This window comes from Rhinolophus ferrumequinum, chromosome 9 (genome assembly GCF_004115265.2).
Source record: "Rhinolophus ferrumequinum isolate MPI-CBG mRhiFer1 chromosome 9, mRhiFer1_v1.p, whole genome shotgun sequence".
NCBI classification, from domain to species: domain Eukaryota; kingdom Metazoa; phylum Chordata; class Mammalia; order Chiroptera; family Rhinolophidae; genus Rhinolophus; species Rhinolophus ferrumequinum.
Genome location: NC_046292.1, coordinates 73,146,729 through 73,218,817, shown reverse-complemented (window position 1 = coordinate 73,218,817; position 72,089 = coordinate 73,146,729).

The following is a 72,089-nucleotide window of genomic DNA, read 5'->3' as shown; positions in this document are numbered from 1 at the left end:
GAGATCAGAAGGCTTAGCTTTGCCCAGTTTCTTGGACGGGAAATGGTGAGAAGAATCCGTCCCCATTTAGATCTCTGGGGCCACAGGGGATGTTCTGGAATGACCCCTGGCCTCCCCTTTTCCTCTCCCCACAGCCTCAAGGCCACCCTACAGTCATATACATCGCCCAGACAAAAGACAAGGAGCATAGCTTAAGAAACCTTTTTAATAAAAGGAATATTTTTGCAAATTAAGAACTATCCCCGGGTATACCTCTACTGGGCTCCTAGCTCTCCCATTGTTACCCCCTTTTCCTAGATGAACTAGGAGGTTTCCTTACTGTTTATGGTTTCATGCCTTTCTTTTTGTAGTTAAGGCTTTGGTGGTCCTTTGCAGTGTCATTTCCGATCCGCATCCCCAACCTGGTGCCCTCAATATTGTCACCAGACCTGATACCTAACCTGCTGAGAAGATGGATATAGGTGGCCCCTCCTAATCTCTTCCTAGTGGTCTCTCTTCATTGTTTGCCTCTTTTATCCCTGACCTCCCTTGGGCTCTGATGAAAAATTGTTGACTAGCTAGCTTTGGCAATTTAGATCTGAATTATTTCAGTTCTAGGAAATAAAACCCGTTGATTAAACAAATCTCAGGTCTGTTCCTTTGTGTTCTGAATAAGTAACCATTAAATGAAATGCTCCTGTGGTTTTCTATCCATCCTGTGTTAAAAAACAATAATTTGTAATGTACAGGGATATTTTAAAATCACCCTTGATAAACCTTTGTTATCTTAAGGTCTCTACACTTCACGTATAGCAGTCACTGCCACTGATTGGAATAAATGGAAATAAGTCAACTTAAAATATTTGAATGATGACAAACTGAGACAACTGAGTTTCTAATAATTTACATGTTTTGCCAAACAATGCATCTAGGGGAAAAATAAGGTCCTTTTTGTTGTTGCTTTTCCAGATTTCAACACTTCTCTCTTTCCTCCAACACTTTTTACATTAAAAAAAGTCAGTTGCTTTATATTTCCAGTTCTTAAAATGTGTAGTATTTACAGGATATTTTGTGCCTTGTCAGTGGCGTAGTGTGAATATCTGGGCATATTTAAATATACTTAATGATAATCATATGCTGGGTTCCTGGTTCTGTATACATCACTGGTGCATGCATGCAGAGGCTTAGTAAGTACTGGAGTCCTCATAGAACATGCCAGGTGAGGTTGGCAACTGAAGACAATCCTATTTCTCCATTTCTGTGCAAGATAGTAGTATTTTACTCCAAGGCATATAAATCAGATGATTCCTTGTTTTTCAACTACTGCTACTGCAATAATATTAATACCAGGAGTTGCTGTTCAACGAATGTTTACCATATACGGAGAAGAATGGCTTCATTCAATCTTTGTAATAATCTGGCAAAGTAGGCATTAGTATTCAAATTTCCCATTAGAAACAGCTCTGGTTCAGAGAAGTTAAGTGGCTTTTCTTGCACTTCACAGAACACTCAGGATTCAAATACAGATTTTACTGGTCCAAGCCTAAGCTTTGTCCCCTGAATTGGATTCAAAAAAGCACCAGCCATGAAATCAGAAGTTAACAAAATTGCTGTTTTAGTATTAATAACAAGTGATTATGAGAGTAGCTTACATTGAGCCTGTAAAGTGAGCCAGGCGATATACTATGTTCTACATATAATGTCTTTATTAATACAACTACCCAATTAGGTACCTACTATTATCTCTATTTTAAAGCTGAGGAAGTTGAGGTTCAGAGATGATAAGTAATTTTCCCATGGTTAGACAACAGTAAATGAAGCAAGAGTCAAAGGCAGGTCTTTCTCATTCTAAATCACAGGTGCTTTGTTTTATTATTGTATTACTTTCTACTGAATAAAATGGGAGTACTTATTCTCCTCTACTATTTCGAAGTGAACATTTAGAAATTTGTATAGCGAAGAATATATTAACAGACATTGCTAGTAGGCATGTGAATAAAATCATTTGGGGGTAACTGGCAATTGTCATTAAATGACTTTGTGAAATGATGAGGACACATCAGTATTTTTTCAATACATTCAGTATTTTTTCAATAAGTATGTGAATATAGGAAGTTTGAATATGGATTGGTATATTTTCCATATGCAAACGTGATTTTGATAAGGTTTTTATGGAGGCACATCTTCTAAAATGACTCAATAAGCTGAAAGATAGAAAATGAAATTACAGACATTTGAGTCTGTCTCTTCATATTATTTTTTTCTTTCTTTTTTGTTTCTATTGTTGGGGATGGAAAAAGTTGATGATTATAAGGGAGCATCACACACATTTGCTTCCTTGGTGACTATAATATGGTAGTCAACATGGTAATCGGACTAGTAGTAAATATAAAGAAGGATACTCAGCAAACACAATTAAAATCTGACAAAGAAAAGAAAACATGGAAAAATTGGTATTCTCAGCCCTCTTATCCTAGAGAGCTGCTTTGGTGGCCAAGAAATATTTTTGTATGCTTTGGTGGCCAAGAGATATATTTGTGTAAACTGAAAAGGATTCTGTTTTTTAATATTTCTTTGGTTGTCTAACCCATAGTTTCAGTGCTGTCTTTGGTTTTCTTCTGAACAACATACGCCTCAGTAAAAAAATAACTGATCAATAATTAGTTATCTTACTGACCAAAGGGCACTTTTGGCCTTTTGCTGATGCTGTGTTGTTCAAATATGTTCATGAGTGTTCTAAAGATCGTATTTAAGCACTCCATGTAAATGTGTGCTCATCACATTGTCAATGATATGCAGACACGTTTAACATCTGGTTTCTGTAAGGCTTTCGAAATATTTGTATTTCACACAAACATCACTGATTAGATCACTTTGGCAAGGGACTCAGATGCCACTGAGGGTTGTAAATTTTGTTTCTTTATTTGAGTTCTCACCTGTTCTGTGAATTCTCATCAGTGATGCAGATTCATCTTTGTGGCTCATGCCTCCATTTTATGTTTCCTGAAACTATAGTAGATATTCAGATCACATGAGGTATCTTCTATTCAGTACATTGTCAATGCTCTTGTCCAAAAAAAACTTCGGCTACACATGCTATGAACACATGCTGCTCCTTGTATTTAGAAAGAGCTGCCTGTCTTCTGGGCCTACCAAACCACTAAAGATAAGAGTCAACCCTGTGTGATCCTGTAGCATTCTATTCTCACACTGATCATATTCTAAGTTCCTGTAAATGATTTGTTCTTCCACTAGGCTGGAGTAGAAAGGAAATATGTTTCATTAATTTTTTATCCCCATTTCCAAAATATGCCATAATCACACAATAGCTATTTTCCAAATGCTTGAAAGTATGTTAGCAAACACTCTTTATAATAGTGATGGAATAAAAGTTGTGTGTGATGTTGAACACATTCTGATTAAAAACAGGGAGGCAGTGTAAACTGGCCCGTGGACTAATGATATATGCAGGTTGGGGTGATTTTGTGTCCATGTAAGTAGCTTCCTAAATTAGGTGACTTGAAAAGCATTGATAGTTCTCACAGAACCAGAGAAATTGCTCTCTACTGCCAAGGCAATGTTATTTATTTTATCCAGGTTTTCTCATTACTTGAGTCACTTGTCTTAGTTAATCCCACATATGGGGCATCCTTTTCATAATGCCTCAGTCCCCAGGTAAGCAAGAGAATATTTTGGTTGCTGTCTTCTTTATACAGGAGCTGTATATTAACCATTCATCCAAAAATTTACAGTAATAAAGTGTTAGTATGCCAAGGAGAACTTGCATCTGACATTCCTTCAGCCTGTTATGGTGAAGACACCTCTCTTGGTATAGATATTTCTCATAATTTAATGTATTTAAAGAATGGGTCTGTTCACCACACAATATAGCCCCAATCTCAAAAACCAACTATCTGGCTTATATGTAAACACTTATCTTTCTCATTGCTGGTAGAAAAATTCTGACATTGGGCGATTTTCTCTTTGCAGTCTGATTTTACATGTAATCTTCAACTTCCCTGCAATGGTCTGAGACTGCCAGAGGATACATAGAAAATATCACGGCAAAAGGCTCTGGATGGCCAGAGGTAGCTTGCGGCATATGTTTATCAAGGGCAGTCCAATCATAGCATGGTCATGTCCTCGGCATGGGCAGCAGTGACAAAATTCACTTCTGGTCCTGGTGTGCAGTCAGTGCGCGAGGACTATGGGTCATTTGGTGAATGCCATTTTCTCTCTTGTTTTTATCACTTCGATACAAGCTCTTCTTTGTGCCCAGAAAACTAACAATTCCAAGTTCCCCTGATGAAGCTTCCTCAAAATTGCTACATCAGAATTAGGTATCACGCCAACATTTTCCAATAAGACCCTTGTTTTTCCTTAATAGCGTTTACTCCACTCTTAGTAAACTAGTAAACCAGTACAATCCCTTTACTGGTTTGTATCAACAAATAGGTTGATGGACCAATTTGCATTTTATGTAGACAGGAAGTATGATTATTTAGCTTATTCTAAGGATCTAGCAAAGTACCTGATTCATATTAAGCATTTTAATAAATGGTGATTAATAAAGAAATGAATGAAGACTTAATTAATGAATGACTTAATCCTGCTACTCCCCCCTGCACCCCAGCCCTCAGAGGAAACTTTGAGGAATTTTGTCATGCCTAGTAAAATATAGTAAGGGGAGCCTAAGAATTTTTTTTTAAGGAGTGTGTACCATTTATTAAATAAGATTTAAAAAAAATGTATATACAGGTAAGTATTGGTCTCATAAAATAACAAACTTTAGCAAGAAAGAAGCCCAAGGAGAATAAATCAAATTATCCAAGGTCCCCATCTGAATCTGAGTGTGAATAAACATATTAACACAGTATCAGGCTGCTTAAATTATATTTCTCTTTAATAATTTCATACTTCATTATCAACTTTCTTTAATGCACGAAGCAGCTTGGTGACATCTGGATTTGGAGCCACCCAAACTCAGATTTAATTCCTGGCGCTCCTATTTAAGAGCACTGCTGTCTCAGTTTACCTCAGCTAAAAACTGTGGTCATGACTTGCATGTGATGGATTTGTTGTGAGAAGCCAAAGAGCTCATATATGTTAAAATGTCAAACATAGTACCTAGGACAAAATAGGCATTTTTTACATGGAAATTCACTTCCTTTCAATGTAGTCCAGAAAACCAACCATAGTATTTGAAATAATTAGAGTCCAACTATCACTTTCATTTAGGAAAACACTGAGGGCCTCTGCCAGATTCTAAGCAGCTCCCTGGTTGTGATGTACATGACAATTCTATATTTAGTCTGCCCATACACAGAGAGAAACTGAAATCTTATTCTCCCATTTCCTCATATTATTCTTCAAATAGCTTCTTTAAATTCCCTCACTGTTAGCTCAGTTATTTTATATGAACATATTCAATTTAAAAGATTCCTTTTTTTGGCATGACTCATCCCTCCTGTGGCCAGTTTTGTTGCTCCTGTTATTTCCCTGGGATCCACTCACTGTTTTTCAAAGACTATTTCTTAAATGCATCTCCTTGAATACCTCGTATTCCTGATATTTTTCAAGTGTAGAAATAGTAATTGTGTTGCGCTAGTTATTTCTTAGCTCCCTTGCCTTTTTGCCAAGGTACCTATCTGTTCACACATAATTTTAATGAGCTGCCCAATTCGATTACTAAAAGCCATTGGAGTGTTGCAAAGGATTGACCATTCTTTCCAGAAGCTCTCTCAGGTTTTATGTCCTCCTGTGATTTACCAAGTGTCACTTAATTTTTGCTTTTTTTTTTTTTTTCACACCCTGGCCAACTCTCCATCACAGTCATTATCCACCTCTCTTTGTGATCTACTTAACACTTCATTAAAAAAATATGTTCAGTTCAGCTCCTTTCTCACTGCTCTTCCTTGTCAACAAGACTTGCTTTTTCCCTTTCCTTTTGATTCTTCTGATGCTCAGAATTTGTCAATCATTAGTTCTCTCCTTGGTGCAAGTTTCTTCACGTGCTTCTGCTCAGCAGCCTGTATTTCAGCCTGTGCTTTATTACCATCAATTTCTATCCTTTGTTTTGGGTCCTTGTATGTACCCTTAGATGCTGGGACATAAGCAGTAATTTTAGTCAGGGAATACTTTGATGACACTACCTCAAATATTCTTTAAAAACAAAAACAAAAAAAGAAAAGGACAAGAGTAACTGTTCCATTGTATGTGAGTCACCTTTTTTTTCTGTTAAAAATTAAAATCTGCTGAATTGTTAGAAACCTAGTAACAACTTAGCTTTTGCAGTTTTGGATTTAGAGGTGGGTGCTGGAGGAAAAAGCATTCTTGCTACAAATAAGTGGGCGTGCTTCTATTGCCCGAGGGCCTGTTGGGAGCCCTGGGGACAGAGCAGTGAATAGGGCAGACAAGCTCTCAACCCTCATGAAGCTTGTTATCTATGGAAAAACAGAAAATCAGACAATGAATAAATACAGTGATGCATTTAGAATTCAGTCATATCAGAGTGTGATAGAGAATGACTAAGTGAGGCACATAGCTCTCAGGTACTCTATGGATCATTTCAAATTAAACTGTTTTAACAGAACAAATATTTCTGTCATTTGACTTAGCACTATTACCTATGCTAATGGTTCTGTCTGTTTAATCCATAGAAAAGACCCCAGAGACATTCATGCCAGTAAATATTCCTATATGTGTGCAGAAAAAAAAACAATAACAATGACACGCATTTATTATTGAGTGTTTACGAGGTGCTAGACTCTATTCCAGGGGCTTATGACACATCAGTAAACAACATAAAGAAAGCACTTGGATTCTTGATATTCCATTTTGGCAAGTAGAGAAAGGCAATTAAGAACAAATGTAATAAATAAGAAAATTATTCTGTATGTTAGAAGGTTATAAATGCCTTTGGAAAAAACGAAGCAAGCTAAGGAGGGCTGTAGAGAGGCAGGTGGGGTTTGTGCAGTGTTGAATAGGGCAGGGTGGGTGGTGACCGAGTTCATATGCACACCTGGGACTCCCCCTTTTCCTGCCCTACAAGTCATCCCGTCAGAATGTAAGCAAATAGAGTGGCATCCATATAAAGATGACCTAGACTCAATGTAATTGTGAAAACATAATTAATACACAGACTCACATACTTATTATTGATAATATATTATTCATAGCACACCGCATAGCAAAGAAGACACACAAACCCTATGGTATTTGAAATGAGAATCGTTGCTTAATACCACTTATTTGCCAATTTATCATACATATCCACGTGGCCTTTCCCCCACTGTGGTATAGACCAAGATTTTATCTTTATGCTATTTAACATTTTATGTGCTTGCTTTTCTCCCCAAATAGAAAATATTCATCCACAAGGGCCATTAAATTTTCTCCATCTTCTTCAATACCTAGCAGAGCACTTTACAATCATCCATTTTTACAATTAAATTTAAATCCCAGCAAAGATAAATGTCAGCGACACACCTCAATATCCCGAGAGTATGTGCACGTGTGAGATGTTTCATGTAAGATATGAGTTATGGTAAAGGTCGGACACCAATGCAGCTTGATGGCGTATTCATGAGGAATGTTGTTATTGCATGCCTGTATTTTAAGTTTTGCAGAGTAGGTATATTGGCCCAAACAGATCCCCACCCCTGTCTTTATTAGATAATATCCCTGAATGTAAACTGAGAACTTCACACTGGAATGTGCTTAGGGAGGGCAATATATGTGTGCAGGTGGGAAATATTCTAAGGACCAATTTTTATTGTAATTATCAAAGTTATAAGGACACTTCTGGGTTGAATTTTTTGTTAGTGTTTAGTCATTTTCATCTTTGAAAGCCTTCTCCATTTTTTTTTCTTCTGATCCCAAATCTGAATTGTTTCATGGTAGGAGTAGAGATAGGAGTTGATATAATAGATATAAATGAAATGTGTGTCCAGGGTCCTGTATTCTATACAGTATTCCAAGGAGAGGCCTTGTGATATTCTGGGCTTTTGTAAAACAGACCTTGAAATACCCACCTTTCCGATGGACAATATAAGCCTGGGTTGGATGATCGTACAGAATGTGTGAAAAGATGAGTTTTAGGTTAAAAGCCTCCTTTCACACTATAGAGATAACCAGTAGTTTTGCTATTTCCACTTGATTGGCATTCTTAACAACTGCTCACCCATTAGCAGGCATTACCATTAGATCTGAATATCACAGCCTTGGAAAACATCCATGGTTAATGTACCTCAGTGAGTCAGGAAAGGGCTGTTTGGGCCACATCCGTTAATGCGTAGCTGAGTTTCTGCCTTCTCATATTTCTTATGACTATCATGAGCAATGGACACCCCAAGTATTTTTAATCATGTTGATATAAATGCTTGAATGCTAAGCAGATGTAATTCAGTGTAGCTATTCTGCAATATTTCTGATTTTGTGGGTTAAAAAGAAAGAGAATGATGAAAATGATATTTTACATCCCAAGTATTCAGTGTAGAATGACAACAACAGAAAAACAAAACACATTCTACTTTCTCTTCCTCCAGAAAGTGTCACCTTATCAGCTCCCAGAATCAAATATTACACCATGCAGGAGAACAGTCCTCTGTCCTTTTATGCTCACCACATGAACTGGTTAAAGAGGTTCCCTTAAAGCTGAATGTAAATAATAATGAACAGGTTAAAAATGGTGGACAACACTGGTCCCTAAAACTTTACGCCAAGAGCATAGCTTGGCGTGCGTGTTACCATGGAAAGTCAAAGAGAACCTTTCTTGCCAAATGCTTTAGATTTAGTTTTTTTCTGGTCTTGTGGGATTAGGATAAATACTACATATTTATAAATTTTGAAAAACAAACAAAGCCGGTGCCACAGACAGTTAACGATAAGGTGCCTCATGGTATACTTGATGGGTTGTTTTGGCTGTTCAAATAAATGGATGCCTCCAAGGAGTACATCATGAAAATAATTAGCATAGCATATATCTTCAGGGCTGCTCTTTCCACACTTTCCCTCTCTGGCTCAGGAGGACAGACAGTGGTATATTGCTACTACTGCCACCACGTCCCTCTAATCATGGTTATTCATATCAGGGCACTTGAGGTCACTCGTGTGAGCTTTGCACATAGAACCCTACTATTCATCCTGTATTGTCCTCTATATTGTAAGCTATGGTAAATGGATTAGAAAGCCAGTTTATTCTTTGTATATGAGATGTAGATTTGACCTTGTGTTGTCCTTTTGAATATTCTATGATCTTACAAACTCTAGAAACAAGAGTTTCAGGCAGCTTTGTAAAAAATCTCCAACTGTGCTTTGGTCTTGAGTTTAAATCATACTCTTCCAATCATTTGTTGGGTTTGCTATAAAGATGCCTGGGGCATCCAGCTGCAACTGAGAGGGCAGACATGTCATTGTTAGTAACTAGAAAGAGCCTGGTAGTGATTCAAGGTAACTCAGAATTCATACTTAAAAAAACAAACAAACAAACAAAAAACACAAGTGTTAGTGAGATGTAGTTTGCTGAATTCATTGTAGCTGTGTGGTTTTCTTTTTAGCCTTCCTGTCCTATTCATTATATATGCAGTCATTCACCAAATATGCTGGTTCCATGCTGTGCTCCAAAAGCCTGATAAAATGCATCAAATATTAGATGAATCTTCTAGCCTTCTTTTCTGTGGGTCACTAGCCCTGAGATTTTAACTACATTGCTATAGCTATAAATTGAAGTAAATTCCTAACACTTAATATATGTGCTAGGGCTTAGTAGGCGCAAAATAAATATCTAATGAATTAGTAAAGAAAAAAATAACTAAATGAAAGGATATTGCTTATGGTATTTCAAATATACCAACTTTATTTTACTAAATAAATTGAATAAAAAAGACTTGGTTAATATTGCACACCCAAGAAAAACTTCTCAGGGAGGCAAAATTCTATGGCTTCTCAGTGTTGGTTTCTTAATAGTTTCTGAGAAGTGGCACCTAGATACGTAAAATAGTTTCACCTGACCTAAGGTCCCATTTCAGGGGCTTATTTTATTGTCTCCAAAGAAAGTATTAATACTCATTAGCAACTGATCTCTTTGCTTTGAAAGCTGGCTTTCTGAAAATAGAAAGGGATTTCTATTTCAGGGGGAAAAAATCATTTTCACAGTGTAGCTGGAAACATTGGTGGCATATCAACCAACTGATAGATGTCTCCTATTGAATAGTATGATAAGGTAATTTGTGATCATCTAAGTAGTAGTTTCATTCCATAAATTCCAGAGTTTAAAATTAAGGTAGATGAGGTGGAATCATTGAAACAGTTATGAATTGCTTACATTTTCATTTGGATAACATCTGTATATCTTATGAGCTGTATTAAAAATAAAACTTTGTTTTTTCCTTGTATTATCAACCTTCTGAAGTTTCCTTTAGTTGATGAAGAGTTATAATCATAAACAAAAGTTGAGGCTAAAGATAAAAACAATGAAAGTAGACTTGTCATAAAGGAAAATGAAAAAGGGGATCTGGGGAATTTTTGGAACCAAAAAAAAAAAAAAAAAATCAGACTGTACGATAATTCAAAAGTGATTCTGATACCTGGCCAGGCACACTTCTCACTGCTGTCTCCTGGTGAGCATCTCAGCTCTGATTTTGTCCTGTCCCATGCTTTTTCAAGTTAGTGATTCTACCAGCATTTTCAAGTAAAGTTGCCAGAAACACTCATTGAGAAATTTTGGGAAATTAGTCATGGAAGTATTTTTTTTGTAAAATTATGCTCTGTTATGCAAGAACAAATTTCTCTTACACATGGATAGCATGTTTAGATAAATTTCCCCGAAAAATCATTTTTAAGAGCTCTAGCTTTCCTTATGATAAAAATACTTCCACCTTCCTAAGATGATAATAAAACATTTTTTTCGTGGTAGCAAATTATACATTTACTTTGGGAGTTTATAAAAGATAATTTCTGAAAGCTGTAGATTAGCATTTATAATTGCACAGAAAAATTGTTAAAAGCTCAACATTTGAATATTTTTGCATTAATGAGGAAGAGAATTATTTAGGGAGATCTAAGAATGGATTATGAATGTTGATCTAATGTCCTTCAAAGAATAAAGAAAATGTAATGATTAAAATAAAATTCTAAAGCCCTTATCCAGCCTCTTACTTACCTCCTGGTCAATATTATTTATAATGTATAATTAAAGAGGTGTTAAGTTCCTTTAAACATGTATGAAGGAATGATACGATTTATGAAGGTGGTAGGTGTGAGTGACATTTAAAATCCTTCCTATTCAAACAGGTCAGTAAGAGTTCTCATTGTTGTGATGGAATAAAACACACGTCTTTAACCTAAATCCCCTAATGTTCTCTCTGTACTCTAAGTATTTAATGTTTAATGTTAACTGTTTCTTTTCTGGCAAACAGAAATTCATTTAGTGACTAGGAAAACTCATTACCCAAATCCCAGAAATATAGTTTTCCATGACAGTCAGCATTTCTGGTTTCTGATTGTGAACTCTGAATAGTGACAAGATTCTCATAAGCTTAATGTGAATGAGAAGAAAACCGTCCACCATCAGGGTAATGTGACTATGCTTTCCTTACAGAGTTGGGCAAGTCACCCTTAGAAACAATAGAATATGTATAACATTTAAAAAGTGATATTTCATCCTGCTGCAAATGAGGTCAGAATTTAGTTCCTAAGTTTGAGAATTGGAACCATTTACTACCACTTACCATCACAAATTTCAATCAAGGGAACGAGAAATGTGACAATAGTGAAAAAATATATGTTTGACAGCTCTTGACAGCATTATCATAGAGGGTAAAATTGACTAATGTCTTTTGTGCCATGTGACAATGAAAGCAGACTAGAAATCCTGTAAGTTCAGCCCCAAGAGTTTCTGACATCCAGACAAATGAGGCTGTGATGGCAGGTTCTGCACTTCAGCATAAATCAGGGTGCAGTTGGTGAGTGTTCACCAATTGGGGTACATGAATATGTGATATTGACCCAGAAACATGGGTGATTGTCTATTGCTTAGATGGATATATAATATTGACCCTATTTTACATTTGAGGTTTTGTTAAATACATAATTATTTAGAGTAAAATTGTGAACCCAAGAATATGTAAAAACAATAACAAAAACAAACAAACAGACAAAGAAAAAAAAAAAACTTTTGGAGCAGCCAAAGTAGATGACATTAAAGCTCATGCTGGAGAGAATCTGATGTGTCTCCATATCAGAGTTTGGGGACATCACAGAGAACTGTGAAGGCAGGTGGTCAGTCTGCTCTATGAAGAGACCCCACCGTTAAGATGCTGTGAGCGTGTTGTGGCAGGCCAGAGACAAGGGGGACAGCTGAGGGAAATTACACTGACGCACATGGCATGCAGGGAACAGTGCCTCTGCAGGGCCTCTGGTGAGTGCACAATCCTTCCCCTAATATAGTCGCTATGGTTTTACTTGCCACACAAGGCTTTGGCAACAGACTAAATATGACACATTCTGTAGCAGCACACTAAGGACTTTTTGCCCTTTTTCTCCCATCCATACTCCTGGACAACACAGAGGTACCAGAGCTCAGAAGAGAGAGGAAAGAAAGGAGAAAGAGCAATGAGTTGAGGTTGCCAGGGCTGATGGTAACGCTGGACTAGGGGAAGCAAAAAGCATGACATAGGCTGTAGACCGAAATTTCAAACTGGGTTAAATTAGTTTGGACTTTTAAGCAACTGATCATGGTTGAGAAATGGTGGCATCTGATTGAGATGACATTAAAGGTCATGAAAGGGGAATGTTACAGCGGCAGGTCTGAAAATAGTTATTAGAAAGAAAAATCACGTTTCCATTCCATTAAGTAAGCTTTTCAATTTACCTTCATATTTTGCGCCTATTTCTTTTCCTTAGTTGTGGTGTTGAATGAATGAATGGATGAATGAATGAATGGATTTAGACCTTATCACTAACTGCAGAGTTAAATGAATGTTTTTCTACATTTAAAATAAAATCAAAGCCTCAGTGAGCAGATGGTAGAAGCTTTTATTTTCCAGGAAACAAAGAACCTGCCCATGTCTTTTAACTCACAAGAGTGGGAGGCTGAAGTCTCCCCCATGGGTAAAATCAGTCTGAATAAATTGCAAATTATCAGGCAAGCCAATCTACAGCTTTCACATTTTTTATTTCACTTACATTGTCAAAAAATCTTGTTTTTCAGTGAGCTATCTGATTTTTGAGAAAATTGATACTTTTATACTTATATTTTCACTTTTATTAAAATTAAACACACACACATTCTAAAAAGAACAATCAATTTCCCCAAAAGGGAAACCAGGATTTCCAAGAATAAAAATTTAAAACTCCAATACTTGGCATTAGCATTGACAGAACCTAAATTCCAAAAGGTTTTAAATCTGACAATGCGAACTAAATATGTCTGCTCCCTCTATATTACAGTTTTTTAAAGTGTAATTCCAACAAAAGCTACTGAAACTACGCATGTTGTTTATTATTTCATGGCATAGGATATTTGGTCTTATCAGAGTCTCATTGTTTGAAAGAGACTCTTTTTTTTCTAGTGTGAATATGAAATATCTCCTTTGGGGTCAGAGGCATGCATAAAGATATATCATTTGCCTTTTAATGGGGGCTTTCTGGTGACTCCACAGTTTTAAATTGTTCTATATGCATCAAATATTCTTTACTGACTGTTCTTGCTATGTGCTCTACAAATATGGATGGAAATAATTATACTGAGGATGGCTTCATATGATGATGTCACTCCAGAGAAAACCTGCACCACAGGGAGCATTTCCAGTAAAGTACAGCAGAAACTGCAGGGTAATCAAAGTGCAAATTCCAATTTATTTAACCAATATTGTTCTTGCTCCTCCATTTCACAAAGCTGTCCTTTCTCATTAAATTTTTGAAAGAGAAAGAATGAATTTTACCAGCATAAATCTGAATGCTAGTTGACCTTTCTGAAAACTGCATGGAACACTGTCATCAGCTGTCTTTTCACACACATGGTGACAAAAAGAAGAAATTGAGGCTTATAAGGAGTAAGCTGAATATATGCAAGACTTGATGCCATCCAGCTAGGCTTTTATTTGAAGAGAAGTTGATGTATATTGAAGGGAGTGCATTTGTTGATAACTCCATGGGGGTCTTGAATAAGATATGTGTCAAAGGATTTTTGTGTGTTCTAGATGGACATCCCAGTGACTGGCTTTGATTCGACCTTGCCTTTTACTCTCTGTCAACAAACAAACAAGTGAATATAGAGTTGGTAACACCTATATATTGGTGACAGTTTGAAAGAGTGAAGTGCCTTCATTTATTTGTCTGTTCTTTTATTAGGTGTTTATTAACCACCAATGATGTATCAGTTGACAACATACTTGGTAAAGGGATTACAAAAATCAAATAAGACACTTCTTGACTTTAACATGCTCATAATTAGGAGGGAGCCTTCCTAGTAGTAGGCAGAAAATTGTAATACAGCGTGGTTAATTCCATGATGGAAGGAGGCCCAAGGTACTGTAAGAGTACCTAAGAGGGACCCTAACCCAGATGGGTCTGAGAAGGAAGCTTTCCAGAAACAGTGCCATCTGATGCCTGATCTGAGTCTTTAATGACCAATCCATTAGTAAGAGATGAAGTGAAAGAGTTTGAAAGCTAAGGGACTAGAGTTGTGCAAAATATCCAACATAAAATAATAAATAAACAAACAAACAAAGTTAATGGGGAATAAAGTTACTTTTCTTTGGTTGGAGAGAACATGTGAGAATGAGAAAAACATCTCGTGGAAAAGAGAAAACAGGAGTTTTCCATAAAGGGTTTCATCTCCTATATTGTGTAAAAATATGTGGATTTGATTGTAAAAGCTAGAATAGTTATTGACATAATTGTTCTTAGTCTCAGGCTAGAGAGGCCCGTGCTCTGGAACTCATAAGTTAGAAGTCCTTCACTTAACAATCACACACACAAAAGAAAGCTACTGAAGAATAAAACCACCTCTGTACTCTGATTTTAGGAAGTACTGGTGTCCCGTTCCACACATAATTGAAAACATCAGCTTTTGTGAAGAATATTGAGGCCCCAGACAACATCTCTTCACATCTCTGGCCCCATGTTTACAGGTGACGGGGTCCTCACTCTGAAGATACGTGGCTCTGCCACTGCCACATTGTAAATGGACATTGCTTCAAAAATGGGAAGAACTTGAGAGGGCAATAGTGGAAGTAATTTTCTTTTATTAATTTATGCTAATTGATTAAACTTCTTAGATATCATGTATGCAATAGATTCTTGCCTAACAAAGGATAATTTTCAAATATGACCAAAACAGAATCCATTCCCTTGATTCTCTTTGTGTGCTAGTTTGCAGACTAAGAGGTACAAAGTAATTAGAGTGGTATTCCCAAAATTTACATATGAAGGCCAAGGAATATTTTACAGTGCTAAATATTTATATTAATATTTATGTTATTTATTTTTTCCTCTCTCCCTTTCTTTTTATATATAGTATAAACACACATACTCACTAACACACAATATATACATACATATATGTGTATATATAAACACATAAAGCATGATAATTCTACGTCGAATGCTATAACTTGAATGATTTTGTATGAAAATATTAAATTTTAAAAAATTCCATGGACATGTCAGCTTTATTTAAAATATTTTATTTAATATTTTGATATTCTTTTATTATAATTTATCTTTTCTTTTAATTTTACAGATAGTTCTGAATACTTTGAAAGAAAAGACTTTTTTTGCAAACATAAAAATAATATTCATTATTTGTTTTTATATTTAACTTACATCTTTAATGAGTGAAAATATATTAAACTTTTTAAAGTTGCAATATTTTAAATCTTGAGATCATTACAATAATGATTATATACAATACTGACTAAAATAACATAATTAATAAATTTGCTAAAATAAGTACTACAGAATATAATAATAATCTATATTTTTTGTTTTGATTTCTCATTCTAACATCACCAGACTCTAAACAGAACGCTTGCATGCACAATAATCCAATTTAATTGTTTTTACTATGCTCCTGACTCATTTATATAAAAACCATCGCTTTACATGTTGTGTTGATATTTTGTCAACAAAAAGGCATATTTCTCACAGAAGGGGAGCATATTCTATTTATCGGTTTTTTAAATTGATGCATAATTGCTCTGTATTTAGCTATGTGTACATGGGATTCCACTTGTGCTCCAAGCACTGGAGCACAAGCGCTTGCAGTTGCATGATCGACAGTGCACTTGAGAAAGATCACTCCAGCGGAGACAGTAAGACCAGTTAGGTGGCTGGTCTCCCTTTTTGTGGGTAACGTTTCCATCTCCAGCCTAAACTTGTGAATCAACCCTACTTCATCCTTTCCGTTGCATATCTTTGGAGAGGTTTTGAGCCCTGCCTCTATAGGTTTTCTGGCCAGCAAGTCATGGGCTACAGGCCTATCCATTTCAGAGCAGGCATTTTTGACAGCACAGCCACAGGGATGGGTGCACTGAAAATCTTCTGTCCTTAACGAAAAAGAAAGTTGAGAATCCGCAGGAGTCTGTCTTGGGTTTCAAAATCCAAGATACCTAATGCCAACCGTTAACCACAGGAACTGTTTAGGGAAATTACCAATGCTTTGAGCCCACAGCAAATCCATTGAGTAGAAAGCACTCCATATATGAGTGACAAAATAAATGAGACTCTTTAGAGTTCTAGAAATCTACAGCCTGACCACTGGCCCAGTGAGGCTGCAGGGTTTCCCTGGTTCTTCTTCGGTTGCAGCCTTCCAATCTGACACATCACGGGCTCCTCAGCAGTTCACAATCCGTTGTCTTCAGGGAGAAATAGAGAGGAGCCAGGTGGTTTTGAGATGCTATTTCAAATATTCCGCGAAGGTTCATTATATGGGCAGAAGAGAATTATGAAAACAGAAGCCAGGGTTAATTTTTTTTTTTCCAAAGCACTTTTCATTCTAGCTTCAACCTGAGATTGAAGGCGAAGTCTCCTGCCTACTGTCAAGCCAAAATAAGATGTAGAATGCATACTAAGCAAGAACCAGGGATTCCTTAATTAGTTTTCCTTGGATTTACACATTTAGAAAGCTTTCTTCTCCATTTTTATCTTTAAAAAATACAGAAGTTAAATTTGATGGTGATGCCTTGATGACATCAATTTTCTAAAACTGGGAAGCAGATTTTGTTTAGAAGATACACTCCGTAATTTTAGAATGGTTTCATGTTTTATCATCATTGGTAGGAGAGTATATGAGAATATCAAAGGTTAATAAGTACTAAATTATTAAGTAGGAGATGAAATTGAGTCGTCCTGATAAATTGAAGTTATACTTATAAATGTATAATTTATGTATATATGCATACATTTACATATATTATAATATAGAGAGAATAGTATTTTAGTAAACAATGTAATTTTTGTTTTCAATTTGTACAGAATTTATGAATTTCTCATCGCATCTACAGGACTTCTGAAATGAACTTACGTAATTAAAACAGGATTAAAAATAATTTTTAAATCTGTTACTGTGATTATTCTTATTAGCAGTTTAAAATGGCCCTAATACATTTTACTCTATTTTATGTGTGACATCTCTCCATTTCTCACAGGATTGGGATGTGGCAATATTGTCAGCTCCAAAGACAGCTTTATACAAGATTAGCATCTGCAACAAGAGTGTCAGAGGCATGTTGATGAGGAAAATGCAATCACAATGACTCACTATGAATTTCCTGGGACAAAATTACACTTAAACAGAAACAACGAAAGGTGAACTTGGTGAAAATGATTGATGGCCAGTTCTTCCTAGCTAAATTTCATTCAAAATAGCCCAGGTCATATCCAAGTATGTTCTCATCCAACAGTTGACTACTGTTCTGGTTTGGATCTGGGATCAGCTACTTCCTACACGTGGGATCCTTAGTCAAGTTAACTTCCTCAGTGTACTCTGCTGCAAAATGGGGAGAAATGGCACTTGTTGGGATGTAATGTAAGTGTAACTACTTATATGTCTGAAGGGGTAAATGACATGATACATGTGAAGCACTTAGCACAGAACCTGGCATATAGAAAGCTTAAAATATTTTATATTTGTATATTTTAACCATTATTATAGTACCTGACAATTATATTTTACTAATACTTGAATAGCTGTGTGTTTCCTGTTACTTGTCCACAATAATTGATGATATTGGCTATTTGTTTTGAGCCATAGTGAGGACAGACTCAAAAGATAAACCAGTTATTTCTCTTATTATTAATTGGAAAGTATCATATTTAATGAACTTCAATTATAAACTCTGAAGCAGGATAATTCTTTATGAGTGTAAAGATAAAGAGCGTCAAGGCCACAAAGAATTACATCCCACTTAAGCATTCGCCTCCAAGCCCAGGACAAAATAAAATTGATTGGTCTCAAGTAACAATTCTCTCCTTTTGGCCTCCTGGATCATGTCTGGCCGAGACAGAAGAAAACTGTTCTTGTTTCACTAATGGACTTTGTAAAGCATTGCTCGTGATCTCTCTATGGGTCCGTTTAGACTCAGTAGAGACTTTAGCCTGAGATATGAGGAATCAGAAGTTGGACAGCAGGACAGGGCCGCTGTCTTAGATGCCTGAAGAAAATAAAGACCTGCCGCCCTAAGAGTCTGCCACAGTAAGCACACAGAGGAACAAACCACAGAAGTGAAAACTCCCAGGTTAGCACTTTGGAATATTTATTTTGTCTACTTCCAACATATTTAGTCTGGAACATTTAAACTGATACTTTATTGGTGTACACATTTGTCCAAATTTATAGCAGCCGGCACTGCATGAAGCTTTGGGGATGCAGGTTCAGGGCTAGCTGATTGTTTAGAAAGTCCATATGTGAAAAGCCAGATCTTTCTGTAAATGTAGATAAAAAGTGGGTCAAGCCAAGTGTATGGAGAATGAGATAATGGGAGATTCAAAGAGTTTTCCCATGGGGGCCAGTTTCTCTGATGTCCAACTGAACTACATATTAATGAAGGGTGAAAACCTCTCGCAGCTGATAAGCAAGCTGTCTCCTGACAGTTATCATAGCTCCTGTTGCAAAATAGGTACTTTATTTGGACTTTATCCATTCCTTGACTTGATCTCTGTGAGGAAACACAGCCTCAAATAATTGCAGGTCTATTAGCACATCAATTACCTAAAGACCTTGATTTTTAGCAAGGAGTGGATTTTAATCAATCACTTCAAATGTTATCGAGAGATTAGTTGTCCCAGAGAATAAAATTAACTACAATTAGACGGTAATAACTTGCAAGTGCTTCTGTCATATATTTTCTAGTTCCTTTAGAATTAATGCATTTTGCTGCTATCTTATATAGAAAAACATGTTTAGACTTTTCCAGTAATAACTGAAATTAATGTTCCCTTTTAATTTCCTCCTTTGTAAGGAACTGAAAGGATGCAACTAAACTAATAAATAAATATCTCACACTTTAATATATCAGAAACCTTACTAAATAAGACAATTTAAAATAAGAGAAACGAAAGCATTTGTTAAAGAACTACCTCATTTCGATTCTGAAATTCAATAGTTTTAAAGTGTTCGTGGTTGGATAGGAGAGAAAATGAGGAGGGGTAATTAAAAAGAAAATGCAGAGAGGTTCAGTGATTGTCAATTGAGGTGACAACATGGGGGCTCCAGGGACATGGGTATTCTGTCAGGCATCCAGAATCCTTGGTGAGGGATCTTATTAACATATTGCACGTGCTGTATTCAAGCTGAATGGGGCACTATTACAGTATCTGTAATAATTTACTTTGAAACACTTTGGCAAACACTGTACAACATCATGTATGTGCCAGTTAGTTTAAGCTTCAAATTTAGGGTCATTCAGTTTCTTGAATCAACAATCCACCTCCCAGGATGGCGCCTAACATTATATGAAAAAGGCTAAATAAGGGAAACTAAAAGCCCGTAAACTTTCTTGATCAATACCTGAGGATTTTTCTAATCAGCATAATGAAGGTCAGACATGGGTTGGCTCGGTGAAATTAGTGACTTGTTATTCAGCATGATCACGGGTAGAACTGTACTCTGATTAGATACAATGAAAAGTGTTCTAGAGATCTGACTTGGCTGATGTATTTTAGCAATGTTGTACACATTTGCATGGACAGAATGTAGGAATTCAGGAAGGCCCAAAGCCTGTGTTCTTATGGTTGTACCCTCATGCTGGATCCCTTATTGGCTCTGTGACGGGTCCTTGATGGTCTGATGCTGACTATAAAAGTCACAGACTGGGTCATGCCTCCAGAATGTTGTAACATCTACCTGGAGGGAAAGTTTCATGCAGGGTGGTGGTCAGGGCATTTAAAAAGGCAGAAAAAGGAGATTTCATCAAGCTTACAGAAGAGGTAAGATGAACTACTCGGGGTTTGATTGCACATAAATGTGTAATATATTCTATATTTATAACAACAGAATTTGATCTAGCTTACTTTTATTATAACCTGATAATAAGGTTTTATCACTAACTTCCTCTCACCTCAAACTATTCAGTGATTGACTTTATTCACCAAAAATAATTTGAGTTGTTCTTGTTTAAATTGGCTTAGGCCATTTTGAAACATGGCATCAGGTTATTCTTGTATTGGAATTAACTGGAAATGTCAGAGATATCTAAGTTATAGGAGGATCTCAATACTTTGACTCAGAGGGATTCTTAACCTAAATTTAAGGGGTCCCTAACCTGGATTGAGAAAAATTACATTTTCAGTGTCACTAACTACCAACAGATTTAGTATTTCCTTCAATTTTGAATGTAGACAAAACACATTTTAGCAGCACCTGTGATTTTGTTTACTGACAGGAATCATAGATATTTTTCATATCATTTTATGGTTGTTGCAGATACCTCTAAATGTCATTTAGGATCATTACCACTTAAAAATTATGGTCATTATTAGACCACTGCTAGACCTTTTATTTAATGTATCAGTAAAGAATTACAGGAATGACTATGTCACAGACTTGTTTTCTTAATATTTTGAAACTTTTTTCAATATAATTGGCTTTCTTTTTAACTCTACAAATTTTATCCTCTGTATTTAAAAATAAGATTTGGGGAAAGCATCGGCAGGAGTCACCAGACTGCAAAAGGGTTTCATGGCACCAAACAGGTTACGAATCCCTATCCTAGAGAGTTGCTTTGGTGCCAGGTCTAACTGCCTGAACTACTTCCTCGTTTATGTGACATCATAGAAATAAGTAAATGGTGTATAGAAGTGGTTGGATTGAGGCATCAAACAGAATTTAAAGAATAAGGGCAGCTAGAGGACCAGTTTTAGGAGAGGAAAGGAATAGAGTAGGAATGGAGTTGTGGGTATGCTTTCCTGAAACTCTCTTCTCCAATTTGTATGAGAGAGGAAGAGAATTTCAGGGGGAAATCAAGACTCTTAGACTAACCTTTCTCCTGCCTCGACATCTCCTTCTGTGAACAAAGAAGTCTGTGAACCAAAACTGGCACTTGGGGTGGGGAAGGTAAGTAGACAACTGTCGCCTGCCGAACGGTTATGCTGGGCCACAAGACTTGAAAGCTTTGGGCTGGCCATCTGGCCAGAATTAAATGCTCTGGGTTTAATTTTAGTGGGGAAAAAAAGTCTCTGGTACTACCTTCATTGGGTTCAGTTTTCTTACCTCTAAAAATATGTTGCACCAATTAGGAAGGGGGTTCCAGACCCTTGACGGCCCTGAAATAGATAAGTCTGTGCTTGGCAGGTTTTCATGGGGAATCTTTGCTCTGTCCATTTGTGAAACCTAAAGAGAAATGACTGGTGAGTGCCAATAAAGTCAATGGACAGGTCTTGACTGACCTCTCAGAGACCAGTCTTAAGGGTATCTGCCCCTGGAAACCTCAGGTGTGAAAAAGCAAAACCGATGCTCACCAGCTGGCCTGGTTTGATTCCTGACTATGTCCCTTATTGTTAAATGAGCTTGTACAAGTCATTGCCTCTTCTAGAGGCTCAGTTTCTACATTTATAAAATGGTGATAATACATACATACATACATACATACATACATACATAAATAATATATCCCTTTTAGGTTGCTGTGAGATTTAAGTCCCCTCCAAATACCTAGCATATATAGATACTTATTGTGTGTACATTTTTCCATATCCTTCCTGGGGTCAAACAGTTTAGGATGCTCGATTGCCTCTGGATGGACAAACGTACTGTCTCTGAAAAGCCTGTTAAAATTTTTCTTTGTTTTTCATGTGTCTTTTCTTAAAAGTATAGGGAAGAACTTCAGCTTGTTTTTATTGATATTCCAGCAAACAAAGACCAAATACTCCATGGTAAACATTATTGTTTTAGGGGAACACAGTAAAATTAAGAAGTGAAAAAAAAAGCATAAAAAGTAGCTGCCTTGTTTTCCATGTAAGGACCTGTTTTCTCATTTTCTTTTATTTACGCACAAAGCACTTCTTGATTTCATACTGCCATATTGGAAACCATTGGAAAAAACAGGGGTAGGAAGAGTAAACCATTTGTTGTAGGAACTGTGGTATTTCTCCTCAAGTAGTTTACGTTGCACTTGGAGAAACAACAAAACATGATCAAGTATGAGCTTGTGAAGAGCTCAAATACCTGCTCTTCTACTTGTTTATGCATCTCAGTAATGGGCATACCCTCAACCACTGCTTTTCCAAAGTAGGAGTTATCTTTGTTCCTCTCTTTCCTTCATTTCTCTACACTTAGTTCATTAGCAAGTCCCTTCTTCTCCACGGTCAGAAAATAAACCAAATCCAATCACTTCTAGATGAAGCCATCATCAACTCTTGCCTAGATGACTAAAATAAGCTTCTAAAGCATCTCCCTGCTTTCACTCTTCCCTTTCAAAATCAATTCTCAACACAACAGTCAGAATAATATTTTTTAAAAATATAAATTAGATCCAGTAACTCCCTTGCTTAAAATCATCTAATGATTTTCCTTCCCCTTTAGGCTAAAGTTCAAATGCATTATCCAGGCTTTTAGAGCCTAACAAGGGATCCTCGTGAGCACTCCCTCCCACCTCAGGGTCTTCCCGTCAGCCGTTCCCTCTGCCTCTCGTTGCCCTTCTCCCTAATATTCATATTGACGGCTTTTAAAATTTTTTAATGTCATTCATTTCTCAAAGATGCCTTTCATAGCCATTGGATCACTTGGTGGCACTTCATCCTGTTTTAATTCTCTACTTTGCAATGATCGCTTGTTGATGTTTGCTTGTTTATTCAGGAGTTTACATTGATATAGTGCTTCCCGTGTGATACTCATCATCTAAGTCCTTTATGCATTTTAACCATATCTTCTTTTTGGATGATCCTTTGCACCCCTAGGTTTTCAATAACCATCCACATTCATGGTCTGTAAGGGTGGGCATCTCTCCTCTTATTCACAATTGTATCTCTACATTCTGCACAAAGTGTAGCACAGATGAAGTACTCAGTTAATATACGTTAAATCAATGATTGGTGACTTGTAACTTTCCTCTGCATTTTATAGCCATTCATTGCCACTAGATGGTTCAAAATTGAATATCTTATTTCCCCCCAAAACTACTTTTTCCTTCTGTGCACCTGTATATATCAACAGTTAATAGCACTTATATTGTTGCCCAAGCTAGGAACATCACACTGGTGACTCTGAGCATGTGGATTCTCTTCCAATTTCTATTGAAATAGTTTAAACTCTAAAATAGTCTAAACCCTCCAAGGTCCAAGCATGAGCTAGAGGGCTTACTTCACTAATTTTGTTTCTCTCAACTATGTTCCAACTCCTGCATTCCTCCACCTTGTATGCTGTAATGTTACCATACTAAATGCTTGTTCACATTTAAGGTGTCATGCATTCTGCTATTCTGCTCCCTCAGAGCGTAACACTCTTATCCCATTCTCGTTGTATTAAGTATGTCCCACCACTACTGCCCTGGACCTGCCTGCACAGCAACCTCACATAAGCCTCTCCTTGATAATTTTCCATCCCTTTTTGAGACATTTCCCTTGGAAAATGAGGTGTGTGTGTGTGTGTGTGTGTGTGTGTGTGTGTGCATGAGTGTGTACATTTGCACACGTTTGCCTCTCTTTCTCTCTCTCTCTCACTCTCCTTCCCTGGCATGCTAAAACATGATTCTGATTTAAGACACTTGGAGCAGAGTACTGAAAATACGTATTTGAAAAAAGCCCCTCAGGTGATATTAATGCAGCACAGTCATGAATCACTTTTTTGTAAATAGCTAACACACTGTGTTGTAGTTGACCGTTTATTTGTCAGTATTCTTCACTAAACTGTGAGCTCTATGTGGCAGGGAACATACCTATCTTCTTCACTTTCTAGGAAACACAGAATCTAGCAATAGGAGACAATTTTTTTGTCAAATAAATGCATAATATTTGTGACTTTTCTTTGACTATTTAGGGTTCCGGCCTATAATTTTAGGTTGGTGAGTAGGAGTATCGGGTAAGTGAAACGTCTCTAAGTCATTTTAGTAAGTCATGTCTCATACCTACCTATCATAATTTATTTAAATGTTTTCCATAGCTTTGCTATCATTCTCAGGATTTTGAATGAGACATATATTAGAGCTTAAATCCTGAATGCTAATGATTCCTAATGTTTTATAAAGGAATGGAAAAAATTTGCTAAAAATCAAAGGCAATGTTAGCTTCCTTGACAGATTCCTTAACCTTGACCAATATTTACTAAGAGTTTCTTTTGAGAATAACGCTGTAGGATACGTGTTAAGAATAAATTGTCAAGTATAAATGCCATTACCAAAGTCCAGGTAAATGTCAAGGTAAATGTAAGTCATGGTGAATTAGATGGAAGTTTGCATACATATGTACACACACACACACACACACACACACACACACACACACACACACACACTTAAAGCTTGGGTAATATTGCCTGTGGAATGTTAACTAACATTTTTCCAAGTGTTACACTGAAGCTAATTTGAAGGTTTATCAGTTGAAATAGAAATGAAATGTTTTCCCCCTTAAGGACTATTCTTTCTTTATAGCCCTTTGTGTTAGGCTTGCAAGTTTCCGCTAATCGTCACAGTGCAGCTTGTTTTGTCATTCCCCTTCCTTCTTCACCCCCATACACATAATAAAAAGTGTCTTAAACTATATTTGAAAAATCAATCCTGGTCTTTATGTTTCTAAAATGACATAATTAAATATGATTACTGTGGGGTGTTTATAATACTTAGGGAATGGGATAAGATAAAATAATTGCTGAGATAATTTACATGACTTTCTACTTGGGGAGTGTCAGAATGAAATCTGTGAGTTGGTAACTGTCTTCAAATTATAGAGGATAATCAATTTTTAAATTAAAACTAGACTTTTATCTGATTATTAATATAATAATCATTGTTGCACATCTTGATAGTTTAGTAAAGTATAAATGACAACATATAATGCAGTATGCAGAGATGATTGTGGTTAGTATTTGCTGTCTAAACTTGTTTTACAGGAATGAAAAAGTAGTCTTCTCCACCTCTGATGTTCTCTCCCAACTAGTAGAAGCTCTTAGATTACTGTTTTGAGAAAGACAGGAGCTGCTTCTGAGATCACATGGAAAAATAACAGTGAATAATTAGCAAATACTAACATGGACATCGGGGGAAAAGTGTGGGGACCATGCCATGCATTTGATATCTTTGATTTTGAATAAGATACTTATGTGGATAAGAATATGTAGAATTTTTTTTTTTTTTTTTTTTTTTTTTTTTTTTTTTTTTTTAGTATGGATGAGGCTAATTTTGAGGAAATGAGATAGTGAAGGTGGGGTAAAAACTTTCAAACCCTCCTATTCAGTTGTGTACAATCTATAATGTCATTGCTTATATGTAGAGAATTAAGCGTATCTCATTGAATTTATAGCACTAGTAATTATGCCTTTTATTCAGTATGCCTTCTGCCATCAGCACGGACCTTTCTAATAAGTGCCTTCTCGCTTTAAAAATATGTGTTTCCAACTACAAGCTACCAAGCCTTTGGGGTTCACCTCTTAATTATTACCTTTTAAAATTTGTTTTAGTAAGTCATGTCTCGTACCTACCTATCATAATTTATTTAAATGTTGCTTACCATTTTACCCAGAAGAGAGCAAACATGAATGGTGGAATGGAGGAAGGGAAAAGAAAAAGAAAGAATAAAGAAAGAGAGGAAGGAAGTGTGACAGTAAAGGAAGACTAGAGAGTAGAAATAGGAATATTAAAACGGAGGGGAGAACACACAGATTTAGAGAGGTTAATTGCAACAGCAAATCCCAAGAGAAAAAAGAAAATGAATCCTTAAAAGGAAAGTGGAAAAGGCCAAACCTTCTCAGACAGTCTTCTCTGGGGATGCTGACTGGACACTCTGACCTCCTGCAATCAATACAGTCATTTGCAATTAAGCTAAGGGAAAGGTTAACGCAGAACAGGAAGGCCCTACCTCCACCCACTCCTATTAGTTTTGGGAGTAGCAGAGGAAGAAGTCTGCAGATGGATAAACGATGTCATGGAACTTAGGTGAGATGAGAACAGAGAGAGAATGGAAAGGCAACATGCTCAAGTACCTTCTCCTGTTGTGGCTGCCGAGGTTAAATGAGCAGACCCAGAGGAAAGTCAGACACTGGAGGGAGGAAATGGCAGGGAGAGAAGAACTCTGGGAACCTGAACTGTGGAAGATTCTCAGTGTCCCACAATTACAGAGCAAAGGAAGAGTGATGCAGGTCAGGGGCTTGCTCACTAATATGTCAGGGGAGAGCTGAGAATCCTTCAGCTGGACTAACGACTTGCTAGTGGAAATAATTGGGAAAAAGGTAGAAAAGCATTTGTGCTTGAGCTAACATACCAGAGGGGAAATTGTGTTCAAAACCTGTGGCTTCCCTGAGATACCTGTACTTTGCATTCTAAAAGGTAGAATACTAATTTTCACTGATATAGAAGAACCAGTGGCTTTAGTTTAAAGAGATAATTGTTCCTACCGTGTTTCCCCGAAAATAAGACCTAGCCAGCTCTATTAAAATCAGCTCTAATGCGAGTTTTGAAGCAAAAATTAATATAAGACCCAATCTTATTTTACTATAAGACCTGGTCTATAATATAATATAAGACCGGGTCTTATATTAATTTTTGCTCCAAAAGATGCATTAGAGCTGATTGTCCAGCTAGGTTTTTGTGGGGACAGAGTCCCAGGGAGCAGTGTCCAGGCTCTCGACCTCACATGGAAAGGTGCTGGCTTGGGTAGTAGATGACCATCAGCTGTAACCAGTTAGCCATTAGCCACTAACATAATCCCCGTGGCTAAGTGAGCAAGCGCGGATTGCCACTAGCAAGTGGGGTTGGTTTGTTGGCAGAGAAGTGGACTGCAGAGTGCAGCTAGCAAGTGGGGTTAACAAGCATGGATGGCGGATTGTGGATCGTGTGGATCCTATTTCCTGTGTCTAGCCCAACTGCCAGAGAGACTGGGGTGCAGAAAGACCCCTCGTTGGGGTACTGGTGGATGTTTGCTTTTATGCCTCGACCAGCTGCCATCGAGAATATGGTGGTATGAACTCCCTATCCATGCCTCCGTTGTTGTTCCTTTTTGGCCTCACCATATCCTGCCTTCTTGTGTGGGGAGTGGGACCTGAGTCCTTGCATTACAGCCTTATTTTTGGGGAAACATGGTAGTTAGGACGGATTGTGGAGAGAAGACCAATGATCTAGCCAGTGGAGCTGAGCTTCTCTTCATCAACTTCATGGAAATGGTCCATCTCAGACACTTGAGAAGGATTAGGCCAAGAAGATGCTGATTCCCAAATTCAAGGGAGATGGTTAGGATTGAAAGGGGAGACGTCTGCCTTAGTGTGTTCAGGTTGGTACGAGGTCGGACAATTAAGTTTGCAAACTCATCCTAGAAAAAGTGCTACATACCTCATTGCTGAATATCACAATGATCACCTTCGAAGTACTCCCCTTAGGAAGCTGTGCACCGTCGCGAGTGCCCAGTCCCCACTTCAAAGCAATTTTAGAACTCTTTTTCTGGAATGGCCATCAGAACTGTCCTCATATTACCCTTGATGTCCTGAATGTCATCAAAATGTCTTCCTTTCAATATTTCCTTTATCTTCAGGTAAAGGAATAAGTCATTGAGGGCCAGGGGCCAGATCAGGTGAGTAGTGAAGGTGTTCCAATACAGTTATTTGTTTACTGGTTAAAAACACCCTCACAGACAATGCCATGTGAGCTGGTGCATTGTCATAATGCAAGTGCCATGAATTTTTGGCGAGCAGTTGAGGTCATCGAACTTTTTCATGCAGCCTTTTCAGCACTTCCAAATAGTAAAAATGGTTAACTATTTGTCCAATGGTACAGATTCATAATGAATAATCCTTCTGATATCAAAAAAAGGTCAGCAACATCGTTGCAGCAAGTTCAGGAACTTAATCGTCAAACTTCATATAACAAAATACCATAGGCTGGGTTGCTTACAAAGAGCAGAAATTTATTTCTTACAGTTCTGGAGGCTGCAAGTCTGAATTCAGAATGTCAGCGTGGTCAGTGAGGGCCCTCGTCTGACTTGTAGACTGTCCTTGTACCCTCACGTGGTAGGGATCTCTCTTAGGGTATCTCTTATAAGGCACTAATCCCAATTGTAAGGCTCCATCCTCATAATTTAAGCACCTTCCAAAGTTCCTACGTATTAATACCATCACTTTTGTGGGATTGGATTTCAATATATCAATGTTAGGGAGCTGCAAACTTTCAAACCATAGCAGCCCCCAAAGTGAATGCTTTGAGGCAGCAATGATTACAGTGCTTGCTGAATTTTCATAAATTCCTCTTTATTCTAACTTCTCAGATCTTTGGATAGCAAATAATGAAAATGGAAAATGTGTATTAACCCCTAGAATGGCAGCAGCATGAATAAGGTAGAACTATCTCAGGGTGAGGTTAACTTTTGAACATTTGCTCTGATTTTTCCTAATTCTAATTCATATAGTTGTTATAATGATTAAAGAATACAGTGTGTAAATTCTCTAGTACACAGAGGACTTACAATAAATGTTAGCTTTCATCTTCTCCTACTTACAGTGGTACCTCAGTTTTTGAATGTAATCCATTCCGGAAGACTGTTCAAGTTTTGAAACGTTCGAAAACAGCCAACAGCTAGGCCTCAGGATCTTGAACTCAGTGGAAGCTGCGTGACATTTTGGACTTCTGAAGCGTGTTCAAAAACAGAAGCATTTATTTCCGGGTTTACGGCGTTCGTAAACTGAAATGTTCGTCAACGGAGACGTTCAAAAACCAAGGTACTACTGTACTTAAAAAAGTTTAACCTTAGTTTATTGGCTAATACATCCTAAGGCAAAGTGTCACCAGTTGACTGTTTTGAGAGTATATAAAACTGCTTAATTTCAATTGATTCTAATGAAATTAATGAACATCTTAGATGACCAAACTGTACCTTTAATCTTTTATAGCAAAATAATATTAATAATGATAACATATACCATAGGAAACTTAATCACCATATCATATTTTTTTATATCAAATTCTGTAAGTAAAGGCAAGTATAGCAAGAGAGGAAGAAGATGGCATACTCAAGCAGGAAGAAATGAATGTAGGCCTTTTCACGGAGATACGGTAAAGCTGGGAGAACTAGAGCAACACCAAGCTGTAGGAGAGGGCAGCGAGATGGAGCTGTGGTATTCTGTGGAGAAAGGCAGCCACTGTCAGCCAGTAGCCAAGTAGGGGGAGAACTTGGGGCTTACACACTTTGACCTCACTCTGCTCTTGCCCTCTATTCTACCATTAGGTAGGCTCCCATTAGCTGAACTCAGTGAGAAGCCAGAGTGAAGCCTGGGAAAGGAAACAAAGATTATCCAACATAGTTGTGTGTGTGTGTGTGTGTGTGTGTGTGTGTGTGTGTGTGTGTGTGTGTACGTGTAAACTCAAAGCCAAAAGAGGCTCATTCCATTTCCTCCACCATGAGTCCCCCGACCCCTCCCAGCATAAGGTTAAATGCTATGCCCTGATTATTTGGGTTTGGAAGATAATAACTTAGGAGTTATCTATATTAAGGCAGAAGGTCAGAGGAGTGATTCATCATATAATTTTCAAGTTCTTGTCGTGCACTGATAGGATAGCTGGGAAATGATTGAACTAGGCTGAAATTTAGTTTCTGTTCTTTGGAGGGAAAGAAACAAGGCTCCAAACTGAGGTCAGATGTGAGTGGGTTAAAAATTCCATCTGCTTTTTGAGAACGGCTGAAATAATTCCCCCCGTGAACAGGTCATCTATTATTTACCTCACTTAACCCAAGACTCATGGCACTAGAAGTATCACCACGGGAACTCTAGCTTGGCCTTTGGACTAATAACTTTCTTGGGAGGGAGCAGTTTTGCTGTGAGAGGACTGGATGTTCTATTAGATGAAAGCTTTCAGATGTTAATGAAATTGGATTCATCCCTGACCCATTTCCTAGTCTTTGGTGTTTCACCTGAGCTTGAACTCAAGAGATAGCCAGCCAATTGGGAGATAATGTGTGAAGCATGCTTCTCACATTTGTTTTACAGGAGAAGCTAAACAACGTTTGATTTTATGTATAATAAAGATAAGTAATAGTTTATATTTTCAAATGAATTGAGAGCAAATCTGAAATCTGTAATCAGTGACCTGGCAAACCAGTCAGTACTTTTCATTTCAGGGATCGGGTTAACAGAGAAAACAAATAATCTCTGAGTTTGGGGTATACTAGAGATGATAATCTCCACCAAACCTAAAAAACCCCAAGAAGTCTCCTTACTTTTTCAGCTGAAAGTATGCAGAGGTGTGAAGGAGGCAAGTCATAAACGCTGTTTCAAATTTTGTCAACATAAGGAATTTTTTTACATTATATATTGACAATGTTAAGTCATTTGCTATTTCTTTATAATTAAATTTTCCTTTAGACAACCTTGAGATAAGACAGTCCTGTATTTCAGATAGTCCTTAGATATTCATGAAAGCAATAGTGATGCTATCAACCATAAAATTCCAAGAAATTAACTGCCTGGAAAATGTAAAGGAAAGGACACTGACCTGGGTGTTACTACGAAACATTTAAGAGAGAGTTCTATCCATTGGAAAGTATGTGGATGCTTAAAGGTATTTCGCTTCCAAATTTTCTCAACATGGATGTATGCTTCTACACAATGTGCCAGAGTGGTCTTTTCAAAGCATGGACATTCTGTTTGTTTTGCTTAAAGCTCCACAAAAGTGTCCTCATTTCAGTTGCAATAAAACCCATGCCACTCATCATGATTTTGAAGGCCCAACATAATCTGGCCCCTGCCTGTTTTTCCCACCTCATTTGCTACCACTTCTCCTCATACTGTACTCTAGCCATCCTGAGCCCCTCGTTCCTTGAAAGTGCCAACCTTGTTCTTGCCTCAGGGTCTTTATATTTTCTGTCCCCACTGCCAGGATGACTTGTCCCTCAGCTCTTCATTTGGCTCCCTCTATCTGCATCCTGAGTCCTATTCTGATTTTATTTATAACCTCAAAAAACAAACATGATTTGGATTAAGTTTTAGTGCCTTTAAACTTTATCTTATCACTTTTAAAATAAGATAATGTCCTTTTTATTTTTTATTTTTTTTTACTTTTCCTGAGAGTCACGCTATCCCTAAGTGGCTTGAAATTCTTACATGGAAGCTGTCAAAATATCTGCAGCCGTAGGGGAGTGGTGAGATGAGCTTGAAAAAATGCTTGCGCGTTTGAGTAGCAAACTTCAACCAGTGTCATTCAATATAACTAAATGCCTCGTGAATTAACAAGCTTGTCCTGCATTCTAAGGATAGTAAAAATTCTATGTATTGTGAAGTAAAAGGACATTTATTAGTCAACATTTATTGTACTTGTATTTGTATAATATTGCTTTCCATGAGGGCTTGTTTTCATGGAGTAAATATGTCAATTACAGTGACACAAATATTGTCTATGAAACAGCTATATTTACTAATTTAAACTGAGGAATTGGCATTCTGTTTTCCCATCTGATTCTCATGTGCCTGGGTAATGTGAATCACTCCCTGAGAGATGAATCACTCTTTCTGATGTGGACATTTTTCATTTTTTTACCATGACATTCTAGTGCTACATTACGAGGGATCAAAATAGGCAGCTGGTCAATTTTTGTAAGTGAACAACTTTATCTTACTACCACTCAGATCAAGAGCCTCCCTCGGTCATTCACCTCCAAAGGTAATCATAGATTAATTTTGTCTGTTCTTTAACTACGTGGAAGAGGAATAACATAATATTTACCCTTCTATGACTGTTTTTTTGCTCAATGTTTATCCCTTCTTTCTGCATGTTGCAATGTTTGTTTTTTCCTCGATATATATAGTATTTCATTGCCTGTTATCACAATTTTTCTTTATCCATTCTATTGTAGATGGATATTGTTTCTATTCCAAGTTTTGGGGGTTTTTATGAATAGTGTGCTATGAAAACATTTTATGTCTTTTAGAGTTCATATATACGCCTTTCTTTTCGTTATATCTATAACTGGCATTACTGGGTATATGTGTGTCCAGACTTACTAGATACTGCCAAGCAGTTCTCAAAAGTAATTGCATCAAGGTGTACTCCCACCATCAGTGTGTGAGAGTCTAATTTGCTCTAAATTATTTGAATTTTATCTATTTTTATGGATGTTTAATAGTATCACATTCTGATGCTGCTATTCTTTAATGACAAATGACATGAGCACCTTTTAATATATTTATTGACCATTTGGAAATTACTAAATTATATTTATTGATCATTGCTCCAAATTAGGAAAAGCCTCCATTTTTCAAGACTCTTCAAAGCCATCTGCTGGGAAAACTATCACAATGACCTTGCTTAATTATAATGACTTACAGGCATGTGACAATACCTGGAAATGTTCAATTCACAACTTGACACCCTGGGTGAAGAATAGTCCCTAACAGACAACCATGACAGACATTAAAGCCAGGTTAACAATTCTCCTCAGAAATTCACATTAGCCAGAATAAAGAGGGACTCTGATTTTTTATAAGATTCCAGGACTGTAAGAATTTAAACTGAAACAGATATTCCAGAGAGGGCATTGAGTTCTGCTAGGGAAATCTCCAATGAAAGGAGGGAGTTAAAGAGTATGCATCACGGGTGATTTTCAAAATATTTTATCACCTGTCTGGTGTATCATATGGATGTTACTGACTTATCATGTGGATGTCAACCATAATAGGCTTACGGCTTACAGATGTATGCCAGTGTGCATGAGTCCCGGGTACCAGGATGTAAGGAACCAATGTAGACTCAGAAGGTATTTGAGAAAAAAGGGATATACACTAAAGAGAAAATATACTACACGTAAATACTTTTCTTCATAGTTTTGCTTAGACTTGGGCTCAGTGTTAAGAAATCTAAAGTGTATTATTAACCAGAATTACTGATCCATGGGTGATGTCATATAAATCATCATGTTTCTCTGTAAACAAATTTGCTTATCTCTTTAAGTTTAGGAATAATATCTTCCTCATTTGTTTCAATGTAGGTTCAAATTTGAGAATAAATAAAACCTATTACCAGCAGAACATATTATTGTTGGATAGTTAAATGGGCACTATTGGCTGTTGTAGATGCCTTTTAGATTTAGTGTGATAAGAAATGTGAAACATGTAACATAAAAATATTTTTATTAGATGTACATTTAGATAGATAAAACACCATTTAAAAGTTGTTCTGAATTCAGAACAGAAAGTATAGTCAAATTTATAATATGTAACCTTATCAAAATTTAAAAAATCTTCAAATGTTTGATATCTCATGACCTTTACATTTTTTTATCAATGTATTGTGATATGATAGGTGAAACCTTATAGCGTATAAAATATTTTCATTAGCTATACATTTAGGTACAAGAAAACTCCACTTAGAAGTAATCTATATTCAGAATATAAGCTACAGTAATATTTATAAACCTACAAAAATTAAGAAATCTTCTTATTCTTTAGTGACAAGTCTCATGACCTTTAGATTACCTATGACATTCAATTTCATTTTTAGTCCTTTTAATTATCTTTCTGATACTCAGATATTTTACAGTGAATTAATTCTTATGTGGAAGAGTTTCATCTTCATTGTAGGGGGTATGAGTCATTATTCCTTTCATCTTATGCACAGCATTTCCCCATAGTCATTTGGGTAATAATGAACACTTTAAACATTTCTGAATATAGAGAGTAGGCACGAGTTTGATGGTCATTTATTTGGAGTGAGGAAAATGATCTTATAATGTTAGTGATTATGCTAATTACTTCAAAGGGGTGGATTCAGCATGTGAATAGAGAAAATGAAATGAGAAACTAATAATGTTGCTAAAACACTCAAACATCGCCTATAAATGATTTAACTTTAATGTAGCATTAGAAAAATAAGTTAATTAAAATTATGTAGGATATTTTTAGATTAAAATTTGATCAACTTTAAATTATGTCTCTACCTTTATTATTTTCTAACATTTTCTTGGTTTGAATTTTGATATCAATATCTTATATGCAATTTGGTTAGCTCTCCTCTTCAACACTTAAATAAATCATTGCCCTTAATATTGCCTCTATGAGACCGACATTTCAGTCCCTTAGAGAAAACGTGAGCATCTCTAGGTCAGCTTGCTTTTATAATAGTGTTGGGAAGCCCAAAGGCCGCATATAAATAAGCATATCTGAAAACCCTTGGCAGAATTGTGCATAATGTGTAGGTAATGACTAGGTTATAGTGAACTGAATTTCAATTCAGGCTGGCTAACAAACTAGAAAACGAACATAGCTAATTTAAACCAGGTTTGGTAGAGGGAAAAAAATCACTGACTACTACTCTTCTTCAAATGGGTTGTACATGTTATTTCATTATTAGAACTATTGTTCTGAATTAATTAAGCAACCATAGCCTTGCTAGATGTTATGAAATGTAGACAAAGATATGGCATAGGGCCTAGGGTTGACATTCTACTTAAACAACCGGCAGGAAAATAAGCTTGTGTCAAGTGGTCTGGGTGAACAAAGCAATTAGCCTAGGAAGATACAAAGAGAATTGGGGTACTCTCCTTTGGTAATAATGGGTAGCATAGTATTGGTTCTTTTCCTCACTATACTGTGTCAGAATATGTATATATATATATGGAATTTCCTTGATAATTTCAAACAATCTTTGATGAGCTTATTTTGTTTCCTCCTTAACAGAAATATTTTACAGTACCACATTAAGTAGTCATATAGAAAAAAGAAAACGTATTATTTATTGTTAATGGGAAAAAGAACATTTGTGAGTGACATTCTCCTATCAATGATTCTTAATGCAAATATTTATTAAAACTATATAATACTATCTTAGAGAAAATATCCCGCTTGAATACTGGAATTTACCCAGTATTACTGTTATGAATTTTAAACAAATGTCACATAAATGGCATTCATTTATTCAATAAAAATCAATTGAATGCCAAGTAGCAGAAACTGCTGGTTGTCTATCAATTTCCTTTTTCCTTTACTTAATAAACAAGTTTCTTACTTTCATTTGATTGCATAGCCACCCAGATTAAGAACTATATTTTCTGCCTTCTCTTACAGCTTGAAGTGCCATGTGACTAAATTCTGGCCAGGATTGAGCAGAAGGCACGGAGACCTCCTTAAAGGTATGGACCCTTCCCTTTCCTTTTTCTACTGTGTGGGAGATCCTTCACGACAAAAGGCACTCACCTGTAGCCAGTATGTCAGAGAGAAATACTCTGATCTTATAAAAACCCTTACATTTTGAGGTCTCCCAACTATGCCAGATTAGCTTTTTGATTAAGTGATGTAGGCTCTTTTGACACATAAAATGCTAATTGCACTTTGGCAGGGGGAATATTATTACCTTCATTTTTCTTAGGGTAAAATATTAGCACACATAAATTCCTATTACATACACATGTAGCCTACAGGTAAATTATTTTTAGAATGGCACTACTCAGAGCCAACCATCCTAATACTACTGCAATAACACTGTACGCCCTGTCAGTGCTCAGATTGCATGCCTTCCCTCCCTGCTTTGGGTAGACTCCCCTTCCCACGAAAGCCTAGGCTTATAATCACTGAAAAAAAAATTATCACCAGAAAGTTCACGCTAAATATCAGGCATTATCAAGCTCATATTGATAATGATGTCTGAAAATATCTCTCTAATGGACTCAGGCCAATAAAGTACAGCGAGGCTTAGTTTTTACTAAAAAATCGAAGCATTCTTATGCACAAATGATAGTGATATTTTTCCTTCAATGACATTTTCTAAAAATGATAGCCTTAGCAAGATTCTGCAAATCTAAAATGTTTTTCCCCCTAATTCTCTTATCCGTTGCTATCCCCTTCATCAATTAGCACCCCACTTCCAAAATGATAAAGGAGGTGATCTGGAATTTTTTTTTTAGGGAAATAATGTATTTATAATTACATAATATTATCCTTACAAAGAAATTAGAACTTTGTTAGTTTCTTTTTATTCCTCATGTTTTATTGTGATATAATGGATATATAATATTGTATGAGTTTAAGGTGTACAACGTACCGATTTTATATATGTACATACAGTCGACCCTTGAACAACACAGGCTTGAACTGTGCAGGTCTAATTATACACAGATGTTTTCAATAAATACACAGTTGGTCCTCCATATCCCCAGGTTTCACATCCATAGAGTCAACCAACTGCTGATGGAAAATACTGTTTTCCATCAGCAGTTGGGAATCCTCAGATGTGGAAGGCCGACTTAAGTTATACATGAATTTTCAATTGCATGGCGTGTTGGCGGCTCTAATCCCCAGTCTACAGTTCAAGGGTCAACTGTATTGCAAAATGGTTAGCATGGTAAGGTTACTTAACATCCATCACTATACATAGTTACGATATTTTTTATTTATAATGAGAACTTTTAAGATCTATTCTCTCAGCAGTTTTCAAGTATGCAATACATAATTGTGAACTAAAGTCATCATGTTGAATATTATATCTCCAGAACTTATGCATATATATCTTATAACTGGAGGTTTGTACCTTTTTACCACCTTCACCCAACCCCCCTCCCCCCGCCCGCCTCATATATCTGATTTCTGTTTCTGAATTTGGTTTTCTTAGATTTCATATTAAGTGAGATCATATAGTGTTTGTCTTTGTCTGTCTGACTTAGTTCATTGAACATAATGCCTTCAAAGTTCATCCATGTTGTGGCAAATGGTAGGAGTTTATTCATTTTTATGGCTGAAAGGTATTTCGTTGTGTATATATACCACATCTTCTTTATTCATTCATCTGTCGATGGACACTTAGGTTGTTTTCATGTCTTAGATAGTAGTTATTGTAAATAATGCTGCAATGGACATGGGGGTACAGATATCTCTTTGGGACAGTGATTTCATTTCCTTTGGATACATACTCAGATGTGGAATTACTGGATCATATGGTAGTTCTATTTTTAATTTTTTGAGGACTATGCATATTGTTTTCCATAGTGGCTGTACCAATTTAAATTCCCACCAACAGTGTACAAGTGTTCTCTTTTCTTCACATCGTCACCAGCATTTCTTATCTCTTATACTTCAACAATAGCCATTCTAAAAGGTGTGGAGCGATATCTCATTATGGTCTTGATTTCCATTTCCATAATAATTAGTGATATTAAGCACATTTTGATGTACCTGCTGGCGATTTGAATATTTTCTTTGGAAAAATGTCTGTTCAGGTCCTGTGCCCATTTTTAATTGGGTTATTTGTGGGCTTTCTTGCTATTGAGTTTTATGTGTTCTTTATATATTTTGGATATTAACCCCTTGTTTTCCCCCTATGTTTTATGGTTTCAGGTTTTACTCTTAAGTTTTTAATTCTTTTTGAGTAAATTATTGTGAGTGGTATAAGGTCTAGTTTCATTCTTTACATGTGAATATCCAATTTTCTCAGCGCCATTTTTGAAAGAGACTGTCTTTTCTCTATTGCGTATTCTTGGCTTTCTTGTCAAATATTATTTGCCCATATACGCATGGATTTATTTCTGGGCTCTAGATTCCGTTCCAGTGATCTATGTGTCTGTTTTTTATGCCAATACAATACAGGCATACCTCATTTTATTGTGCTTCACTTTACTGTGCTTCAAAGATGATATTTTTTGTACAAATTGAAAGTTTATGGCAATCCTGCATTGAACAAGTCTATCAGCATTGTTTTCCAACACTATTTTGTGTCTCTCTGTCTCCTTTTGTTAATTCTTGCAACATTTTAAACTTTATTATTATTATTATTATTATTATTATATTTGTTATAGTGATCTGTGCTCACTGATCTTTGATGTTACAATGTAATTGATTTAGGGCACCATGAACTGCATCCATGTAAGATGGCGAACTTAATCAATAAACGTTGTGTGTTCCGACTGCTCTACCAACTAATGATTTCCCCATTGCTGTCCTTCTCCTCCCGCCACCCTATTACCTGAGATACAACAATATGGAAATTAGACAATTAATAAACCTACAGTGACATTTAAGTGTTGAAATGAAAGGAAGCACATCTCTCACTGTAAGTCAAATCTTGAAATGATTAAGTTTAATGAGGAAAGCATGCCGAAAGCCAAAATATGCCAAAAGCTAGGCTTCTTGCACCAAACAGTTAGCCAAGTTGTGAATGCAAAGGAAAAGTTCTTGAAGGATGTTAAAAATGCTACTCCAGTGAATACATGAATGATAAAGCGAAACAGCCTTATTGTTGATATGGAGCAAGTTTTAGTGGTCTGGACAGATCAAACCGGCCCAAACATTCTCTTAAGCCAAAGCCTAATCCAGAGCAAGGCCCTAACTCTCTTCAATTCTATGAAGGCTGAGACAGGTGAGGAAGCTACAGAAAAGAAGTTTGAAGTTATCAGAGGCTGGTTCACAAAGTTTAAGGAAAGAAGCCCTCTCCATAACATAAAAGTGCAGGGTGAAGCAGCAAGTGCTGATGTAGAAGCTGCAGCAAGTTATCTAGAAGATCTAGCTAAGATAATTAATGAAGGTGGCTACACTCAACAGCATATTTTCAGTGTAGATGAACCAGTCTTATGTTGGAAGAAGATGCCATCTAGGACTTCCATAGCTAGAGAGGAGAAGTCAATGCCTGGCTTCAAAGCTTCAAAGGGACAGGCTGATTCTGTTGTCAGGGGCTAATGCAGCTGATGTGCTTACGTTGACTCCAATACTCATTTACCATTCCAAAAATTCTAGGACCTTTAAAAATTGTGCTCGATGTACTTTATCTATGCTCTATAAATGGAATAATAAAGCCTGGATGACAGCACAGCTGTTTACAACATGGTTTGCTGAATATTTTAAGCTCACTCTTGAAATCTGCTCAGAAAGAAACAAAACAAAACATTCCTTTCAAAATATTACTACTCATTGACAATGTACTTCGTCACCCTAGAGCTCTGATGGAGATGTACAACGAGATTAATGTTCTTTTCATGCATTCTAACACAACATCCATTGTGCAGCCCATAAATCAAGGAGTAACTATTTTTATGTGCACTGGAAAACCATAAAAAGTGTGGGACTCACTTTATTGCAATATTTGCTTTATTGTGGTAGTCTAGAACCAAACCCACAATATCTCTGACTTGTGCCTGTACTGTTTTCATTATAATACTGTAGTTTTGTAATATAGTATGAAGCTGGGAACCGTTATGCCTCTAGTTTGATCTTTCTCAGGATTGCTTTGGCTGGTTTGGGTCTTTTGTGGTTTATGTGAATTTTAGAAGTTTGATCTATTTCTGTGAGAGAGAGAGAGAGACAGAGAGAGAGGGGGGGAGAGAGAGAGAGAGGGGGGGGGAGAGAGAGAGAGAGAGAGAGAGAGAGAGAGAGAGAGAGAGAGAGAGAGAGAGAAAGAAAATACCATTGGAATCCTGACAGGGATTGCAGTGAATCTATAGATGGCCTTGAGTAGTGTAGGCCTCTTAACAATATTCTAATAATTCTTTCAATCCGTGAACACAGGATATATTTTCATTTCTTTGTGTCTTCTTCAGGTTCGTTCATCAGTGTCTTATAGTTTTCATTGTAGATATCTTTTACCTTCTTGGTTAAGTTTATTTCTAAGTACTTTATTATTTTTGATGCACTTTTAGATTGGGCTTTTAAAATTTCTTTTTCAGAAAATTTGTTGTTACTGTATAGAAGCACTACAGATTTTAGAATCGGATTTTGTATTCTGCAATTTTACTGATCTGTTCATTAGTTATGACAGTTCATTGGTAGAGCCTTTAGGATTTCCTATATACAAAATTATGTCATCTGCAAATAGAGATAATTTTACTTTTTCTTTTCCAAATTTGATGCCTTTTATTTCTTTTTCTTGCCTGATTGCTCTGGCTGGAACTTCCAGTACTATGTTGAATAGGAGTGGAGACGTGGGCACTCTTGTCTTGTTCCTGATCTTAAAGTTTTCAACTTTTCACATTGAATGTGATGTTGCCTGTGCATTTTATATATGGCTTTTATTATGTTGAGGCATGGACCTTTTACACCTAATTGTTGAGAGTTTATAATCATGGATGGATGTTAAATTTTGTCAAATGCTTTTTCTGCATCTATTAAGATGGTCATATGATTTTTATATCTCATTGTATTAATATGATGTATCACATTTATTGATTTGCTTATATTGAAACATCATTGCATCACAGGGATGAAACTTACTTGATCACAGTGTATGATACATTTAATGTGCTGCTGAATTCGGTTTGTTAGTATTTTGTTGAGAATATTTGCATCTATAATCATCACGGATATTGGCCTGTAGTTTTCTTGTAGTGTCCTTATCTGACTTTGGTATCAGGAAAATGCAGCCTTATAAACTGACTTTGTAAGTGTTCCAACTATTTGGAACAATTTGAGAAGGATTAGCATTAATTCTTCTTTAAATATTTGGTAAATTTCACCAGTGAAACCATCTGGTACTGGGTAGTTCTTTGTTGGAAGGTTTTTGATTACTGACTGATTCAGTCTTCTTACTCATTATTGCTCTGTTCAGATTTTCTATTTTTTTCTGTTTCAGACTTGTATTTTTCTAGGAATTTGTTCATTTCTTCTAGGTTGTACAGTTTGTCAGCATAGAGTTATTTACAGTAGTCTCTCATGATCCTTTGTATTTCTGTGGTATTATTGGTAATGTCTCTTCTTTTGTTTATAATTTTACGAGTTTGAGCCCTCTTTTTTCTTGGGTAATCTAGCTAAAGGTTTTTCATTTTTCTTTTCTTTGCAAAGAACCAATTCTTAGTTTTGTTGACATTTTCTATTGTTTTCCTACTCTCTATTTTATTTATTTCTGCTCTAATCATTATATTTCCTTACTTCTCCTAATTTTAGGCTTAGTTTTTCATTTTCTAGTTCCTTTAGGTGTAAAGTTAGAGATTTTTCTGTTTTCTTGATGTGTGTGTTTATAGCTATAAACTTCGCTCGTAGTGCTGCTTTTGCTGTATCCCACAAGTTTTGGTACATTGTGTTTCCACTTTCATTTGTCTCAAGATATGTTTTTATTTCCCTTATGATTTCTTCTTTGATCTATTGGTTGTTTAGGAGTCATGTGTTTCTGTGTTTTCAGTTTTCCTCCTGTTATTGATTTCTAGTATCATATCATTTTGGTAGAAAAGATACTTGGTATAATTTCAAAGTTCTTAAATTTGCGAAGACTTGTTTTAGGGCCTAACATATGATCTGTCCTGGAGAGTGTTCTGTGCTCACTTGAGAAGTGTATTCTGTGTTGTTGAGAAGTATATTGTTCTATTGTTGTGTGAAATGTTCATTATATATCTGTTTGGTCAATTTGCCCTACAGCATTGTTTAAATCCACTGTTTCTTTATTGATTCTCTGTTTGGATGTTTTATCCAATGTTGAGAATAGGGTACTAAAGTCACCAACTCTTCCTGTATTGCTGTTCCTTTCTCCTTTTATTCTTGTTAGTATTTGCTTTACATATTTTGGTGTTCCAATATTGGATGCATAAATATTTAAAACTGTCATATGTTCTTGGTGGACCAACCACATTATCATTATATATTCATTTTCTTTGTTTCTTTTGAACAATTTTAGCTTAAAGTCTACTTTGTCTAATATAGGTATAGCTATCCCTGTTTTCTTTTGGTTACTATTTGCTTGAAGTATCTCTTTTCATCACTTTATTCTCAGTCTATATGACTTTAAAGCTAATGTGAGTATTGTAGGCAACAGATCATTAAATCTTGGTTTTATTTTTTAAAATCTATTCAGCCATCTATATCTTTTTTTTTCTTTCATGCATATCTTTTGATTAAATAATTTAATCCATTTACATGTAAGGTAATTATTGATAGGTAAGAACTTACTATTTCCATTTTATTAATTGTTTTCTGACTATTTTATACATCCATTGTTCCTTTTTATCTTGCTGTTTTATTTTGTGATATGAAGACTTTTTGTAACAGTATCCTTTGATTCCTTTATCATGATCTTTTGTGTACTTAGTATATATTTTTCATTTATGGTTACAATGATGCTTACACAAAATATTTGTATTTGTAATATCCTGTTTTAATCTGATAATGACTTCATTTTGATAGCATTTCTGAACTTTACTTAGCCCCACCCACTCATATTTTAGATTATTGATATTACATTTTAAATATATTTTTTGTAGTTTTTTGTTTTGTTTTAGATAGTCTTATTTATTTATTTATTAGTTTCAGATGTACAAAGCAACGTAATAGACATTTAAACCCTTCATAAAGTGATAACCCACCCCTCAAGCTACTATCCCTCTGACATCTTATATAGCTGTTACAATACCATCAATTATCTTCCCTATGTTGTGCTCCACAAATCCCTTGACTATATATATTGATATATTTAGTTATAGTTGACATTCAATATTATTCTGCTTCAGCTTCAGGTATATAGCTCATTGGTCAGACATCTACACAGTCTATGAAGTGATCCCCCTGATAAGTCCAGTGCCCATCTGGCACCTTACATGATCTTTACAGCATTGTTGATTATATTCCCCATACAATATTAACTACCAATTTGTGTTTCTTAATACCTTCATCTTTTTCATCCTGCCCCCAACCCCATTCCCAACTATCAGCCTGATAGATCTAGTACCTTTCTGGCACCACACCTAGTTATTACAATATTATTGACTATTTTCCTTATGCTATACCCTACATCCCCATGACTACTGTATAACAACCAATTTGTACTCCTTAATCCCTTCCCCTTTCACCTATCCTTAACCCCCTTCCTATCTTAAAGAACTTTCTCTAAGACTCCTTGTAATACTGGTTTGGTAATGATATACTCCTTCAGCTTTTTCTTGTCTGGGAAGCTCCTTATCTGTCCTTCAATTCTAAATGATTGCCTTGCTGGGTAGAGCAATCTTGGATGTATGTCGTTGCTTTTTATCACTTGGAATATTTCCTGCTACTCCCTTCTTGTCTGAAAAGTTTCTGTTGAGAAATCAGCTGACAGTAGTATGGGGCTCCCTTGTAGGTAAGTAATTCCTTTTCTCTTGCTGCTTTTAAGATTCTCTCTTTGTATTTAACCTTTGGCATTTTAATGATGATATGTCTCAGTGTTGGCCTCTTTTGGTTCATCTTGTTTGGGATTCTATGTGCTTCCTGGGCTTGAATATATATTTCCTTTACCAGGCTAGGGAAGTTTTCTGTTATTATTTCTTCAAATAGGTTTTCAATTCCTTGGTTTCTCTCTTTTACTTCTGGTGCCCCATCAGGCAAATGTTGGTATGCTTGATATTGTCCTGAAGGCCCCTAAAACTCTTCTCAAATTTTTGGATTCTTTTTTCTTTTTGCTGTTCTGATTGTGTGTTTTCTACTACCTTATCTTCTACATCGCTGTTTGGATCCTCTGCTTCATGTAATTTACTGTTGATTCCCTGTAATATATTTTTCATTTTTGTTATTGTATCCTTTCTTTCTGACTCGTTCTTGTTTATGGTTTTCATCTCCATTTTGGTGTTTCCTGTCTCTTTGTTGATGTTCTCCCTGAGATTGTTGGCATCCTTACAACCTGTGTTTGGAACTCTGTGTCTGGTAGATTGCTTTTCTTAATTTCGCTTAGTTCTTTTTCTGGAACTTTGTTCTGTTCTTTTATTTGGAACATGTCTTTTTGTCTCCCCATTTTGGCTGCCTCCCTGTGTTTGTTTGTATGTATTAGGTAGAGCTGCTATGACTTCCAGTTTTAGTAGAATGGCCTTATATAGTAGGTGTGCTGTGAGGTTCAGTCATGCAGTCTTTCTAGTCACCTGAGCCATGCACTCCAGGTGTGTCCCTTGTGTGGGACGTGTGTGACCTCCTCTTATAGTTAGCCTTGGTTGATAATTGCACATCAATGTAAGGGACTCTCCCTTGGGCTCACTTGTTGTGAAGACTGGCAGTGACTACAGTGGAGTTATGGTACAGGGGCTGACCCTACGGAGCAGGATCTGCCTCAACAGGATTCTGATGTCGGCCCAATCTGCCCCTTGAGTGTGTTGTATTTGGAGGTGGCTGGCTGATGCTCCAGCTCATTTTGAATCTGGCCACTGCGGGCATCAGCCCCAGGACCTTCTTGGAGGGGATCCGCTGTAGGTCTACTTCAGCCTCAGCCCATCCGCCACCTGGGACCACCCAGCAGGAGTCAGAAAGAAATCTACAGATGGCTGCCACCCATGCTGTGCTTGGAAGTACCTTGTGAGGCCAAGCTCTCTACCAAGGCTGGCTGCCACTGGTGCTGGCTTAGGGCTGCTCAGCCAGAGGCACAGGACATGATCAAGCCAGATGCTGCTTGTCTGGGTTCCACGAGCATTTGAGAAAACCTAGGAAAGTCTGCAGCTTGAGACAAGACAGGCGATCTGCACAAAAAAGCCACTGAAAATAGCCTGGGTGTGCCTGAAAGTTGGGCAGGGCAAGGTCTCAAATCACCAGGGCGTGGTGAATGAAGGGGGGAGACTCAGATATGGTGGCCACTTGTGTTTGCACATTGGGAAGGGGAAGGGATCAATGAAGAAACAATGGCCTCCACCAGCTTCCCCATCCAGGAGGAAGCCACTTCTCCAGCCCCTGTCCCAAGATAGGTAACTCAATTCCCACCATTTGTCCCTGTCACATTTTCAGCTGCTACCCCAGTGCTAGAGCTCAGAGTGAACTTACCCATTCCATTGATGGATAAGTTCATGTGCAGTTCCTTTAAGAGGAGCGCCTGTGAGTTCAGCTGCATTCAGTCTCATTCACTCAGTCACAATCTCTGCTGCTTTTCCCAACCAAAAATTATGGGGACTTCTCCCCCCAGCACTGGAACCCTGGGATGGAATGGGGCTGGGATCTCTTGCCCTTTCAGGGGATGGGGAGAGACCCCCCACAGCTGAAATACCCCTCCTGATCTTCAATGGTCACACATGGGTTTGGGACTAGCCCATTCTGTTTCTCTGCCCTTCCTGCTCTGGAGATGGCTTCTATGCGTCCTTTGAAAGGCTTTTGTTTAGCTTGATTTTAGGTGATTCTCAATCATGGTTGTTTTGTAGATTAGTTGTAATTTTGATGTGGTTGTGAGAGAAGGTAAACATGCCTTTACCTACTGTGACATCTTGCTTGTCCCAGTTCCACTTTAAATATTTTTTATGTCGTGCATCCAAAAACAAATTATTATAGTTGTGGTTATTTGTAATACTTTTGTAATTTTTGAACTAGAGTTTTAAGTGAACCACCATTACAATATTAGAGAATCTGACTTTGATTATATTTACCCTGACCGGTGAATTTTATACCTGAATATATGATTTTATGATGCTAATTAGCAATCTTTTGTTTCTACTTGAAGAACTTTATCTTGTGTGAAACAAATCTAGTGGCAATGAATTACCTCAGTTTTTGTTCTGTAATATTTTTATTTCTCCTTCATTTCTGAGCTCTGCCAGGTATAGTATTCTCAATACGTGATGTGTTGCTTTTCTGTTGCTACTTTCAAAATACAATGGTACCTCAGTTTTTTAACGTAATACGTTCCAGAAGACCGTTCGAGTTCTGAAATGTTTGAAAACCAAGGCATGATTTCCCCATAGAAAGTAATTCAAAACGGATTAATCCATTCCAGACCTTTAAAATCAACCCCTAAAACTGCAAATTTAGCATGAATTTTACTACCTAATGTTACCATAGAGCCATAAAATTTACGGCGTTTGTAAACCGAAATGTTCGTCAATGGAGACATTTGAAAACTGAGGTATCACTGTACTTTCCTTGTCATTCAGTTTTGATAGCTTAATTGTAATGTGTCTTCATGCAGCCCTTTTTGAGTTTAAACCGTTTGCGTTTCTTTTGGCATCCTGAATCTGGATGTCCATTTCTCTTCCCATTTGGGAAGTATTTAGCAATTATTCCTTTAAATATGTTTTTTGTCTTTTTTCCTCTTCTTCTGCAATTCCCATAATACGTATATTGTTTCCTTTTATGGTATCCTATTTGTCCCATATTGGTTCTTTACTATTTTTCATTCTTTATTCTTTTCCTTTTGGCTTCTCTGACTGGATAATTTAAATAACTCACTGATTTTCTCTTTAGATTGGTTAAGTATGCTGCTGAATCTCTCTCTTGAATTCTTCAATGTAGTCATATTTTTCAGGATTTCTGTTTGTTTGTGTTTTATGATTTCTAGTTCTCTGTTGCATTTCTCATTTTGTTCATGCACTGGTTTCTTAATATTGTTTAGTTGTTTGGATGTCTATTCTTGAAGTTCACTAAAATACTTTAAGATTATTCCAATTCCTTTGTTAGTACACAGATCTCAATTTCTTTAGGGTCAGCTGTTGGAGCTTTGTTAGTTTCCTTTGGCGATGTTATGCTTACCTTTTTTGAATTGCTTGATTTGTTACATTGGTATCTGTATATTTGCATAAATGGTTTTCTCTTTCAGACTTTACAGGTCTCATTGGTGGAGACAGTCCTTCCCTAGTCAGCTCAGCTTAGAGTTCTGGATGAGTGAGCTGGTAGTGCCCTTGGGCAGGCAGGGATTGCTACTGGGATTTATTTTTGAGCAAGGCCACTGCCCAAGCTCTAGGGTCAGGAGTACTGGTGCCACCTGCCTGGAACAGTTGAAGAGGACTGCTGCCTTGGTTTCCTGCCCAAGAACAGCTGTAGGATGGGCTCTGCAGTTGCCTGGATTCTCTTGTCAGGCTCCTAGTTTGGCAGGACTGGGTAATAAACTCAAGAATAGGTGGTGCTATGAATTGGCTTCAGTGCCCACTTGGGGCAGTAGAATAGTCCCCATAGCTGGTATACCAAGTTGTTTGGGAACCTGAAACAGGCAGATCTGTGTACTGAGTTGCCTGGCCAGTTAGGCCAACTGGCTTTGCTCCACAAATATGCATAGCTACTGGCTTGGCTCTCTGCTCACATTGCAGTGTACATGTGTCTGTAGGATGCACTATTTAGCTTTCTGAATGCTCTGGTTAGCTTTCCTGATTGGGCAGAGTGCTGTATTCAGCAGTGAGAGGGGCTTCAAATTAGCTTTCTTACCTGGGTCAGGCCACAGAACAGGCTCCAAGGCTGGCAAGGGTCATTGACTGAGGACCAAATCTGGCAGAATTGCACACTAAGCTCCCTGGCCAGACAGAACCACTGACCTGGCTAAAGAGACAAGTAGAAATACTGGTCAGACACTCTGTCCAAATACTCCTGGACCATGAAGCTTCCTGGGTGTTCGGATCAGGTTTCCTGGTCAGGGAGGTCTGGGAGGAGCACTGATCAGTTGGCAGAGCTGTGAATTAGCTTCCCTATCTGGAAGGCTCCTGTCCCGAGCAGAATAGGCTCCAAGGCTGGAGAGGCTCATTGGTTGAGTTCTCCAATTAGGCAGAACTGCAGCAAGCTCCTGGGCCAGATGGGTCCGTGGTTTGGCACTGTCGAAGGGCAGAGCTACTGGCTGAGATCTCTGCTCAGGTGCTGCAGGTTACACAACTTCCTGGGTACTCAGTCCAGGTTTCCTGGTTGGTTAGGGCTGAGGGCTGTACACAGCAGTGGGTAGTGCTATGAATTAGCTTCCTTGCTTGGGTGGCATGGCAGATCAGGTTTCAAGGCCAGCATGGTTCATTGTTTGGGGTCTCAAATGAGATAGAAGTGTGTGCTGAGTTACCTGCTTAGACAGGGCCACTATCCTGGCTCTGCAGATGGGCAGCACTGCCCACTCTAGTGCTGCTGGGCTACAGAACTTCTGGCAAAACTTCCTTGTCAGGTAGGGCTGAGGGTTACACTCTGAAGTAGGCAGGACTATGAAGTTATGTCCCTGTTCAGGGTGAAGGGGTGTCAGAATGGGCTCCACGGCCAATAAGGCTTGCCATTTGGGGGTCCCAAATCAGGTAGTACCATATACCAAGTTCTCTGGCGAGAGAACTTGGCACTGCAGATGGGCAAAGCTGCTGGTTGGGATTTCTATTTGGATGTTTCCAAGAGTAGGAACTCAGTCTGCCAAGATTCAAGCTCTGGCTACTGGATCTAAGCCCTGCCTGTCTTCTCCATCACAATCTGACCTCCAGTATTCGGGCCATGCATATGAGTCAATCCTCATGATGTAAGTTCTGAATGAACTTCCAGGGAAGTGATACACAATGCTGAGGGAGCTGGATGTCCACCGAGGCTCTCTCTTTCTCACTGGGGAAACCATAGGCCCAGGTGGGGGGTGGGGGGCTCTTAGTGTGATGATGTGCCATAACAGCAGTGATGTGGTCAGAGTGTAGCTTCTGCTTTTATACTTCTAATGCAGTCCTTCTTGGTCTCTGTGATCCAAGGAGGTGCTTCAGCCTCACCCCTGTGTTCTAGGGTCTTTCACAATGGTGTGTTGTCTATGGATAGTTGTTAGTTGGTCTTCTTGTGAGGAGGGCTGAAATCAGTAAGGACCTACATTGCCATCTTGATGTCACTAGAACTCCATTAGTTACTAAAAATGAACTGTAGCATTAAGGTTGGTGTTGAAGAGAGAAATTCAAAGACTTGATTCAAAATAAAAGACAAAATAAAAAGAAAAAGTCATTTTTTGTTTTGTTTTTGGGGAACAGTGTGTTTCTCCAGGGCCCATCAGCTCCAAGTCGTTGTCCTTTCAATCTAACTGTGGAGGGTGCAACTCAGCTCCAAGTCCAGCCGCCATTTTCAATCTTAGTTGCAGGGGGCGCAGCCCACCATCGCAAATGGGAATTGAACCAGCAACCTTGCTGCTGAGAGCTCGTGCTCTAACCAACTGAGCCAAAAGTCACTTTTTTTTTGAAGAGTCTATTTAATAATCTCAGACATTTGGAGTTATAAAAGGAGGTTTTATAATGAATATCTATATCTATCTATCTATCTATCTATCTATCTATCTATCTATCTATCTATCTATCTATCTATCTATCTGCAAGAAAATTTAGACAAGAGGGTCCAGAATCAGTGCCTTTCAATTACAGAGCTGATATTTTTCAGTGATCTCAAAGAGATCAGGGAAAATTCTCTTCCACATTTTTATTTTAGTTTATAAAAATGTATCATTTTCCCTTAGAACCTTCACACATGGAAAAGAAAAATCCTAACACTTTAGCATTCACACCTTTTATCTTACTCAGAACACTGGTCTCTAGAAACTGATTTTAAATTTTAGCACAAGTACACACACACACACACACACACACACACACACACACACACACACACATACACGCAGAGACTAGTTTTCCTAAGACTGGGTGTATCTGGTAGGACCTTAGCTTCTCTCTGCCTGACATGAAACATTGCCTCCTAGCATGTTTTACTATCTTTTGCTCCTCTGTAACTATTTCAATTAATAAAGAAACACACATATTTTCCTGTTCAGAGTTTGTAAGCCTTCATATATTGTCCCTGAGACCATTAATCTTTGTATTACTTTTAATAGAGTTTAAGGTCTAGCCAATACAGGCCTAAAAATTGTTTGAATTACCACAATTAAACACACACACACACACACACACACTCACACAAGCATTATCTTGAATTTACTTGCAGGAGCTTCGGTGTCCAAGTCATCCAGCCCTCAGGAGCCATCTCTCTATTGAGTACCTCTCTGGCTACCTTCCTCTATTGTGGTAAATGAACACGTGCTCTCAGCAGAGGACGGAAACAGGGAAATCTGACACATCATGTCTGACACAAGCATCTAATAACATTGCTATGGAAAATAAACAAAACAAAACTTGGCCCTTTTGCTTCTGTTTCCTTCCTATTAGCGCTCCACAACCACTTGCTATCTTATGAGACAAGGTAATTGAAGGATGGCTTTTTACAATCTCTAGGATTGTAAGACCACCCCAGTGAGAAAAGAGAATCAATGCGAGACTAGACCATAACTGCACAGCACTCAGGCATTGAGAGAGGACTGATGAGACGCCTGCACATTTTCAAATGGCCTTGGATTGTGGTAACAGTCAACAATTAATCTCCTCACCCATACCTTCACCATCTTTACACAGCTTAAAATGATTTCTTGAACACTGTTGGTCCTCAGCACAGTGTTCATTAAATAAAAGAATGAATGCCTTAGGTTGTAGGCCTGCCTTACTAGATAATTGATGGTATGATAATTGTCAAATAATTTATCCTGTTACCCTGTTTAAACTAAGGGGGTTGACTAATTGACCAGACTCATCTCAGATCTAAAGTTCACTGACAAGGAATATGGAATTTAATTGATAAGGAAAATAAGGTTCACACAGGTTACTAACCTGGTGTCTATATTGCTCATTATCAACAGAGATGGGATTGTTGGTACTTGATGTACTTGGTACTTGATGTCTTAGTATTTTCTATAGCATTCATCTCTCTCTCCCTGTGGTTTATACTGTAAAATTTTGAACGTAAGATGGCTTTCCTTTCATTACTTGATATGTTTTGATACTATCAATAAATGTTTAAGGATTAAAATTTCACTTTAGGCCAATCTAGCACAACCAGAATTTGATGGGAAATGTAAATAGAAAATATCAAAAAAATATCAAATATATTTCAAAGCAACAAACAACCTTTTGGATTTCCAGCAGTTTCAATTATTATTGCTATTTCTCCTGTGGATAAGTGATTCCCATATGATGGTTTCCTAATGGGTTTCCACGTCGTATCATCTGAGACAACCTGGGAAGAATCATGATGTTCAAGAGAGAACTCATGATCACTTAGGGATTTCTGAAAACTACGGCAAATCTGATGATATCACAGAGATAAACATGAAGCAATTTCTAAATATTGTTTGTCATCACCATGGGTATTTATAAAGGTAATTTATTATGGGGTTGAGAAACAAAACTTTTTTAAAATAATGGGATAATATTGTATCTGCACATATAGGAAAACAAAGTATGTATGATAGCCTTGTAAAAAGGCCTTGTTTATCAGCCTGGATCAGTACTGAACTAGGAAACCATCCCAATTCCAAGAATTGACTGGAGGAGGAGTATAAAGAAAGATGCATTGATGGTAACTGTTCTATATTTCAAATCTATTAAATAATGATTAATTACTTAAACATATAGTTATGTTTCAAATTAAGACAGGCTAGATGTCATTATTGAAATATTTAAAGTATACCCACCAAGTCCTTGAAAGTATTTGGATATATTTGGACATATTTTCTTAGTGGCAGGATGTAGGTCACAAAAATAATCATCTTTCATTTTTAAAATAGAAATATACTGATGCATAAATGTATTACTTATAATATATCAGTCTGCAGGGGATTATTTTTCTCATAACAGGAAATAGCCGAAGTAGGTAACTATATTCTTCTGGTGTAAAAGAGAACTGAACAATCTTTGGCAATTACAATGCATAGACTATACAGGTCCTAGAGCAGGAAGCATAACAATTTGCATATTTTAATTTAGAGGTTAGGGACCCCTGTCAATGTAACAGCTTGGACCAGGTCAGCAAGGAGAAATCGAGAAGAGAGAAATAATTGAAAAGGCAGTTCCCAACAAAATGAAATTTGTCTCGTTGTCACTTAAGGTTGTCTTCTTGTCTTTCTGAGGGAGCAAGGTCAGCTTAAGAATGAAGGGAGAGTAGAGCATGGTAGATCACTAGGACTAAAGGATAATTTTTTTTAAATAACAGTGGCAATTGCAATATATATTTATGAAGGAGAGATAAAAAGAATGCACACAGCTTTCCGGTTAAGAGTCAGCAGGTGTCCTTTGAGTAGAAATATTGCAGCCGTGTACCTGGCAGATCTAAAGTTTGTCCTCAAAGACAAGCAGGTTACAGAGGAGATGAAGTGCTTAATGAAATAATTTAGTGTGACATATTGATATGGAAGGCTGGAGACGAAAAGGATTTGCCACAAAATTAAGGTATGTCTCTCTTGAAACAGTTCCCCATTCCTTTCTCTGAAGGCTATATAAGATTTTCATGGGAAAAGAGCCCGTTTTATTTCTTTCTCCAAATTTATGCCAAGACATAGATGCCAGTGTGAAGTTCAACATCTGCAACCACATGAAAATCTCATTGGAAAATAGTCCAGAGGAAAGTCAAGTTATGAAATGTTGTTTTGGTTATGTTTTAGAGAGGTTTTAATCTCTCCAATGTCATGTGTTTTCAGTTAAAACGTACATTAGTAAAAAAACTAGGGCACCAGCAGTGAAGAGAATTAGGCCTGGGAAATGTTAGTTTTAGATAGAGCCACTGGAGAATGGCTAGAGCTATTATCAGAGCATAAAAACAGCAGCCAAATTTCATCTCTGAGTAGGGATAAACATTGTCATAAGTATCTGGGCGTATTAAAAAAAACCTTGCATGAGAAAATGAAGATCAGTCTTTTATGTTTGGGATATAGTTTTATAACTTACATAAAAAGAAAGAAAAATAGTCGCAAAAAAAACCCATATTCTGTGGTTGGAGAGCTACTTTCTGTCCTAACACATTAGTGTGAAACCCACTCATCATGATGGCTCTCAATGTCACCGATTTTTAACTGTTGGGACAATGCAGGTCAAAGTTTGCATGTAGGCAGGTAGGGAGCATGAAATGGATAAGAGCTCCCACTTCCCTTCTGAGTTAAAATCCAGGACATAGGTGAAGAATCCAAATACTTGGGTTAGAGTACTAGCTTTTTAGATGTGCAACCTGGATAGATCAATTTGTAACTCCAAATTTTTGTCTTTTCATCCTGAAAAAAACTCATTGCTTTAGCTCACAGTTTTCTTGAAACTACATACATAGTGTGTTATTTTAAACTATAAAGTGTGTTGCAAATTTAAGTTTTTCTTATTAGTTTACATAGATGAATGTGCATACTTGACTTATAGATTCTTTCAAATCCATTTGCTGACCATTTTACCTAAAGTTAAATCTCAAACACCTGTGCTTCCTCTTTGGTCCCAATCGGACAAACAATATTGTCACTGGCTTCTATACACTTAACTACCCAGGGCATCTCATGAGAAGGAGTGGACTTGTCCTCACAAGTACCTATTCAATATGAAGAACTGTTGCTCCAGAAATGGTCCCCAAATTTGTGTCACCCTACTGACTCCTAAATTCACTGTGCTTTTTCCCCACTGACAAATAATATAAAAATGTATTAGTTACAAAACATATCTAATAATGAGGTCATGTGAAACTTATATAGCTTCTGGTTCAGAAGATGCTAAGTGGCAATTTTGGAAAGAAAGTTTATAGAATATACTTGGCAATGCTGAACATTTCCATTAAGACGAAAAAAAAGGTAGAAAGAAAGACCACACAACATTTGCTATGAGAAGATATTTCGTTTTCTCCAGAGAAGTAACACTTCCTCCTTTGTTCTGGATGTTTTCCAAAGACTTTAAAGTATTTTTGCAGATTACTTTACCTAAAGTTATTAAAACTCACAAACTATCCATGAAGTAATCAAGTAGAAACTATCCGTATGCCAATCAAATAGATATAGAAACAGTAGTCATAAGAAAATGTGATTGTCTAAAACCTCTAAAAAAAAAAAGGAAAACAACCTAATAGATCCAGAAATAGATTCTAAGCTGCTGAGGCTGGAGCAACACTTCCTCTCTTCAGAATTATTATTGTTAATAGCCTCTGCACATAAACAACCTCCTGCTTGTGGAGGATGGATGAGATCATGCTAACAAGCTATCCATTCTTTCCTTAAGAAATACTGCTGTCATGGCTCCTGAGCTAATTCACAGAATGTTGATGTGCCATAGTGGTCACACACACTCACACACACACACACCCGCACACACACCCGCACACACACACGCACACACACACGCACACGCACACAATCTCATTCTAGGTTCAGATTGTTTCTATTTGTTTTCTTAAATTAAGCTTCAGTTGAAATTTTAAGTTTTAGCCCACAGTTTTGACAAAACTTCATACTCTGCCTTTTTCTATTCCTACCTGTTCTTCCCTCTCTATATCAAATAATGAAGAACTAGACTATGGTAGAATGGATTTTTCACGGATTTGATAATTTAGCTATTGTCGCTTCCACAAAGGCTGCTCATTAAACTAACGTGTATTATGGCCATGAACTAGAATGGGGAAGGTTAAAAGTCATTCAACCTTGACTGCGGAAAAGGTATCTGATGAAGTCATATCAGAATTACACTTGGTCTTAAAGATGTTTAAAAAATGAATATTTTTAAGAAAAAAAATACTTGCAAATAACATCTCAGTGTAATATAGATAATTTGTGCAATTTATATGGACTTTTCCTGCCATAATACTTCTAAGAAATGAAAATGCAAAAGATAAAGTAGTAAACAAATTGGCTCGTCAAAGACCAGCTGAAGTTATAGTTAAAAGGCACTTTAGCCATATGCATGGTTTAAAGACTAATGGCCCACACTGGGTTTTAGTTCAGACTAGTATATGAAGGCAAAAGCCTTTGCCAGCTTCATATTCTTTAAATATGGAAGATGGTCTGGTTACATTGTTGGCAAGCAGCAGTTCCTGAATCACCCTTTGCAATCTTTCCATTACAATGCTCATGAAAACAGGAAAAGCAATGCAGTTTCAACAACAGTGGAAACTGGAAATGTTCATCAAAAATGTGTCAGGCAAAAGTTGGAGAATCAACTAAGAAAAGCTTAGCCTGGAGGTAGAGTGGTAAAACCAGCTGGGTTAATAAGGTAGGGGATTTCCATCTACACAGACTCATAGAAGCACAAGTCCATCTTTCTGTTTTGTGCAAGGTCCTCAGTATAGAATCCAAACACATTGTTCCACCCTTTGGCCACACTGCAGTCTTTAACTCAACTCTCGGCCCAATTTTCCTCAGGAATGAAGCACGAGTGAGGCCAACGTGGATGTGGGTAACCTTTTGGATCCAGATGTTGGAATATTTATTTCACCATTTGGGGTTTTCTGCAATGTAAAAAAATACAGAGAACTTCAGGCTATAAAGCATAAAATAGGATCATGATAAGATAATCAGACCTTAAGACCAAGGGATTGTTCTTTTCCTCCAGTCAAACTATCCTTTTTAAATTAAAGACAACACAGAACCAAACGTTGACTGGGGTTGTAAACATGAATATCTCCTATATCTTCAGATGTGAAAGAATGATTCTAAAAGGACTCAGGTAAAATTAAAATTGATTAATACCAACAAAGAATAATCCATTCTTTTCAAGGACAAAAGAATATGTTTTCAAAATAAGTATTATATGAGGTAATTCTACTACACAAAACACAGAAACTATAGCACTAGGAAGGAGAGGAAGAACATAATTTGAAAACATGTCTAACAAAAACCATAAAAGCTTGTACATTACTATATTTACTTGATGCTCCAAAAAATTTTAGAAAAACAAGTTTCGTGCACAATAAAAATTATTAAAGTATTATTATTAAAATATTATTAAAATAGACTGAAATGAAGAATGAATTGGAGAGACAGAAAGTAGAATGGCCATTGACAGGGCGTGGGATAGGAGGGAATGGGAAGTTGTTTAATGGGTACAAGGTTTCAGTTTTGCAAAATGAAAAGAGTTTTGGAGCTTGGTTGGTTACAACACGTAGTTAACACGATTAAACTCTACACTTAACCATGGTTAAGATGGTAAATTTTATGTTGTGTGTATTTTATCACAATTAAAATTTTCAAAAGAAACAGTCAAATATAAAAAAATGAATAGGATAAGGGTTAAGCTGAATATATCAGAGATGATGAAAACTTCATATGCATCGCACTGAATAAGAGCGTGGGCTTTGGATTTAAAAAAATGCCTAATTATGTATCCTGGTTTCACTATTTTCCAAATATTTTATCTTAGAAATGTTATTTAATCTCTAAAAGGCTTATTTTTCACCTTTAAAAGGATAAAGATAGTACTTTCTACATAGGATTTCTGAAAAAAATTCATTGAGCTAATATATTCAAAGTGATTAAATGGTGTTTGGCATATAGTTAAGTGCTCAATAAATATTAACTATTATTAATATACTCAAAACCTAAAGCATAATCACAGAATTAAAATTATTAGTAGAACTAATAAAGAGCTATATAAGCATTACAAAAAAGTGAGCTTTCAATAATATATAAAACCTTTAGTGTCTGCTTAGAACATAAAAGAAAAATATAAGGACATGAAAACAGGGAAAAGATGGTAGATGTAAAGGTCAGAGAAAAATCTTCACCGTATGCTTAACTGGTGGCATAATAAATGAAAATAATATAATAGGAGCAATTTTCTAAGCTAAATATTATACTTTAGCATGCAGAACAAATTATGTACCAGACAAATAAATGGAGAAAAACAGTTAGGCATAAGAGTATATAGTTGTTTTATATATATATATATATATATATATATATATATATATATATATATATATATTTGTAGTATTCTTTTTCATATATTTATAGTTTCAGCTTTTAAAGGAATCTCCTTAATTCCATCCAAGTAAAGCATTAAAATAAATAAATAAATAAATAAAAGCAAGAATTGTGTCACAATTATATTCATAATTCTAGAAACCCTTCAAGGGACATTAGGGCTCATACTCTCAATTCCCATTAGCGGTCAGGCAGGTAACACGAAAGAGTGAAGTAAGTGTTGCTGTGAATTGAAGATTGCAGGTTCAGACAAAAGGCAGTAGTTTCCACTAAACTCTACTTCTATATAGCTATGGAAGCAAGTTATTCCAGGGCTTCCAACTGTTCTAACATTTTAAAGATAATCTAGAAATATAATTTTTATGTGAGATCTCCAGATTTTTAATTGCCTCAAAAAATTCACAGTTTCTGTTAATACCGTTTCCCTGAAAATAAGATCTAGCCGGACAATCAGCTCTAATGCATCTTTTGGAGCAAAAATTAAGACCCAGTATGATATTTAATTATATTACGTTATATTATATTATTATATTAATTATATGACTGGGTCTTATAGTAAAATAACACTGGGTCTTATATTAATTTTTGCTCCGAAAGATGCATTAGAGCTGATTGTCTGACTAGATCTTATTTTTGGGGAAACACAGTACTCTATAGGCCAAGAAAAACACATCAGCAGATAATATGGTATCTGAACTAATCCCTGGTCACCAGTTTATACAGAACAGGGATATAATCTAAAGGAACGAGTCCATTCCTAGTCAAGATTCCGTTCATGTGTAAGAGAAAAATGTATTTTCATATATCGATCATTTAATTTCCTAGGTCATATATTGTACATCTTTTTCCACCCTTTGGCTTTTACTTTATTTCTTAGTATGTATACAATGGACATGTTTTGTTTTGTTTTGTTTTTTCAAGATTTTTATTAAAAATATAGCTAACATACACTGTTATATTAATTTCAGGGATACACCATAATTATTCAACATTTATATATCTAAAGAAGTGATCACTATGGTAAGTCCAGCAACCATCTGACTCTGTACCATGAAGAACTGGAAAATCTAAACAGACTGATTGCCAGTAACAAAATTGAATCAGTCATCCAAAACCTTCCCAAAAGCAAAAGTCCGGGACCAGATGGCTTCACTAGTGAATTCTACCAAACCTTCAAAGAGGATCTAATAACAATCCTGTTCAAACTTCCAAAAAACTGAAGAAGAGACAGTACTCCCTACCTCATTTTATGAGGCCAACATTACCCTGATACAAAAACCTGGCAAGGACAACACAAAAAAAGAGAACTACAGACCAATATCTCTGATGAACGCAGATGCAAAAATCCTAAACAAAATTCTAGCAAATCGAATGCATTAAAAAGATTATTCATCACGACCAGGTGGGGTTCATCCCAGGGGCACAAGGATGGTTCAACATATGCAAATCCATTAATGTGATACATCACATAAACAAAATAAAGGACAAAAATCATATTACTATATCAATTGATGCAGAAAAAGCATTTGACAAGATACAACATTCATTTATGATTAAAACACTTAATAAAATAGTTATAGAAGGAAAATACCTTAACATAATAAAGGCCATATATGACAAACCGTCAGCTAATCTCATAATTAAGGATGAAAAACTCAAGCCCTTTGCTCTACATTCAGAAACATGACAGAGCTGTCCCCTATCACCTCTGTTTTTCAACATAGTGTTGGAAGTCCTCGCCAGAGCAATCAGGCAAGAGGAAGAAATAAAAGGCATCCAAATTGGGAATGAAGAAGTTAAATTGTCACTCTTTGCAGATGACATGATGCTGTATATAGAAAACCCTAAAGACTCCACCAAAAAGCTATCAAACAATCAACGAATACAGTAATGTGGCCGACTACAAAATCAACGTACAGAAGTCCATTGCATTCCTATATACTAACAATGAAATCTCAGAAAAAGAAATAATAAAAAAACAATTCCTTTTGCAATTGCAGTAAAAAGAATAAAATACCTAGGAATAAACTTAACCAAGGATGTGGAAGACCTATATGCTGAAAACTACAAGACATTTTTAAAAGAAATTGAAGAAAATACAAAGAAATGGAAAAACATTCCGTGCTCATGGATTGGAATAATCAACACAGTTAAAATGGCCATATTGCCCAAAGCAATATACAGATTCAATTCAATCCCCATCAAAATCCCAATGGCATTTTTAAAAGAAATAGAACAAAAAACATCAGATTTGTTTGGAATCACAAAAGATCCCGAATAGCCAGAGCAATCTTAAGAAAAAAGAACAATGCTGGAGGTATCACACTCCCTGACTTTAGCTTGTACTATAGGACAACAATAATCAAAACAGCATGGTATTGGCAGAAAAACAAACACGTTGACCAATGGAATAGAATTGAGAACCCAGAAATAAACCCCCATAAATATGGACAGATAATTTTTGACAAAGAAGCAAAAAACATACAATGAAGAAAGGACAGCCTCTTCAATAAATGGTACTACAATGGATAAGGTTTAGGCAACTTATAGTTAATCTTGTTTTCTAAAAATCTAATCATGCAACCCCTGCCTTTTAACTGGGGTTTAAATCATTTATGAGGTGTGACAAAAAAATATAGTGAATGTTTAAATTAAAATAAAATTATTACAGTAAAAGACACATTGCCATTAATCCCCCTCAAAATATTCCCTTTCCCTTTGAACACACTTATCCCATCGTTCTCGCCACTTTCTGAAGCAGTTCTGGAAGTCCTCTTTCGTGAATGTCTTTTATTGTTATGTTGTGGCTGCCTCAATGTCCTGAATCAATTGAAAATGTTTACCTTTCACGTCATTTTTACTTCGGGGAAGAGCCAGAATTAGCACAGTGCCAGATCAGTGAATAAGGTGGATGAGGACACACCATAATGTTTTTATTCGACAGAAATTGTCATATACCAGAAGCGATGTGTGACATCATTGTCATGATGGAGGATAAAGTAAAGACATTCACGAAAGAGGACTTCCAGAACTGCTTCAAAAAGTGGCAAGAACAATGGGATAAGTGTGTTAGAAACGAGGGGGAGTATTTTGAGGGAGATTAATGGCAATGTGTCTTTTACTGTGATAATTTTTTTTTATTTAAACATTCACAGTATCTTTTATCACATCTCATAGAATTGATGGGATTATTGACAATCCTGCCATTTGTGTTCTATTTGTCCCATCTGTTGTTTGTTTCTTTTTTCTCTTTTCTGCCTTCTTCTTATTTGAGTAGTTTTTATGAATTCATACTATGTATTTTGGTGCATCTGTATAGCTCTTTATTGTGTTATTTTAGTGCTTACTTAAGTGTTTAAAGTACACGTATTTAACCTATCACAGTTTACCTTCAAGTGATATTATACAAATTCATGTATACTATAAGAAACTTAAAAAAATGTGTTTCCCTTCTTTCCCCCCAGCCTTTGTGCTATTGTAAATATATATTTTCCTTGGACATATATTATAAACCATATTATATATTGTTAGTAATTTGCTTTAAAGAACAGATTCTTTTTTAAAGACAATTAAATGGTTTTCTTAGAAAGCTTTCTATGTACCTATATAGCTATCATTGCCAACGCTCTTCATTGCTTCCAGGTTATATATGTTTGAAAAGTCTTTATTTCATCTTTTTTTTTGAAATATATTGTCAATTTACCTATTGACAGTTTTTCTTTTAGTACTTCTGGTTTGTATTACTTTCAGTGAGAAATATGCTGTCACACTTATCTTTGTTCTTTTGTATGAAATGTGCTTTTGGTTTCCAACCCTGTCTGCTTAAAGACTTTCTTTATCACGTTTTAAAGCAATTTGTAATGTGACTTGGTAAAGTCTTTTTCATGTCACTTGTACTTGAGGTTTATTGAATCTTGGATATGGGGATATATAATTTTCAGCAAATATAGAAAAACTTATTTTTTTCAAATATTCTCTTTGTACCTTGATTCCCTAACTTTCAAGGACTCAGATTATGTGTATACTTGTTCCAGAGCTCACTGACATTCTGTCCAATTTATAAACTTTCTATTTCTTTTATTTTAGGTAGTTTCTACTGATATGTTTTTAATTTCACAAATCTTTTCTTCTGCAACATCTAATCAGCCATCTATTGCATCCAGTGGATTTCTAATCTCAGATATTTTTGTTTTAATCAATACAATTTCGTTCTTTTTAAAATATATCTTCTGTGTCTCTACTTAACATGTTCAGTTTCTCCTCTATCTTCTTGAACATATGGAACACAGACATAATAGCTTTTTAAATATCCTCTCTGCTAATTCTATCATTTGTGTAATTCTGGTTCTCTTCAAATATTACTTTTGTTCCATTATCTTTCTCTCCTTGTAGGACTCAATTGTATTTCTCTCTAGGATGGAGTTGGAAAATTTTTCCAGTACTAATGGCCAGGTGGTAAATACTTTGGGGTCTGCAAGTCATTTGTTGTGTCGCACTACTTAGCTTTGCCACTGTAGTGAGGAAGCAGCCATAGACGATATATAAATATATCTGTTTGTCCCAGTGTTTCTTTTATCATAAGATAACATCCTTCTTGCCATTAAGTTATGTTTGTCAGATAGTAAGATTACTATGTTTGTTCCCTTTTGGCTCATATTTGCCTTTTAATTTTTTTTCTTTTACGCAACATATTCTTGGATCGTTTTGTTTTTTTCTTTTTAAATCCATTCTTAGCATCTTCACCTTTTAAGTTCAACTTACTTTTATAGGTAACTATAATTACTTGATAAATATAACTACTGTTATATTAGTACCTATTTTTCATGTGAACTTCACTTTTTTTCTTTATTCCATTTGTGTTTTCTGTTTGATAGATTGAAATTTTTTCTGCTGTTTAAAATTTATGCATGGCATTTTTTTCATTTTTATGGACTTCCCCAAAGATCCATATTCATGATTATTTTTGTAACAAATTTTAAACATGGATCATGTATACTCACATATGAGGTAAACAATTTCACAAACTCATCCTAGAAAAAGTGCCACATACCTCAGTGCTGAATATCACTGTGGTCACCTTCAAGTTACTCTCCTTAGGAAGCTATGCACTGACACCAGCACCTAGTCCACCCTTTAAAGCAATTTTGGAACTCTTTTTCTGGAATGGCCATCAGAGATGTTGTCATATTACCCTTGATGTCCTGAATGTCATCAAAATGTCTTCCTTTCAATATTTCCTTTATCTTCGGGTAAAGGAAGAAGTCATTGGGGGGCAGATCAGGTGAGTAGGGAGGGTGTTCAAACACAGTTATTTGTTTACTGGCTAAAATCTCCCCCACAGACAGTGCTGTGTGAGCTGGTGCATTGTTGTGATGTAAGAGCCATGAATTTTTGGTGAAAAGTTCACCAAAGGTGTCTAACTTTTTCATGCAGCCTTTTTAGCACTTCCAAGCACTAAACTTGGTTAACTGTTTGTCCAGTTGGTACAAATTCATAATGAATAATCCCTCTGGTATCAAAAAAGTTTAGCAACATATTGCAAATTTAATTGTCAGTCCAAGTTCGTGAACTTAATTGTCAGACCTCGTAAATGTATGTATATACATAAATGTATATGTGCTTTAAGAATTTTATATATTTTTCTTCTAACAGCACAGTGATTAATGTAAATTTCCCAAAAGGATATTTTCCTTGACAAGTCAAATGATCTTAATTCACTTTTATTCCTCAGGTTCCCTACCTCATCAGATTGAATCATGTTGAATTTCAGTTTTAGGTTAATATATATATTTATCTATATATATATCAGAGGTGCCAAAACAATGTATACAAGTGGACACTTTTGTCAACATTGCTCAAGCAGTAGTTTGCCATAATCAGAAATGTCTGGATTCTGATGGTAACCACTTTGAGCAACTCTTGTAATTATAGAAGTCAAACATGACTTGTATTCATATTTTGTTATTAGTATATATTGAGTATTACAATTTTGATAGTTTTCCTTTCTTAAAATGTGTATACATTTTTGGATATATATAGATGTGTGTGTATATATATATACATATATACACATATATACACATACATATATACACATATATACACACATATATATATATACACACACATCTATATATAATTTTATATATAAATATATATATTTCTCCATTTACTCTAGATACTCCCTCCTCTCTCTTTCACACACACACACACACACACACACACATACACACACCTCTCCTTCCTCTTTGTCAGCATTAAATATTACCACAATATTTGATTATTCTACTTATCATATCACATCCATCTGTCACCTTCTGGATTTGTTCTTTTGTTTGACTACATCCTCTAAAACGGTTTTCAGTTGGGCTATTTGTTTGTTTCTTTGCTGTCTATGAAGCAGTATTCAGAATTTCTCTTTATCTTTGATATTTTTAAATTTAATTCAACTCTGTCTAGGTGTAGGTTTTTCAATATCAATCTTATTTGGCACTCAATGGTCCTTTTAAATCCAAGATCTTTCATTTCTTTAGTTCTGAGAAAAATTCCTAAATTTTTATATGTAATATTCCCATTTAGAACTTTGTTGTGGCTTATTGTCCTTTTATATGGCTAATATTTTCTAATATCTCTATATCTCTATCTATCATACTATTTTAATTCTTAGTCTGCCAGTTCCAATGTTTCTGCTTATGGTGGTACACATATAGTTCATGCTTTCTCTTTTAGGTATTTGTAGGCCTCAGCATCTAGTTATTTTGGTAAGTTCCTGTTTCCTTGTGTATCAGCTACTCCTATTTCAGCGGGTTCTGTGAATAGAAAGATGGTTCTGAATTTCTGGAAATGTGTTTTGGGCAAGGGCCAAAATCCAGGATCCAGTCTATGTAAATTATGGTGAATTTAAAAATAGAGGAAGGTGTAAGCCCTTGGGCAGAGAGTCCCAGGCACCACAGAACCTTGGTGGATTCCAGGCTGTTAACTGTCACTCCTTCAGGAGTTTCATCTGGTCAGTGATTCATGTCTCATTTTTAATGGGAACAGCAATGGGAGGAGTCAGTTTTCCTAGGTTGATATTCATCAACTAATAAGTATTGAGGGGGAAGAGGGAATGCCCAAGGGCAGCTGGTCAGTCCTCAGCTGTTTGTAGCAATTCATCCCTCAGGCAGGCCCTTGTGCCACCTCACTTTATCTTAGGGATACCACTTTAGTGATCTGAGCTGCTAAAGCAGGTTTCTGCTGGGGAAGGTGAGGATTGTCCAAAGACTGCATATAAGATAGGCAAATGCAAAATTGGAAAGGCCTTCTCCACTTGATCTCCTCCAGGTCATTTTTGGAGCATTATAGGAGGGTGGGACTCTACCCTTTTCTACCTGCACCAATTCCAGACAGCCCTCAGCATCCTCAGGACGTTCTGTTAATAATTTTGGTGAACTTCTCAAAAATGTTATCCTTCGTGACAGTATTAGCAAATGTTTTGGTTGATTTGAGGAAACTGAGCCAGCAGTACAAGCCATTTCACAATTGTGGCAGGAATTGGAACCCGTTAGTCAGTTGCTTAGTTAATTTTACAAGTAATTTGCATTTGTTTGTTTGTTTAAATAGTTTAAAACCTTTCTCCCAACATAGGCTTCTTTGCATAGCTTTTTCTGCTCAAGTGCTGTTTCAGATTCATCAATATATGCACAACCATATACCTTTAAGAGTTCTGTGCCAAAACGTGGTGTCCATTTCGATAAGAACTACACTAGTTTAAATTCTTGTCTTTTAAAGTGAAGGCAAATGGGAGAGCTGGAGCTGAGTTGGCTTTCTTTTGCTGGATCTCTCATTGTGAATAGTACTCTCCCACTATGAGTGGTTAAAGCTGACAAAAGAACACACTGTAGTGCCAAAGGAGTTGAATTACATTTTGCCTGTCCCCCCACCACACACACACACACATTTAGGAGCATTTTCAAAATTAGGCATCAAAATGCAAAAATACAAAACAAATTAAAATGCAGAAATTACTACTTGCACAAAGTCTGTACAATTTTAACTCTAAACGCTTCTAAAAACTCTTCTGAGAGTACATAAATATTTTTTTTGTGAAGGGAGGGGGGCTGGATAATTTGAATTATAAAAAAGCCTTGATAACCCCCCACACACCAATTTACCTGTGAACAAAAAGATTCACACTGAGAAAATGGGACGTGGGGCTATTTGATAAATTACTACACACTACTTGAATATTCCATTAGCAAAATAATAGCTCGTTATGGAACCTCAGAAGAATGTAGTGTAATTACAATAGTACTCTCCTCTCTTGGGGGGTGGGAGGAATGCAAATGTTAACAATGATAGCTATTTAACCAATGTTAGGGGAAAATGCTTCAAAACAAACTCCGAGGTTATATGATTTCTGGAATTCAGTGAATTCAGTGAATTTTTTTGTAATTTGTAGCAGCTGTAATTAATTGAACATGTTTCTGCCAAGTGAAGGTTATTTGCATTCTTGGATTCATATAAACACATGCATGTGTACTCCATGGGATAATGATGTTAGAAATGCTTTTGTCTGTTATATTTTTTGTGTAAATCACACCTGGGTAGATAAGAACAGTGATGGCATGTTCATACTCCCAGTACCAGGTGAGAACATTTTGAGAAGTTGATCGTTGATCAGAGGTGCTAAGGTAGAAGATCAGAAGAGACAGTTGATGGAAGGAAAGAATGCAGGAGAGGATGAGGGAAGAAAGAGAAGGAAAAAAAGTAATAATAAAAAGCAGCCTAGTGTCTATCAAATAAATATGAAGACTTCTATCACAGAATTGAAATACAAAATACTAGCTTAACAAAATTCCCCAAGTTCATGAGTTAATGAATTCACAGCAAGTGTCCTTCTCTTGCTACTAAACCAAAATGAGTATATACGAGTAAACAAAACTCATTTTTCTTTAAGAATTTAGCTTCATTTTTCAGGCCTGAGGTGGTTTACAGTGACATTCCATAAACCACCTGGAAAAGCTAAACTGTGCTCATCAAGTCATTTAATCTCTTAAAGTTGAAAAAAGTTGCTTTAAGAAAATAAAAGATATAATTATTACCTTCAGTCAGGAGAGCACAAATCAGTAAAAGGAAGACTAGACTCAACCTGTGGCTTTTATTCCTTTTGTAAAGCTGGCATATTAGCCCAACTTTAAGAGACCGACAAAATTTTCAAGGCAAGAATTTCACAGTGATCATTATGCTTAATTAGCAGGGATGTGTGTGTCATATGCTCCGCCATAGAGTCAGCTCCTCCTCCTGGTGACTCCCGAGTGAGTGACTCCACGCTGTCCTGTCCTCAGCAGCCCTGCTCAGCTCCTGTGGACTCATGTCTATGGCTTCTGTTATGGAGTCTATCCGTGTCATATTTGGTCTTCCTCTTTTCCTGTTGTCTTCTATTGTCCCCAGCATTATTGTCTGTTCTAAAGAACTCTGTCTTCACGATGTGACCGAAGTAGAACAGCGGTGTTTCAGGCTTACTTTGCTCTAGGACCCATTTGTTTGTCTTTCTGGTGGTCCAGCGTATTGACAGAGCTCTCCTCCAGGACCATATGCCAAACAAATCAATATTTTTTTCCAGTCAGCCTTCTTCAGTGTCCAACTTTTTCATTTGTACATTTGATAATGAATACAAGGGTGTGGATGAGCTTAGTCTGTTGTAATGATCAGCAGAGGCAAGGTTCACTTGCAGAATAATTGAGGAAAAACATCTTCACGTTCAAAACAGCAATACGCAACAGTTGTGCTTATCAGCATGTCTATGACATTTTATTCATACACCCTAACGAATAAGATGAAGATAGAAGCTTACCCAATTGATTTACTGGCACTGTCAAAGCTAGAACTAGATGGACACTCAACAAATATTTTCTGAATAAATAATATAGTAAAGAATGTGAAATAACATTACAATAAGGCGGTATATCTATTTTCAATACATAACCGCTTTCCCATTATCTGTACTAATGTTGGCATTCAGTGGCATGGATAGTCCAAAATCATGAGTATTTAAATTTGGAAAGTATACATATTTAGGGACAAATGATTTAATTCTCTAAAACCTTTTCTTGGACAAAGTTAAAATATCTTTGTAGTTCTTCCATACACGTTGGCAGTAAGATCAGAGAGTGACTAGGAATGTAACTTAAAAATCAGACTCTTTTCGATAATCTATACACAGAAAATCAAAAGCGGCTTATTTATCATTCATTTGCAATATTATCCAAAGGTTCAAGAAGTCACTTTTTGTAGTATTTTGTAATTTTCCCAGAACATATATTTTTCTTACCTTTGACTACTTGAAAATTATTCTAGAAGGATAAGGTTCCAGTTCTGGGTTACATGGAATAGCATTCCCTGTCTGCCCAATTGAAAGCAACTACAAAAGCTAGATAGAATGTAGGGAGCAGCTATTGGTGGACTCTGTACTATAAATACAGTTGACCCTTGAACAACATGGATTTGAACTGCTGAGGGTCACTTATACATAGATTTTTTTTTTCAGTAACTACAGTTGGCCCTTCATATCTGTGGTTTTCACATCTGAGGATTCAAACAACTGCAGATGGAAAACTCCATTTTCACATTCCCAACTGCGAATCAGAAATACTATTTCTGCAAATCTACGATATGCGGTGGGAATCTGCAGATGCGAAGGAGTAGCTCTAGTTAAGGTTTTGGGAAGTCAAAAGTTGTACTCGGATTTTTGAGTGCACAGGGATTGGTGCCTCTAACCCTCCTTCTTGTTGAAGGGTGAACTATAGTAGCAAGGGACTTGGAGACGAAGATCAGGCTTTCAAAACTCACCAAACCAGCAGTGAGCTTTTCTTTTTTCTTTTCTTTTTTTCCCCCCTCTAGTATCCCCTGGTCTACACTTAACACAGCCACAACCCTGGAAGAGAGCGCTATAGTGCAGACAGGGCAGAGAAAGCTCCAAAAGAAGCTTGGCTTGAATTTATAACCCTCAGAAAAAAAGTGAGAAGCCCGACCCTCTATCTATGTATTGTTTTTCCCTACTGTGCCAGACCCCAGGCAATCCCGTGGCAGCAATGGGGGCTGCAGCTACAGAAATGTACAGGAGACACACCACATGAACTGCATTTTGAGAGTGCCAGGCTGATTTCCATTACTTTGTCTCTCTTTATCACTCCACTGCTTGGCCCAGGTTGCAAGTAGGCTTTCACCAAAGTATTTTTCCAGCCCCATACTATTTTCTTTCTTTCTGGCACTCTAATGATTCAAACACTAGACCTTTTGGTGTTGTCCCACAGTTACCTAATGTTCTATTCATTTTTTTCCCCATGTATTTTCTTCTTTCCTTTTTCCCCCCCATGTTTTCTCTGTTCAGATTGAACAATATTTATCCATCAACCTTGAGGTTTATGGTCTCTTTCTCCTGCCATCTCAATTCTGTTGAGACCATCCAATGAGATTTTTATCTCAGATTTTTCAGTTCTTAAATTTCCATTTAGTTCTTTATGTCCTCTATTTCTAGTCTGAGATTTTCTGTCTTTCCATTTGTTTTTGTCACCCTTCCTTGTTGGAGAAGTTTTATAACAGTGCCAGGGCCTGGGGAATGGTACTCTTACCCCTTTAGTTCTTCTGGCTGGTGAAATAATTTAAACAGCATACAGCAGATTAACAGGAGAAAATAAAAATTTTAATAGATGTGCATGGGGAATTCACATAAGCATGAAAATTCCAAAAACAATGAGGCAACATTGGATATATAGGACTTTTTTGGACAAACGAGAAATGGTGGGGGACTGAATGTTAGATTTTAGCAGTGAGAATGGGTGGTTTACAGGTAGCTGAGGAAGAACAGAATATACATGTAAGGAAGATTCTTGACGGGCATCACAGACAATGGGGACACAGGGCATATCTAGCTAACAGGGCTGGAGTCTTTCTGACTAAATGCTAGAGTGAAGGTTATTAAAGTGATGAAGCCAAAGCTCCCTTCCTAAGGCAGGTTTTTGCATCTGAATCTCTTCGGCAGGAAAGGGAAGAGAGTCAAAGGGTCTTTCTGAGCCTTGTTTCTTAATTAACAGCTGAAAATCAATATCCCAAAAGGCAGCTTCAGGGTGGCAAAATTTTGGTTATCTTCAGCTGCTTTATAGTTTCTGTCAGAGATTTGCAATATCTACGTCATCTCAGATTTCCTTTTCCTATACAAGTTGAGATTTTCCAGGTTCTCTCTGTACTGAGTCATTCGAGTTACATTGTGGACATGTTGAATATTGTGTTGTGTCTCTGGGTCTAGTTGAAACCGTACAGAGCATGTTAATATTTTTGGTTTAACAGCAATCAACTTGATTGGATTCCAGTCATAAGTTTTGACCAGACTTCTTTTGGGTTGTGGTCTTAAGGTCAATTTGGTTCTCAAATCCTTTGCAGTGCTCTTCAAATTGGTCCCGCATGTCTCACATACAGCCAGTCAGGGACTTGGGCAATGGCTTATTCCATCATTCAGTTCTCTAAGTCCGTGTGTACTGTTTACATTCAGGTCCACTCACACGTAGCTCAGGTGAGCACAGCAGTTCATATACACATGAAAGAAGTTGCTTTCTCAAGCTCTTCTTTGTCTGCTATCTCCCTGGTACTTCTTGGTTCCTCCAGGCTCCACACCTTTTCAATCCTCTGGTGAGAGAACTGAGGCTGTAATATATTCTGCTGTACTCTTCATTCTCCCTTGGCTATACCCACATTGTGGTGAAGGGTGTGGAGGAGCAGAAACTAGGGGGAAAGGGAAGCAGGAAAGGGAGGTGAGTACGTGAAGTAACTGGGGCTCCTCTCCTTATTTTGAAACCATAGCTTCATTATTTGGAGGGGAAGATTTCCTTCTGTCAAAAGTATGAGCTCCTTCTGGGTCCACCCATTGCCATTTCAACTACTGCTGTAGGATCATTTGGGCACTGAGGCACTAGAGAAGAGAGCAAAATAAATATAGAATTCCAGAGGAGAATAAGATTGGTGAACTCACTCTTTGTTTGAAGGTACTTTGAATTCTGAGTTTCTTATCCAATCCACTTGCCACTATTTTCTTTGCAGTGTCCTCAAATAGCTGCTCCGTGCACATTCTTTCCAGGTTTCAAAGCTGTAGTCAATGAGAAATGAAGAGTGCTTAGTCCACCTTAGCCAGAAATGAATGTCTCTCTTTTTCTCTCTCTTGCAGTCACTGTATCTCTATCTCTGTCTCTGTCTCTAGCTCTATCATCTCTTTCTCTGTCCCTCCCCGCTCTCTCTCTTATGTATTTATCTGCCTATCATTCCCTATACTGGACTAGCTTAGATGCTAGACTATAAAGCTATAAATGGTTGATCAATATTTTATTTGGGTAGCGCTATTAGCTGTTTGGATTAAAGCTTTTTCACCCCAAAGCTAGTCAGAAATCCTTTGTATAAGATAATCAAGGTGTAACGAGGTGGTTTAGGAAATTGAGTTAGTTAATATGGTGCACAAATATCCAGCTATATATTTTTCATCCTGCTGTAGAGATTAAGAATTACACCCATGATAAGCTTTGTTTTATTATTCTGAATGAATTCATGTTTTAAGGGACATGACAAACTGAACCATCTAACCACTCTAAGTTTGGATCCCTTTGATAGTATTTTTGCTAAGTGGCATAATTCTAGGATGAATCTAGAAATACTACTTTCTATGGCAGTCCAATTTGATTGGTATGAAATTTTTCTTTAAATTGAGGCCAAATCAATTTTTCTACATTTTCAGCCCATATTTCCTTTTTAATCTCTTGGGGTCTAAAAGAAGAGGGCTTTAAAAACATCTATTTCATTTTTTTTTTTTTCAAACAGGAAAACCCTTTAAATATTTGAAGACAGCTTCGCTTTCCCCACCTAAATATTCCTGGTTTCTCTGAAAGCTTTTCATATAACAGTCTATGGACATGTTTCTCTGGGTGGTCTGCAGACCAGCTGTTGCAGAATCTTCTGAGGTTCTTATGTAAAAAATGCTGGTCTTATGTTTCACCTCAGATGTGCTGAAACAGAATTTCAGATTGCAGAGCCGTCGCTCAGAGCCGTCGCTCTATTCTGTGGGAGTTGGGCCCCAGGTGAGGTCGGTGTCAGCCTGTTCTGTACTCCTTCTGAGTTTTCTCTGCCCATCAATTGAATGCCAGTGGGGAACTCACCCTTAGAATCTCAAAAGTACTTTAAAAATGTTTCTAGACATTGGCCAGGGCATATGCCTTGGGATTCCTGTATTCTCTGATGGATGATACAATTTATGTATACTAAGTGATGTAGTGAGAGCCAGGATCTCTGATAGTCTTAGATACTGAACTGAAGTTACAAGTTTAAAGAGCAATTTCTAGGTCAAAGAAAACGAATTAGGGAGAGAGAGAAGTAGATGTGTAGGGCTTGGTAAAGACGTTGTTGTTGTTTTTGGTGGTGATCGTATTGTTGCTATTTTCTACCTGGGTTCACAAGCTAAGCTGGCAGTCTACTCCTCCAGAGGAGAGAGGCAGGAGAAGTTTAGCTTTAGTTCTTTGTTTGAGTCCTGATATATATGCTTGTGTACAAATTTTGATTCTCAGGCACAAAGTGGCAGTTCCCTGGGAGAAGGACATTTTAGCCCAGTTTTTCATTAGATTCAACTGAGAGTTTAAAAACAAAATACCAATGATTGGACTCCAGGTCTAGAGATTATGATTTAGTTGGTCTGGAATAAGGCCCAGACATCCATTTTGTTTAAGTGCTCCAGGTGATTCTAATATGCATCAAGGGTTGAGAAGTACTATCCTAAATAATTAAAATAGAACTACCTTCCTGCTGGCATTTATTGTCAAAAGTGATGTGAACACTTCCAGCTAACTGATTACAGAATCATGAAACACCTGGTAACTATTTAGGGCTAAAACTCTTCTCTCCTAATCCACTGCTTTTGGGGAAAAAAAATAATAATAATAATGATAATATTTTCCAGTTTGAATCTCTAGAGCACAGAGAGGTGTTTGAATTATTTTGGGGGAAAAATCTCTTTGCAGCAGGGAATAAATAAAAGGAAATAAGTTCAGTCTAGAGAGAACAATCCTTCACTTTGCTTCTGAATGACTAGGATACGGTGAAACTCAGTCACTCATTTTTTAAGAAAAT